The sequence below is a fragment of the Epinephelus lanceolatus genome, chromosome 2 (genome assembly GCF_041903045.1).
Source record: "Epinephelus lanceolatus isolate andai-2023 chromosome 2, ASM4190304v1, whole genome shotgun sequence".
NCBI classification, from domain to species: Eukaryota; Metazoa; Chordata; class Actinopteri; order Perciformes; family Serranidae; genus Epinephelus; species Epinephelus lanceolatus.
The window spans coordinates 45226181-45298269 of NC_135735.1; the positions used below are offsets into that span (position 1 = coordinate 45226181).

General features: G+C 40.4%; 2 protein-coding genes across 10 annotated transcripts; one reads left to right on the forward strand and one right to left on the reverse strand.

Moving 5' to 3' along the window:
* Positions 1–12216: 12216 nt before the first annotated feature.
* On the forward strand, positions 12217–20179 carry LOC117258573 (low choriolytic enzyme-like). Of its 2 annotated transcripts, XM_033629597.2 has the most exons (10): positions 12217–12317; positions 12430–12514; positions 12882–12909; positions 13036–13086; positions 13741–13872; positions 14143–14263; positions 16566–16744; positions 17654–17735; positions 18878–19002; positions 19170–20179. In XM_033629597.2, the coding sequence occupies exons 2-10, from the start codon at positions 12461–12463 to the stop codon at positions 19175–19177; spliced, it is 780 nt and encodes a 259-aa protein (XP_033485488.1). In that variant the 5' UTR covers positions 12217–12317; positions 12430–12460; the 3' UTR covers positions 19178–20179. The 2 variants fall into 2 exon arrangements, with proteins under 2 accessions (XP_033485488.1, XP_078018097.1); XM_078161971.1 differs by lacking the exon at positions 12217–12317 and having other exon boundaries at positions 12333–12514.
* Positions 18250–44549, reverse strand: LOC117258565 (protein NLRC3-like). 8 transcript variants are annotated; one of them, XM_078161969.1, is made up of 12 exons: positions 44421–44546; positions 42861–43004; positions 41872–41953; positions 39381–39491; positions 36644–36722; positions 36315–36534; positions 34297–36091; positions 34017–34190; positions 27384–27557; positions 27196–27242; positions 22095–22165; positions 18250–18422 (listed from the first exon to the last, which is right to left on the reverse strand). In XM_078161969.1, the coding sequence occupies exons 3-12, from the start codon at positions 41937–41939 to the stop codon at positions 18339–18341; spliced, it is 2823 nt and encodes a 940-aa protein (XP_078018095.1). In that variant the 5' UTR covers positions 41940–41953; positions 42861–43004; positions 44421–44546; the 3' UTR covers positions 18250–18338. The 8 variants fall into 8 exon arrangements, with proteins under 8 accessions (XP_078018095.1, XP_078018092.1, XP_078018094.1 ...); XM_078161954.1 differs by lacking the exon at positions 18250–18422 and having other exon boundaries at positions 20248–22165; XM_078161956.1 differs by lacking the exon at positions 18250–18422 and having other exon boundaries at positions 20248–22165; positions 41872–41956.
* Between the last annotated feature and the right edge of the window lie 27540 nt (positions 44550–72089).

A 72089-nucleotide genomic window follows, 5' to 3' on the forward strand; every position in this document is an offset into this window, starting at 1 on the left:
AATATGGAGCGTAGACTGGTGGCTGGAGAGGTGCCAGTTCACTTTATGGGCACTGCTGAGGTGCCCTTGAGCAAGGCACCGAACCCCTCAACCGCTTGGGGCGCCTGACCAAGGCAGCCCCCTCACTCTGACATCTCTCCACTTTGTGCATGTATAGGTCCTGTTTGTGCATGTGTGTGTCTTTCGGACCTGTGTGTTAATGACAAAAGAGTGAAAAAAATTAATTTCCCCTCAGGGGGATTAATAAAGTATATAAAATTAAATAAATTAAAAATTAAAAGGTAACTACCCATCACATCTCATAGAGTGTCTAATCAGCAGTGAATGATTAGTGAAACGAGAGAGGAAACAAATGAGGAATGACCTGGAAGCCTACTTGTGAACCCTTAAATGGCAGGCTACTTTCCTAATAATTATGGAGGACTATATAGATACTGATAAGTTACAGAGAACAGAGTGAGGGATCCTATATTAATTCATCATTAGGTAATGATTAGTTCATGAATATCTGTGAATCTATCGCACTTTTTTCATGAGTAGTGACTGATTAAACTCTGAACCAATTGCAGAGTGGCACAATCAGTGTGATGCTTTTATTTTCCACTGGGATGATACTGCGGAGCTCAGGGGCCCCGAAAAGCACTGGGTTCCCTGTGTGGCTTTGTTTGGGAGTATAGTAATATATGCTGAGGTACAATATCAATCAACATGAAAGTGTTTTCAGTTGGGTGCTGCTTTATAAGAGGGACCCTTTATCAAAAATACAGTTTTAAGACTTTCATTATTTGAGCTTTGTGCTGACATGATGCATATTCCTAAAACGACACATAATAATATAATGACACAGAAAATCTGTGAGCCAGCACTGTAATGCTGTACACAATGCACGGAGGAGGTGAGGTCATGAGGTTTGTTATGGGTCCAGCAGCTTATTTTTACTCCACAGTGTACTAACAGTTTCATCTAGCCATGCCTCCACCCAGTTGTATTCTGTATTTTCAGGCTTCCTGGTAGAGTGGATGCATGAAACATGGCTGAATGGCATCGTCTGCAGTAGAGGACGCAGGTACCACAATGTCAAGATGACTTTGTTGATTTAAAATCAAACAAAAGCCCAAAATGACCAAATATGGAGATGCTGTCATGAATACGCCCAACAAATTGCCATTATTAAAATGTCTTCACTATGAATAAAAAAAAGTCGTAGTCCGTCATAATAAAGTCATAGTGTGTGCTCTTTTCCTCAGTGGTCCTTAATCATATGCTGGCTCCCTAAAATGGCATTCAGTCATCAAAACTTCCAGAACCCCTGATGCGTTGTTTTTAAAAATGCTCTTAAATGGTTTCTGTTTGGCATGTCACAGTGTCAGAGAAACCCTGACTGATAACGAGTAACTGCTTTATTCAGTGTTTCTACTGGTTTAAATCTCTTGGTCTGTTAGTTTTGGAGAGGAAGAGACCTCTGCTGATAATTCAGCTCCTGATAAAAACCTCCTGACCTCAACAGTGAGCTGGTTGCAATCTGCAATCCTCACCACTAGATGTCACTAAATATCCCTAATCTTACACACTGTTTCTGTAAAGGGTCATGTGTATTTACACTCTTGGTCTACAGAACAAAGTGATACAGGAGAGAGGGATGAAGTGAAATGCTCCTCAGAACCAAAGGTCAGAAAACATAATTAAAAAAATAACATACACTAATACTGTACAATAAAAAGCTGCAGTTCAAGTTCGGTTCAGCTCAGTTTTTTAGTGTCTCTAGTATAGAGTTCTCGATCTGCAGCTGGATTCCTCATATATCTGATGACCAAAGGTGCATACTGTTTCCCAAATTCTAAGCCAACATCTGTAAAGGATCACTGGTCTGAAACAAAAAACGTTTCTATATAAACAGCTTCAACAACACAACCGTGTCAGTAACGTAGGCTGGCTAGCCTCAGAGGGCTAAACAGCACAACATCCCTCTGTCCTTAAGACCATCACAGCAGATAAGGAAAAACTCCCCAAAAACCCCTTTAACGGGGGGGAAAAAAATGGTAGAAACCTCAGGAAGAGCAACTGAGGAGGGATCCCTCTTCCAGGATGGACAGATGTGCAATAGATGACGTACAGAACAGATCAACAGAATAAATTAACAGTAATCTGTATGACACAATGAGACAGAAATAGAGACAGAGAGAGAGAGAGAGAGAGAGAGATGCAGGACAGATGGTAATGATAATAGCTTACAACAACATTAATGAAAGTCATAATATTATAATTCTAATTACGGCTATTGTGGAACAATATGTTGAAAGTATATATTAATATATGATAGTATACATGTGTGACAATAATCATGTGTATAATAACAGTAGAAGTATGACTAATGATAACAGCAGCAGCAGGAGGCATCTGGCAGGACCACGGCAGCAGCACAACCACGTCACACTATCCAGACACCGCTGCGATGTAAGTTAACCTGCGAGACAGTGGAGCACAAAGGCTCCGGAGAAGAAGCCGAGTTAGTGACATGCAGTACGGCCGAGTTAGCAAGATGCCAGAAAATAACACTAATAGATCTGGCAGTCTGGGAGGCTGTTCTCGGATCAGTTTGCTTTAGCTGGAGGGCTTACATTTCTGTTCTGGATGAAAAGGTGCCCCTTGTTTAACCCTGACACTAAGTAAGTTGATACCTAATTTAAACCCTTAACCTTATCTCAGTGATGACACAAATATATTAGAACAAATTCAAGTAAAAAAAAACTAATGTTTTGACCGTCAGTCAACGTCAGTCAGGTTGAAATCCAAACCTTTCCCTAAAGTGAAAAAATTGACTGACGTGTTCAATCAAAAACATGTGAACTTGTTCATGAAAGCTCAAACAAGTAAATACAATAAAACATAGAAAAATAAAATACTAAGGTAGGTTTTATTCATCTCATGCTCAAAAGACAGTGTAATGGTTGTGGATTTTAGAGAGAATGTAGCCCCACATGCTCTCATCAACCTACGTCAGTGGTTCCCAACTGGTAGGTAGCGACCCAACAACCAGCGACTTTCACACAGGAGATTGGTGTTTGCTTCCTGTTAGATTGTAAAGCCAAACACGCGCTTTTGTTGTTGAAGGAAAAAAAGGACAATTTGGGGTTTTATATTGACAGAAGTGTATTTTGAAAACAGACAGTGCATGTATCAGGCAGAACTTGACACAATGTCCCAGAACAACGCACCCAGGGTACCTTGCACGTCATATCTTGATGTGGAAAGAACAATAACTAAACGTTGATACATGACGAGGTGGGAGTGAGAATGTGTTGAAGTGACTAACATACAGCTACTTGACAGAGACAGCAAACTAGCTCGACAGCATGGCCAAATGCAAGAATGACCTGAATGAATTAATCTGTGTAGAACTTGCTCTAATAACAACAACATCAGCTCCCTCAGCAGCTGAAGAGTGTATCTACAAAAGACAATGATGCACTTCTACACTGCTGTCACTGAGTCCATCCTCACCTCCTCCATCACTGTCTGGTGTGCTGCATTCTCGGAACCCATCGGCTGTATTCATCGTCTGACTTCCTGCAGACGGTGATACAGCCTCTGGGGGCAGACCCCCGATTTTTTGGCATTCCAATTTGATTTGGGCGGAGGAGGCGATTTTCCGTTTCCGACTTCCGTTTATATATAAGTAAATATGCTAAACCATTGCGATGGATTCAGAGTTTGCAGTGAATGCCAATTATGTTCCGCCTCGTAAGTTCACCGCACGGAGCGTTTAACCTGGCAACAACTGCAGCCGGCTCAAACGTGATTGGTCAATATCACACGGACTACAAACAGCCTACAACCGGAAACCAGGGCTCTTCCGCTCTTCTTCCGGAGGCAAGATCTCTGGGGTTTGCCTACAGACTCTACATTCACTGAATGTAGAGTCTGTATATAGAGACTAGGTGTGCTGCAACCACTGCCAAGGACAAGGGCAGACTACAACTTATCATTTGCTTTGCTGAAAAGGTGACTGGTTGCAATCTGCTGTCCCTCCAGGACTTATGCGTCTCCAGGACCCTGATACAGGAAAGCAGGAAAGATGGTGGCCAACTCCTCCCACCCTAACACAAAATCTTACACCAGTGATGCCCAACCTACAGCCTGGGGGTCAAATCTGGCCCTCAGTAGAGTGCTGGGTGTTGGGTGTTTTTGATCTCTGACAGTAGCTGAACACCTTCAGTACTCTTCCTATCCCCTTTCTGAAGTGATTATAACCTGTCCAATGTGGTCATTATCTTGCTTCCCTGACTTTTGATGGTTTCTCAGAACTTTGGATATGTGTCAATGCTTTAATCTGCACATGGACTGATTTAAAAACATCTGTTTTGGGTTCTGCAGAGTGATCCAGATGGTTTGTTGTAGCTGCTTGTTTCAACGCAAAGCTGTTTTAGAAGCATTTTAGCCACTTTAGCCACATTTCTGACAGTGTTTACAAAGATTTACATTTATTCACTGAAGTTAAAATAAACCTCACAATACATAGTGTAACTTCAGATGATCAGAATGTTTTTTATTATTCAAAGCAACACCAAACCAATTAAGTGGAGAAATGAGGGTGACAGAGTGTGCTCAGTAGACGACTGGGATGGCGGCTCTGTCGTTTGATTAGTTCTTATCCACTCTCAGGAGCCCCTGGACACAAGAGAAGTCCTGCCCTAAAACAAGAAGTAAAAATAAAAGTGCTTTTTAAATTATGTAAGAAGGAAATATAATACAAAATGTATTTTCCTTTGGCTGCTGTCAGCATCACTGTTTCTAAAATTCTATTACACTATTGGACTATTAAGTGTGGGCCTGTGGGCTGAATCATTTCCAATTTAATGTTATTAGTTTGTCACAGGTTATTTAAGTGTAGAAAACATTCATGGGCTTCATATTTGACACTGACTATAACACAACATATGTTAAGAGGTTAGCTATAAGAAATGTCATCAGTATGTAGTGAAATTCTTTGTAATAATAAGACACTTACTTAGTGGACTGAAACACAGATGACCACTTCTCTCCAGTTGTTTTATCAAGGTAAGCCAGAAGTCTCTCCAAAACATATGAATAAAAGAAGCATAATACAATAACATACTCATCTTTGAATTATTAGTTAATTAATTAATTATTAGTAACATCAAGACTTGCAGAAGATGTCTGATAATGTTGCCATTTAAGGATAGTTTGGATTTTTTGAAGTGGGGTTGTATGGGGTACTTATTCACAGAGAGTGTATCACAAGAAGTAGATGTCAGTCTGCATGCCCCCAGTTTGGAGAAGCAGCCTGGAGTCCAATATGGATGTTAAGCAATGTACTGCTGTGGATTTGGGTCAGAAACAAAACCTATTTTAGCACTTAAAAAAGTTTCAAGCTTCAAGATTTTCTATTATTATATTTTTTTAATTATATTTAAACTATTCGATGTATCACTGAGGTTGCATTTATGAATGATCCATATTTGAATTGATTTAATGTTAATCTGAACCAGCTGATTTCTGTTAAAAGGGACACACGCCCACAAACCATTTAACGCTGAGGAAGGCTATGAGCTGAAATGCGTTCGTTCGACTGCTGCTGTGCAATCCACTGTATTAAAAAGTATTGCCGCAGCGACCCGGGTTCGACTCCAGCCTGTGGCGCTTTGCTGCATGTCACTCCCTCTCTCTCCCCCTTTCATTTTCTTGTCTGTCCTATCCATTAAAGGCTCAAAAGCCCCAAAAAATATCTTTACAAAAAATAATAATAATAAAATAAAAAAATTCTTATACTTATTAGTGAGTGCTCTCGGGTTTTTCTGCTTTGCTGTAATATTTTGGACCGGCATCCAATTACACTTTGAGACTTTTGAGTGAGCACGCCAAGTTTGCTGAAGACTTATCTCCATACACAACAGTACTAGCCAGTCGGCCGTGACCTCCCCAAGACTGCGGCGACGTTGATGCACAGTAACCACAGGAATGAGTCATCTCATGATTATATATCTATGAGTCAGATAGCTAGCTAACATTATCTGATGTGAAGTGCTCAACATTTACGTTAGCAATCAGCTGGATTGAGTTTGTTTTAACCAGATTAGTTAAGTTGGCTGCACCGATGTGGCAGGCCTTGGGTCTGAAAGTTTATAAAGGATTCAAATTTGTTAAAAAATAGCTGCTGAAATTTGCAAGGATTCTTTTTTTAATTTGTGGGGGCATTTTGCCTTTAATTGACATTTGACAGGACAGTAAAGCGTGAAAGGAGGAGACAGAGTGAGTGACATGCAGCAAGGTGCCACAGGCCAGTGTCGAACCCGGGCCGCTGTGGCAAAGGCCCTATGTGCAACAAGTACTTTCATTCAATAGGCTACAAAATCAAATGATGAGATGACTTACTGTTCACATGTGATAAGGCACCCCTGTCTTGTGTTTGTACACTCTTCTTGCTGCAGTCAGATCACCTGTATCTTACCCGGATACAGCAATGCTATTTTGTGATTGGCTGATAGGTATGTTATTTTTTTAATTGGCTGATGGGTAGCTGTGTCTTATTTTTGTTGGCTGGAGCATGGCAAGCTCTTGTTGAGCTTTACGATACCCACAGTGTCTTGCAACACGTTAGCGTGTAACTTGGTGAGCGTTATCATAATAATTTTTTTATGTGTGAGAAATACCAGGTGTGGCGGGTGAATTGTGAAAAGGTTAAAATGCGCACGTGTCACACTCTCAAAGCGTGAGACTTGAGTGTCCTGTTGGGGTTCTCATCATGCCCTCTAAAGGGAGGGGACCAAGACTGCCTCCTGAACCCCCCCCCCCCCCCCCCCCCCCCTCAAAAAATCATCTGTGTGATGGGGGCTCAAGGGAGTTTTATTGTGTTTTATTGATTTGGAGAGGGTTTATGACCATGTCCAACGGGGAGTCCTGCTGCTGCGAGCCATCCGGTCCATGTACAACCAAAGTGAGAGCTGTGTCTGAAATATTGAATTCATAAAAAAAAGTTTTAGATCTTAAACCAAAACCTTTGAAAATGGCAGCAAAAACCAATGTGTTGCCTTTACATTTTTGTTCAGTGTATATTACCCAAGGGACTCACATACACTAGACACCACAGAGATGAGATGCCCACCAGCAATCTTTCTGACCATATTTACAATTTTGTTTACATTGTTTTGTGACACTTTTTTTTTTAAAACTAATGTGTGAAGACACAATTTAGTTCTCCATTGTATTACCAATTAGCCCATGCATTTTCTTTTAAAATCTTTTTATTATATTAAAAATATCAATCAATGACGAAAACCAAGAATTAATTTAAATACTAGCGAGTGTGAAGTGTGAAGCAACAGCCTGAACAACATTTTCATCCCAAAAAAAATGATTTCATACCATGTGCCTTCACTCGCTCATCCACCCAATCATAATTACACGTGTGCCCTTCTGTCACACACTGACACGTTTTCAGACACTGGTATTCATAATTACAGACATTTAGGATGTACAGTACTGTGAAGTGTGAGGATAACCTTACACACATTGTTTTTTCTTAATGTACATGTCAGTCACTGCCGTAACCTGCTAAGCCAGAAACATTACTTATGGGGAAACTCCAGACGCATAACAAAACTTTTGTTGATGGGTGGTTTGATTCAACATTTTAAGTTTGCTCCTATGATTTAACCCAGCCTCGCACCTTTCAGACAAAGTGGAGCAAGTCAGACTTTATCATCCAACATCAGTGTTGCACCTCACTAATCAAGTTATTTTATAATTAGGAACACTGTCTTCATACTTGCGCTATTCATTTAAAAAAAAAAAATAGAAAGAAACATTTTCCACATTTAAACAAAGTGTTGCTGTTTTCTGAGTCTGACAGTCAGTTTTAAACATTGACCCCACCTCATACACCAAAGCCACTTAAACAGTAAATCTTCTTCACACTCAAAATCTGTTTGGTTCCATCTTACTGTAATCAGTCAGTGGGGAAAGTTGGCTTTCAGGTTCTGAAGTCAACAACCAAAAACAATATTTTTCACATTGTGGAATGAAAATTGAAGCTTTTGAGTGAAGGTGTGTAAGAGTAAATTGTGCAGACACATGACCTGATTTCTGAACATCAAACATATATTTTACGCAGTTTTCCATTTGACTAAGAATTTGATTTACTTCTAAAGAGATGCTTCCATCACGTATATTTCCCTTTTAGTCAATTTGCTTGTTATGCTTCATTGTGCCGATACAGTGACTAAAAGGGACACTGCTCTTCGTTCTGCATGCAGGCAGGCCCCGTGGGTTTACTTTAAAATACAGGTAAAGCATGCCGTTAATTGAAACCATCTTTCTAGTTCTGTCCAGAACATGTCTCACATACATACATAGACCGCGGAACCGGGGGGGGCAGCCGGGCCATGGCCCGGGTAACTTTTGTACTCTGACATAGAGGGCTGCATTGGGATTGGGTCCCGCCGGGTCCCGCGGGTCCCCATTAAACAGCAGAAGAAGAAGAAAAAGAAGAAGAAGATGTAGCCTAGCTACAGGATGTCAACACAGGAACTTGGTGCACATGCATGAGCGTTTCCACTCCATATTTATTCATAAATGGACGAATATGCCCTGAACCAGCTTTCATACCAATTTGCCGCTTGCCCCACCTGTCTGTCTGTCTGTCTGTCTGTCAGTAAGCTCCATCTGTCATGAGACAAACATGAAGGAAGACATGCAGTTTATTATGTTTCACCGGCGAGGAGCTGTCATTACGTGTGGCAATTACGCACGGCTGCGCGCTCTTTATAACTCACTGTGTGAACCTATGTTGCATAATAAAGATTTGCCCCCTCATAATTTTTAACCGCCCCCTCAGTAACTTCATCCTGGCGCTGGGCTTGCCTTAACCTCAATCACTGCGTGATTATATAAAGGTAGAAAAATAAATAAATACAGAGGAGGAGAATAGAATATGAAACAGCCTTTATTTCATTAAAAACTAAATGAAAACAACGAAATAGGAGCGCTATTCTAGACCAGTGCGTCAAAAGACATGCAGGCCAGGGAAACGAAACAAACAACCCCATGAATCTCTTTATTAATAGCCTATAAAATGACGTGTTTTCTCCTGCGGGACGGGAGAAAACACAAAATCAATGCATCTCTATTATTGTGCGGGCATTAATTCTCAGAGTCTTGCGGGAGCGGGCGGGAGTGGACATACACATTGCGGGAGCGGGCGGTAATGGTCAGAAATTCAGCGTTCTGGTTACTTTTCAGTAACTGCGCAGCTGCGCTTGTTTTGTTGTTGGGCGTGTGTGTGTGTGTGTGTGTGTGTGTGTGTGTGTGTGTGTGTGCGGCTCTGCACATCAGTCTGATATGAGTGCAGACTTGTGATGATAATGAATATGGTGTTGATAGATTCAAGGCAGCAAGATGAGTTTTGGTTGTGGTTGTGGACTGGATGTACTTTGTTGTTTGCTATAGTTTCATCTGTGCGTTTATGTGTAAATAGGCTTGGCCTGTTGTGTGTGAATGCTAGAGTGGGATCAGAGGGGTTAATCTGAGCAAGCATGTGTTCGTGTTCATGCGTGTACTGTAGATGTGACTGTGTGGCGTCGGAATAAAAAAAGTGCTCCGCAGCTATGTTTCAGTGCATATCCCCCCCCCCCCCCCCCCCCCAGCTATGTCACTGTGACGCTGCTCTAAAGCTTCAGGTAATGTCGCTTTCAATCCCAACCCCACTATTTACAGCCAAGAGACGTCCTTGTTCTCGTAATAATTAAACTGACATGAGTGATGAATGTTTTAAAGCGACACACATCACTGCCCCTCGCATATTTCTGTTGGATGGACAAAACTTGATGTGCTGGTTCTGAACTTATACAAGAGTTTCCTGGTGAACAAGTTTGAAGGCGTTTTAATTGCTGGAGCTGAGTGTTTTTGACTTTTAACCTCCATGTTTAACTGACATTGGCTTTACCTCCTCATTGTCTGGAGTCCCACAAATCCAACTGCTGTATGTGTAAAAATAATAATAATTAATTTTAAAGTGTTGTTTTTTTGCCACAAACTCTGCTCGCACATTGATGATGAAGATGACAAATATGGATCATAAGGCATTGAACTATTATTGAAAAAAAGCTTAAAATATCATGTTGTATATGTAATAGGGAATATGCATAACCAAATATAAACTGAATCACAATGTTTATTTAAAATAAAGTAGAAAACACTCACATCATGTACATAAAATCAAACAACGCTGAGGAAATGCCGCCTCAATTGGTTCAGTTTTAGCCACCAGAAAAAAAGGCCCACCATAAAAATCCATACCAGTTAATGTGTATGTTAGAATATTTTGTACAGCTTTACCTCGCTCTTGTCTTTTCTGCTGTGGAATTGAGGCCATTTAATCAAAGCCACCAGAGTCCATTGACAAAAACAATAAACAGAACACTGGAGCCGCTGGTCTACTGGTATATCAATTTGAGAGCATTATTTATTGATTTCACGTTCAGATTTTGTAATACTGTCCCTTAAAACCCTGCCCTCGCACTCAAGTAGCCTCTGCTTGCGCTTAGATCTACTCTGTTTTTGCTCAAACTGTGTGCTCACACTTGGACACAATGCTTCTTGCACAGATTTCCTGCTCCAGCTTCAGCTCCTTCTCCTCGCACTCAAGCTGCTTCTGTGCACTTGTGGAATTTCTACTCTCAGATTTCTGCCTTGCGCTTGTAAAAACAAATAATAAAAAAATCACAACAAAATACCACCCTCAAATCACCTTTTTTTTTTGCAGGTACTACCCCCTGGGTACCCAACCTGATGCCGCACTCTGATGGAAACAGCTGAAGGTGTGAGTAAACTACTTTTCAACAGTCTTGCTACTGTTTGCTTGTGTGCTTGAAGATGTGCACAACACATCTATTGCACAGACGTGCAATAGATGTCGTACAGAACAGATCAAAATAATAAATTAACAGTAATCCATATGACACAATGAGACAGAAGGGGAGACAGAGACAGAGAGAGATGCAGGACAGATGGTAATGATAATAGCTTACAACACCATTAATGAAAGTAATAATATAATTAATATTACAGGCTATTTTGGTACAATATGTTGAAAGTATGTATTAATATCTGATAGTATACATGTGTGACAATAATCATATGTGTATAATAACAGTAGAAGTATGACTAATGACGGCAGCAGCAGCAGGAGGCATCTGGCAGGACCACGGCAGCAGCATAACCACACACGTCACACGGACAAATGTCTTGATGACTGTGATTTGAACAAAACACATCAAATGTAAAATAAGTAACCTTTCCCCTCTAAACTGAAATGATACTATACATCTTAAAATATGTCTGTAAGACATTTATTTGTTAATGGGATTTCAAGCCCTTAAAGAAAACTTTATAAAATACTGTGTTTCCTGGTTTTCACTCCAACCCCTTTTGTCTCAAAGAGAACAATAAGCCAGTTAGTCACTCATCTATTCACATGCATTCTTCCATCTACAGACAATCCACCTACTGACTGCTGAAGGTTGTCGTGCTCCAACCTAGTGAGAAAGAAGATAATAAATTAGACCTTTAGTTTGGATAAAAAATACCATCATCCCCTGGAAGTGCACAGGCTTTACCATCTTGTCTGGTAAATTTTACAGAAACAAGAAGCCAAACTCAAACACTTTATATTGTTTCCAAATGCATTCTAACACTACTAAACAGCACAGACACTGTTTCAGATTATTCATGGTTGAGTTTTTTTTGTCTTTTTTTTCCCAACAAGTTGATTAAAATTTGTTTTTAATTGCCTTTACTCTTAACTTCTTTCTCTTTAGTTACATGTCAGAAATCTTCAGAGGTGAAATGCAGCAAAATACATATACTTGAGTATTATTGAGCATTATTTCATAATTATTATCATTTTATAATAGTTATAAATGTATTATAGTTTAAATGTAGCTGCTACCAGCATCTACAGTTAAAAAACAATTTTCAAATTAATGCCTCAGTAACAATACTCTAAAGTTATCATATAGTGTATCACCCATGGGGGGCATTTTTGTGCATAATGAAAACTATTTACTTTTGTGGGGTATTGCCATTTTTACTTGAGTAAAATATCGAAGTACTTTCCATCCTGGAAAATTTCTGACAGTTCAATTATTCTTCTTGAGCAGCTTCAAGTGAACAAGTAATTTGACTGACAGCTCAGCTCGACAGATATGGGTGAATTCTCAGACACACCCAGTGTGAGCTGCCTACAAAGAGCAAGGAGCCGAGCACCTGCTACACCGAGCATCAGAGTCCAGGTACGACAGGTATGCTCCACTCATCTCCTTCTTGAAATTGTTGTTCTTACCTTAGCAACTGAATACATCAAACGGATTCCTTGGCCACCAAACACTGTTCATACTTTGACTTTATATCCAGATTTAAAGTTTCAGTGGAGTGGACCACCATCATGACTCCAGTTTTGTTTTTCCTCCTCTTCCTCTCATTGACGGCCATTCCTTCGGTAAGTCTGACTCTTTCAACACTGGGATTTAAAAGAATCTCCAAAATCTCACTTTCTAATGAACTAAAAGAGAAAAAATAAACATTGCTATGAACTTAGTGCAACGTTAGGATAATGCAGTTGGTTTCTGAAGGATTTTGTGAGCCTCTGAAATGAGGGAGATTAGTCTAAATCCATAAAAGAGCATGTAATCCTTTAATTCATATGTACGGGAAATAAAAAAACAAACAAAATCAAAACATCAAACAAGCTTATTTGTATTAGTCTGGTTCTCGCTTGACAGAAACAGAATCATCATAAAAATGTAGAAAACACTTTTTTTCTTTTTTTAAAAAAAAATGGGCAATTTCGTGCCTATGTGTTGCAGGGTGCTTCTGAGAATGAACCTCAAACCGGTGAGCTGAATAAATTTCCAAATTTCCTAAATACTGAAGTAAATTTTTTTAATCTTTTTTTGTTCCACCCAACAGCTAGCTCAAGCTAAACAGCTGGTAATTGTTTTTTTCTCTGTTTTCTTCCAGAGGAGTCTTTGGATGTCTCTGACATCATCGCCAGAGCTAATGCTGACCTAAGTAGGTTTTGTAGGATCCAACTCTAAATACACAATGGTAAAAACACAATGAGACGTTGGCTCCTGCAGTCACTCACTTGGCTCTAGCTGCATTTAGCACAGGGGTGGACTAAACAATGTTGCACCATTAAGGGGTGAGTGGGTCCTCAGGGAGCTTCCAGGATTTTATTTACACAAAGTTCAATCTGTCAACTGATTTATTCAGCCAATTTCAATTTAGTTATGGCACTAATTACTTAAATAAAAAAATGCAAACAAAACCAAACTTTTTTTCATTCCAGGCTTTTTGAGGGCCCGCCTTGCATTGAGGTCCTAAGTAATTATTCCCACTTTTCCCCCATTATGACGCCCCTGTCCGATAGTTGATGTCAATCAACAGAATATAAGTTCACAGTTATGATAATAATCGTTTAAGTCACTTATCAAGGATTATTTCAAACATTTGTTGGTTTAGCTGTGAGGGTTTTCTGATTTTCTTTCTATACTGATGTAAAATGAGTGTCTTTGGATTTTGGACTGCTGGTCAGACAGAGTTTTTTTTAACCTCTAAAAATGTGCAGCCTTTGCTCATTGGTCTGTGTCCATCAAACTAATGAAAATCAAGGTCCCTGTTTTTAATATTAATCTAAGTGCCTGTTTATTTGTTGTTCTGCAGAAACGCCCCTGACACACGGCGACATTGTGCCAAATTTACAAAGGAATGCAGATCCCTGTGTGACCAGAGGCTGCATGTGGCCCAAACGTGGAAGCTACGTCATAGTGCCTGTTTACATCTCCTCCAGATACAGTAAGCTGGAGTAACTTACCTCCTGAGCTAACCCCTAAGTCTCAGTCCTAAGGCTGCTACTATCTCAACACACACACACACACACACACACACACACACACACACACACACACACACACACACTTTTGTGAAATTTTTCATCTGCTTGTATTTACCAGCTAACATAAGAGGTGAGATTCTGATTTGAGTAGAAAAGCTGAAAATGTGTGTTACTATGCCTGAAGAGGGGGACTGGCTTGTTCGTCAGCAGCCTGTTGTTTGTCTCTGCAGCCAGAGACGAGCGCAACATCATCATCAGAGGCCTGCTGACATTCCACAGATCCACCTGTATTCGCTTTGTCTGGAGGCGCTACTGGCACAGGCATTACCTGTACTTCTACTCTGGATCTGGGTAGGAACACACACAAACACACATAACATAACACGACAGGACTGACACTCTCACACGCTGTTTTCTTTAATGCAAAGTCCTTCCAGGATAATGTCACAATTAAATCTTTGTTACAGTCATTAGTGTAATTTTTACATCCATATGTATCTTCTGATCACCTGTATGTTTGGTCATCATCGTGAATTCTGTCACTGTGGAACTGTGGAAAAAGTATGAGCCTATGTATGAAATTGACACTTAATAGAATAAATCATTATTATAAAACATTGTACACATATTCACACTAGTTAAAGAACCTCCATTAATCGCGCAATTTAAATGTGAAAAGTCTCACTGACTAACCGTCACCTGTGTGTATGCGGAGAAGGAGAGGGGCGGAGGGAGCGGAGTTGTGGAATCATCGTGCAGTCCCACATACTATCATGCGTTTAAATAACTCATTAGACGGATATATAGAGAGCAAGCCCAAATAAGCAACTCCACTTTGAAAACAACACGAACAAACCGCAACCCGCGACTACCAATATTTGTAAGCGACTTTACAAAAAACATGTCCAAAGTCGCGGACCTGACACCCCTGCTTGTGAATACCCGCCCTACTCTGCCTCTGATTGGTTTATGATGAAATTTTACTCTCCCTAAGCCAATCATCATGACTTATCCTTCCCCTTCACCTGCCCTCACCAAAGAAGAAAACCTTTAGAGCTCCGCTGAGAAGGAGCTTGCTTGGGTTTAGCCCCTACAATACCAGAGTGATGACACTTCCATTGACTCCAGTGGTATGCTGAAGTTAAGCCTCACGCGCCCTCTAGTGGGGCATGAGGGCATTACCTTTCCTACCAGAAAACCCATTCACTTACAGTAGGCTGTCTGATGCGCACTTGCTTGTAAGTTGATGAAAACGGCCTTGTTTTTACTTTTAGGTGTCTTGGTCATATTAAATCATCCTTATAATTTGTTCATTTCAAAATGTAGAGAGTAACATTATGGTAGACAACTGTTTTTAGAATCTAATAAGTGATAAACATGCATTAACATCAAGCTATTGGCCAAACTGCATGGATAGACATTAATATACTGATGTGCTATTATACTGTTACATGCATCACATACAAGTGCCTGTGTAGCTTAGTCAGCAGAGCATTCACATCAAATTGAAAGGTTCAAGGTTCGATAGGCTCCACCAATTCAATGTATGAACAGCTTGAGAAACTGTTTCCATGTTCCTTTTTGAACAGTACAGTACTCTTTTTTAAAGCCATATTCACTTGGCTTATTACAATATATCTGCATTTAAATAAAATGAACATGAAAATCTGTTCATAACCTATGTCGTAGGGCTGCACATTATATTCAAACGTTGATAATCCGCACATGCACGTGAAGGAGGGATTGTGAAAACAGGACTGACTAGGACTGGAGCAACCATATTGTACAGTGTTTGTATATTTCAGTCATGAAATAAGAGTTCCCCTTTAAAAAAAACAAGTGGGTTTTTTTGTGCCTTAACCTAATCACAGGTTAACCACATGGTTCCATCCATCCATCCATTTTCTAACCGCTTATCCTCTTAAGGGTCGCTGGGGGGCTGGAGCCTATCCCAGCTGACATTGGGCAAGAGGCGGGGTACACCCTGGACAGGTCACAGGGCTGACATGTAGAGACAAACAACCATTCATACTCATGGTCACCAGTTAACCTATCCCCAACCTACATGTCTTTGGACTGTGGGAGGAAGCCGGAGTACCCAGAGAAGACCCATGCTGACACGGGGAGAACATGCAAACTCCGCACAGAAGGGCTCCCACACCCGGGATCGAACCAAGAACCCTCTTGCTGTGAGGCAACAGTGCTAACCACCACAGCCGCCCTAACCACAGGGTTATTGAAACATAAAGTTTTAACTTATCCACCACAAAATAACATACAAATGTAATGCACCCATGGTTTGCAGAAACATGTAATGCAATTTTTTGAGACTGGTCTATATTCTGCTTTTGTGAGTGTAGCTTGCATAAGACAAGAGATGAGAGATACTTAATTATCATGTCTCTATACAATGCAGTATGGTACATAGAGGAAGAAAATGGTTTCCCTTGTCTTAGTGCTAAACAAAATAATGAACAAATGAATGTAAAGTGAAACAGGTACAAAATAAGCTACAAGACAAGGCACAAACATAGTGCAATGACAAACATGTAGTGCAATAACAGAAAAATACAAATGTAAGTACATTTGTGCTATGATTTCACTGTGTGTGTGTCTGTGCGTGTGCGTGTGCGTGTGTGATTGTATGTACCAGGTGTTGGTCCTACCTGGGCCGTCAACAACGAGGACAGCTGGTCTCCCTGAGGAAAAACGGTTGTTTGTACACAGACATAGTGCAGCACGAGGTTCTTCATGCTCTGGGCTTCCACCACGAGCACGTCCGCTCCGACAGAGACCAATACGTCGCCATCCTCACCCAGAACATTCTGCCAGGTCAGCTCAGCCACAAAATATGTTTTATGTCGTGGTTATAAAATGATAAGAACAATGGAGGGATGAGTTTAAAGCTTAGATAAAATCTAGCCATAAAATGCTAAGTTTTTACAGTCTGAATGAATGTTTGGGCCATTGGAAAGTATCACATTTTTGCAGATACATTTTGGGCAGCAGGACTTCTAGCCAAGAAAACTGGAACCAGGTTCCTCTCGTTATTTTGTTCATTGTTCCTGAGAAAAAAAGTTTCTTGGTCCTCCTGCGGTCAAACACAGCCTCTTGTGGCCACTGGAGGCAAGGCTGCATCTTACATCCTACATAACATATTGTTTTGCATTCGCAGTCACAGAATTATAAATTCACTCTTATTCAGTTAATGCCAGTAATGTGACTTCACAACCACTGTGGATAAAGCCTAGGGACTGTACTTACAAAGCTTCCTGGTACAAAGAGTTGCTCCTAGTGTCTAAATTGTAAGAAAACTCTTCTGACATTTTCCAAGAATTTCCTCTTATAGTTCAAACTAGGTCCTGGTAAGGAATGATTCTCAAAGTATTTTAGCCCTAAAGAGAGCCCCTAAGGTGAAACACTGTTAGGAGTAGGGAGGAGGACTTTTAGGAGGTTTATGAGTTTCTGATGCAGAGGAAAAATGGCAGATAGACACAGAGGTAGGAGAAATATTCTCCAAACACTGACTGGTAGTGAGTTAATGAAACACTACAGATTACATGGTGCAGGGATAATGTTTGTGGTTGTGGCAGTCAACACCAGAAATAAAGTGATCACAACACTAAGAAGAAGCAGAAAACAGGTGCATCCACAGGCAAACAATTTCAATCCACTGTAACAGAAAACAAAGAAAGTGAAAAGTGTGCTTAATAATTTAATCTGTTGTCTTCTCCTGTACAGGAAGGGAACACAACTTTGATCAGGAGGACACTAACAACTTGGGTACTCCCTACGACTTCAACTCTGTCATGCAATACAGCAAGTGAGTGTTCATGAGTGAACACAGTCAGTGATTCTAAACTCTCTCCCTCTCTCTCCCACTGCCTTCTCTTCTTACATTCATTGCCATTCCAATGCGTTCTCATCCCAACTCCTCAAATATCACCGCTTTGTCAGTAGACTTTCAAGTCTAAATACTGTATGATGCGCTACGTAACCTGTTGTTGATGTTTTGGGACTGTGTGTCAATTTTCGCATGTAAAATGCGTATAGTCTTTTTCAAAATAGACTTAAAACACCTCATTTTAACATTCATTTCCTTGTGCAACAAAAGCACGTGGTTAGGTTTTGAAAAAACATCATGGTTTGGCTCAACATTCACATGGAAAGCAAACAGCGAGCTCCAAGCTGAAAGTCCGCGATTTGTTAGACCCATCCACCTCCTCTCCCGTTCGCCCTATATAGGGACTTTACAGCTCTTTATATTACGTAGTTGCCAGCTGTGTTACAACCTGATGCCACCCATATCTGCTGTATCATATTGATGAAAGGTGCCTTTTCGCAGCGATGTCTGACACTGAAATTAGTGAAAAAGCAGTGATATTTAACAAGGTGGGAATGAGAACTGGCTGGCCATGCCTAGTTTCTATGCATGAGCACGAATGGTTCCTTGTTGCTGACTGGTGCTGTGTGGCTGGTCCAAACCCCTTTGTTTGTTTCCCATTTTGTGCTGGAATAAAAGTACAAAAGTATTAGCATCAAAATATACTGAAAATACTGAAAGAAAAGGTAATTGTGCAGAATGGCCCATTTTAAAACAAAATATCTTACATTATTGGATTATAATTATCGATGCTTTAATGTGTTCATCACCTACATGTTGCAACTGGTGGAACTAAATTTATTTTATATTCCTTTGGGTAGTTTCATCCATGATAATTCATAATTTATGAGCTGATTTACATTTTGTATTAATAATCTAAATCTGAAAAGTAACAAGCAAAAAGTAGCAATGCTGTCAAAAAAGTGGAGTAAATACTTAAATATTTGCCTCTAAAATGTAGTGGAGAAAAAGTATTAAGTAGCATAAAATGGAAATACAAAACGTAAATACAGTGACCTCAAAATGTGTGTGTGTGCGTGTGCAGCTCTGTATACCAACAGTGTTGTGTTTGTGTCCTCAAGATACGCCTTCTCCAAAAACGGGAAGCCAACCATCGTCTCTAAGGGCAACCCTAAACTTAACTTTGGGCGTGCCACACAGATGAGCGCCAATGACATTGCCCGCGTCAACGCGCTTTACAGTTGCCGTAAGTAGAAATTAACACTATCTCTAAAACTGTACAACTAAAACACAGCAAATACATCTCATTACTGATTGGTTTGCCATGTTATAGCAGCAAAACAGTGTTGACATATCATATATTTTTAAGACTGTTTGATAAATCAGAATTGGATTTTTTTTCTTCCTAACCAGCACGTTAATGACAGAAGAAAGAGTCGGCCTCCGGCAGATACTTCAACTCTCTGCTTCATATGATTCAGCTGAAGGCCTTGATCTGTTGTACTGCAAGAACATTACTTCAAAGCAACAGAAAGTCATTGTTATTAGTCATTTTTAGCCCAGCCACAGGAAGTTCTTGTCTGAGAAAGGCAAACCTTACAGGCGTAAGAACAAACCAGTGCTATTGTTTTGCTTGCAAAGAAAGTCTTAAAATGTGCTCAAAATGCTTCATTAAGAGTAAAGGTTCTATATTCATGGTTATGTGAGGTAAGATACATAAGTTTTATTGACTAAATGAACTTAAAACCAAAAGTAAAAGTATGCATGAATGTCCCGTTAATCTCTGACAAGACATCAGATTTAAGATAGTGGTTGTATGTTTATGATGGAAAGTGGCAATAGAGTTTAAATATAAAATATCATAAAATAGGAATACCCAAAGTACAGCTAGCTCACAATTGTAAAAAAAAAAAAAAGAAAAGAAAAAAAAGAAAAGAAAAAAATCTCTGAAATACTCTGCAATAATAAATAATAACATTATCAGGACTTCTATGGCCAAATGTCTTCTATTTTTTTGTGTGTTTTTTTAATTTGGGGGTTTCTGTCCTTTGATTGTACTGGAAATGTATCCAATTGTGATTTATATTAATTTCTACAATGAAGTGGGACATTTGTTCAATAAAAATCTACAAAAAAATAAAAATATGTGTTTTTATATATTTCTACCAAAAGAAGGCAGCACTCCTATTGTTTTAACAGATGTACACTGCAGTTTAGATCAGGGGCTCAAAGTATCAGGCCCCCCCAGGCCTTCACCTGCAAAATGTCACTCGAAAAGACATGTACAGACATGAAAGAGACTGAAAATGATCACAAACAGACTCAGAAAGACCACAAAAAGATGCACAACAACTGCAAAGTGACACAAAGTCTACAAAAAGGAGCTAAAGAATCACTACTGGACACAGAATGACTGCAGAGAGACACAGAGCAACTAAAAGAGATTTACAATGCCTACAAAGAGACACAAAACCACAAAGAGATGTGTAATTACTAGAAGGAGACATTGTAATAAAAACAATAACAAAAGACTAACTTTGATGGCATCTCCTGACTTGAGTAAAGAGTAGAAGTAAATTTTAAAATAAAAAAATAAACATGAAAAGTACTTGTTACTTAAAAAAAGCTACTTTTTACTTATGTTTAATATTTGTAATGCATTAGTACGCACCTGCTGTAATCATACTGTGAGAGGATACAACAATAGAAGTTGGACTACCAACTGCCGTGAGAACACGCCTACATGGCCGACAAATCAGCAGGACACCCAGAATTACAGCCTGAGCCAAATACCTACAGGGGACAATAACTCCAAGGGCCCCAAATCTCTAGGAGCCCCACACCTGCTGGGTCTTCTACACTGCAGGGGCTTCATGACCCTGTCATTTTCAGGGTCATTCTTGTTTTTAAGCTTTCTACTACAACATGTTTACATGCTTTAATCTAATAAAACACTTCATTTTTCTCATGCTATCTTTGCTGGAACTCCTATATTCTCCCTCTGTTGGAAACACTTTGTTTTAGCTCCTGTCTCTTTAAGCCCCCCTCCTAAAAAAGAACAGTTTGTTCTGATTGGTCAGTGTTTCTTGGTGTTTCTTATGACTGTGACGGAAAATAGCGTCTCTTTTTACAGTAAAAAATCACCAATAAAAGCCTCTAAACACAACCAGACATGTCCTAACTGGACTATGATCCGAAATTGGGGAGAAATTCACAACATGTTCCCGTAACGTTAGCATATAGCTTCATTTAACAGTGTAGGCTACATTATGTAAACACCTGCAGCAACGTGCCTGGAAAAGATGACAATATAAAGACATCACACTAATGCCTGGTTCACACTACACGATATCAGCTCAATTATAGAAAGACGCAGGAACATACAGTGTCGGATTGTGAACGACAATGAGTGTTGCACACGATAATCCATCGTTTCATCTCCTGTAGTGTGTCATAATAGATGACAACCGACGCCACAACTAAGACACCTCTCGACGTTCTGACAGAAAGTCTAGCTTGTTTTCTTTTTATCGTTCCTTCTCCCGGACGGACAGAAATGTGGTGTAGTGTGAACCAGGCATAGCCTATGATGTTATACTCTAGCCTTAGTAAAAGAAAAGCAGTTGGAAACGGAGTACTGTATATAAAACGGTCTGAAGCCTGAGGTTTTGGCTCACTGGGATTACTTTAACAAATGTTGCCTCATTATTTTAAACTGTGACCACATTTGATATGAACATCCTTCATTGTAACGATGTATGACACAAAATATGAAAAAGCATAATAGATCCCATTTAAACATTAATGTGTGTGATGGAAGCTCAGGAGCTGATCTTCAGTCAGCAGTGTTTCTGTACACTGGAGAGACTCTCAGACCAGAGAACACAGAGAAACTGATGAACCAGGTGACCAGACTGTAAACCCTGGATAAAGAGGTTCAGTGAATGTGCTGTTGAAGGTATGAAGGTGGATGAGTGTGTCTGAGGAGACTCTGTAGAAGGACACAGTGCCAGCAGGATAGTTAACATACACTGCTACTCTATAAGAGACAGAGAAAGGAGAGGAGGAGATGGGAATTCTTTTGTTATTGTGACAGACAAAGTCCCCATCACCAGAGCAGTACAGACTCCAGGAATGACCATTCCCTCCCAAAACACAGTCAACACTGTTTCCTCTCCTTCTGATTCCTCTGTAAGTCACTGATACAGAAACCCCTCCTCTCCACTCAACCTCCCAGTAACATCGACCAGTCAGACCATTTCTACACAGCAGCTGAGGCCAGTGGTCAAATCTGTCTGGATGATCAGGATATGACTGATTCCCTTTCAGATTTGTCACCTTCATGTTGCTGTCAGAGAGTTTGAGTTTTCCGTTTACTGTGTTTGTGTCCAGTTCCAGTTCACAGGCATCTGATGGAGAGATCAAGACACAACACATCTACAAGTTATCATGTTGATGTATCAACAATTTGACTGACAATTACCAAAGGTAAACCATACAAACCTCCATTTCATTTTCAACAATGAATGATGTTTGACAAAATTAACTTGAAATTCAACAATCCAGTTAGAACAGCATTAACAGTTACTTAGCATTAGAGCTGAGGGGCCAATTCTTAGACATGAACCAAAGCGGTGCACAGCACAGTGTAACTGTCATTGCGTTTTTCAGACGGACGCAGTTTTTATTTTCACAACCAGCTCCCACACTGTGTAAATAGCAAATGTACTCAGTGTGCCAATGGGCACGTAAGTCTTGGAGGTGTGGTCAAGCACACTGTTGGCATATTGCTATTTTGAGGCAGCAGAAAGCATGGACGTCGTTAGGCCTGGGCATTCCCGCCTATAGCCCTGGATCTTTTAAGCCTCTGTTTTTTTGTTGTTGTTTTTTTATTTTTTACTAATAAAGCACCTCATTTCCAACTTAAAGTCCACGGCACAGCACGGGAGCACAACAGACAGCAATGCATACAGCACAGCAGCACACAACACACTCACTGTCACACCAGCTTACATGGCATATGTACATGACCATGTTTGATTTTTTGTTTCTGTAAATCCCTAATGATGTTTAGTATATACACATACAACTGTCCGTTTCGTTTTTTCCATGTATTTCCCACTCCAAACTGACCACACACACACATCTAAATGTGAAGTAAGGGATAATGTATAGTGAGCCGGTGACAGTTGAAAAATAACTCAGACAGGGGAATGGAACCCCAATGCGCAGCTCAGAACATGGCTTATTACTTACTTCTTCTAGTTGTTTGTGCCAGTTTGCTCCTGACGGCCCTGCGAGTTTCTCTTCCTTTATTTTTTTTTTTTTTTTTTGCTGGGGATGTCATTTTTTAGCCAAACATCAAAAATTTTGTCCTCTACAAAAATGTTAAAAGTGATGTCCTGAAAATGCTGCGTTTTGCCACTCCGATCCTATTTGGCCTGTGTGGACTAACGTTAACTGATTTTGATGCTCCTCAGTCTAAGGCCGTTGCTATGGCGTCCCTAGCAATGGAGCAGCAGAATTGTGATGATTGACCAGTCAGAATCAAGTATTTAAGACCATCATGTTTTAAGCAAATTTACTCTTCTGTGCTTTGGAGGCTGGCATCTCCGCAACGGATCGGTCGATTTAAGTGACTGACACTTCATTCGATTCGTTAGAGCCAGTAGAATGACGCTATACCCACCAACACCAGATTGACAGCACTGTAAGCCAATTAGAGTCAGCAGAACGCCATTGTGGGGGAGGTGCCGGCTGCTGAATGCGGTCATTGTTATGCCCCCCCCCCCCCGGTCCTAAAGCCCATCATGTTCACCCAGATTCATTTGAATGCAGCACAACATGTCAGTCTACCGGAACGTACCGTGTGGCCAAATTAACGTTTCACGGCAAAACAACAACGGTAAGAGAAATTTTACAACTATGGCTCGGCGAAACGATTTCTGTTGTTGTTCTTTGGCCTCTATCTCTCTGATGCTTTGGTGTACAGTGCTCTGGCACATATGTGTGGAAAGAGCAGTGTCTCTGCTTTCATTTGACATGAATGGTGTGTGTTTTGCATAACGTGGCGTCACGGTAGAGCCCATAATATGAAGAGCGGGTATGGAGTTTGATTTGTTGTTATCTATTTAGTCGTTGTTTGAGCTGTGTTTGGGGCATGTAAAAAGGGTTTATACAGCCTTGTAGCCCAGGTTCTGCTGTTTAATTTGATGTGCAGCATATTCTTTGTGATTAGTGCATTGTTTCACACTGTTTGCAAAGTCGTTCTCAAAGTCCCCCAGTTGGGGTTTAAAGGGATAGTGCACCCAAAAATGAAAATTCAGCCATTATCTACTCACCTATATGCCGACGGAGGCCCTGGTGAAGTTTTAGAGTCCTCACATCCCTTGTGGAGATCGACGGGGGGAACGGGCAGCACACCTAATGGCAGACGGCGCCCCAGACTAACGTCCAAGAACACAAAATTGAATCCACAAAGTATCTCCATACTGTTGATCCGTAGTGATCCAAGTGTGCTGCAGCCGCGACATAAAAAGTTGTTTCGAAAAACGTCATATGAACTCTGTTTTTAGCCTCACTGTAGCCTGTAGCTCTGACTGCTTCTCTGTGCTCCGCGTTCATGTGTGCGCGCTCAGGGTGATCGGTGATGCACGGTCTCTGAAGAGCAGCAGTCTCGTCAGTACTGATGTCCAGATTCTCAAGTGCAGGCATCGCCAATTCCCAGTCTCAGCAGCAAAGACTTTCCTCACCCGTTGGCATTGCTTTGCATTTGAAACAACTACACCACCAGGTTTCCAGTGCTCAACTCCGGTATTCTGCGGCTGGCTGAGGGTTAGGCTCATGAACTGCGGCAGCTGCTTCGTCCAGCAGCCTGAGTTCCGTCCGTATACTCGGGCTCAAAAAATACGGCTCAACAAAGAAATGCTGTTCCTCCTCAATTTCAAAGTTTTCAGACATGTTGGGCTGTCCTTTGCTAAAAGACCGTAGTGCAAATTATCTTTTAGCGACTGTGGTTACCGTTGTCTCCCCCTGCGGTGCACGTGTCACGTGATGTAAACACGGGTGAGCAAAGCTCATGCTTTCGTTGGTCTTGCGCAGGCGTGCACACGTGAATGCGGAGCACAGAGAAGCAGTCAGAGCTACAGGCTACAGTGAGGCTAAAAACAGAGTTCAAATGACGTTTTTCGAAACAACTTTTTATGTCACGGCTGCAGCACACTTGGATCACTATGGATGAGCAGTATGGAGATACTTTGTGAATTCAATTTTGTGTTCTTGGACGTTAGTCTGAGACGCCGTCTGCCATTGGGTGTGCTAGCTGCTCCGCCCGCCGATCTCCGCAAGGGATGTGAGGACTCTAAAACTTCACCAGGGCCTCCCTCGGCATATGGGTGAGTAGATAATGGCTGAATTTTAATTTTTGGGTGCACTATCCCTTTAACCTGGCTTTTAAAAAAACAAAAATATGATCACTCCTAACTAGTTTATGATGTATTTTACCATTGTTCATCAACTTGCTGCTAACCTGCTAAATGTCTCTGTCCATTGTCAGGCCCCCAGCTTTGCATGGCTTGGTATGTACTAACACCCAATAGTCTGATTAATACCTAGTTTGTATTTTATTTTGCTCAAGTTCTGATGCTCTGCATGGCTGACTATATTGCTTGATTACCATTGGACTGTATGTTGCTGCTCTGTGCTTTTTGCATGTCCATCATTATGCTGTTCAAGTTCTGCTGCTCTGCCTGTCTATCGCTGCTTTGCATGGATGACTATATGGCTTGATTGCTATTAGACTGCATGCTGCTGTTTTATGCTGTTTGCATTGCTATTATGTATTATTATGTTGTCCTGTTCTGTATATATTGTAAATACTGTATCTTACTCTTAATGCTTCTGTTTTAGATTATGGTTTCATAACATCTTGCCTGAGGACTACAGTTGCAAATTAGCCGGCTGGCTAAAACATTTACAGTAATGTTGATTAATGTGTACTGTCCTTTTTATAAATAAAATAAACTGAAACTGAAACTGAACAGGTTTTAACCAAAATTTGTTTTGCAACCCAATAATAGAAGACGAGTGTTCATTCTTTGTCAAAGTATGTTAAAATCACATGGAATTATTCAAAATTTTCTGGAGGAATAAATCTGCTACTGCAAAGTATAATTGATCCCCAAATAGCAGAAAACAGAAAAGGATTGTAGAAGTTGCAATGACAATTCATTTAGTCAAATCTATAGAGTAAAATCAAAACCACTGGGTTGTCCTGGTCGCAGAACACTCTTCTGGGGGTGTGTTAGTTTATTCATTTATCACCATAAACTTTTTGTGATTTTGTTGCAGTAAAGATCAGAGTCAGAGGTACCTTTTTTTTTTTTTTTTTTACCTTGCTTTTGTTGCTAAGCTCTTTTGTGCAAAGGTCTAGGGATCCCTTAGGTATATAAGACCGAGACAAGGAGAAAGCCATAAATACTTAAGTAAACATTTTAATGGTGTTTTATGCAACAGATTTTATTTTGAGGAAACCTTAACTTGGACTTTAAGGAAAATCTTAACTTCAGGTATTTTGTAGATCTCCCCTGCTCTTCAAATGGCGTATTATTGAAACATTATTACACATATTATTCAAAGATGCTCCTACTATTGTGGTTTCACAATGCGCCTACACTACAAAATATTAATTACATTTTCTAAAATGTAAACATAGCAGCTGCAGTCCAACTCCACATCAAAAGAGTACAAATGTAAATCACTGAGGCAAACTGTAAGGTGTTGTAGTAGTATGGTCAGTGATAATAAGTTGGACCTGCCCCGTTTGGTCATGTATCATGATGTACTGCACCATACAGGCTTGAGTTGAAATATGCAGCTAACGGACAGAGCCATCATCTGTTAGGAGACTAATAACAAGGAAAACAAACACACATTTAGATAAAGCCATCAGTCAACATCCCATAATGTGAGTGTTTTTATTTTTATTTTGTGGAAGCATTTTTCAATCCAAGTTGAAACAGCATGATACGATACGATGGCTTATAGTGGGACTTGCCATGCCCGCCCCATCTACTTCAACAGAAGTGGCACCAAAGACCGGCACCAATGCAAAATTTGAACGCTGTCACAGATGTAATGACCCATCTTTTTTTTATAGGTTCTTTGGCATCCATTTTTGATAGAGAATGTCACTGTTAAACAGTAATTAACACTGATTGGAGGGAGGCTTTAATGGAATGTATTCATTAGCTTTGTTGGATCATTGTGTTCAGTTTGTTGTGTTGAAATCTAACATCTTTCCAACCCCACTGACAAAAAACAGAAGCTAAATCACAACTGAAACTCTGGGGAAATTTGTGACTGTACTTCAGTTAAGGAAATGTAAAATTCTAGACTAATATGTGCAGTTCAAGTGTAATGAATGAAACTTCACACACACACTTTCTCACGCCAGGTCTCAGTCTCTGCAGTCCACCAGGGTCCACCCTGCAGGACGAAACACAGTCACAACCACCTTCAAATGCCTACACTCAGATCCACCATTTAACATGAACCAGAGCTCTTTATTGAGTCAGAATGGCAGAGAAACAGTGTGAGTATTGTAATTGTCTGGCCATTTGTCCATACCTGAGAGTGTCCAGTCTCCAATGGGGATCATCCAGTCCAGCAGACAGCAGCCTGACTCCTGCATCTCCTGGATGATTGTAGCTCAGGTCCAGTTCTTTCAGGTGGGAGGGATTGGAGCTCAGAGCTGAGGCCAGAGAAACACAGCCTTCCTCTGTGATCATACAGCCTGACAGACTAAACACACGTGAGAGTGGGACATTCCTTTAAGCAAAGTTTTTTTCCACTTGATCACAACATTTGCATGTTTTAAATTATTATTCTGTATAGGTTTTATCAGTATTCATACATGATATTATATACATATGTTACTGATTTATATGTGTTGCATGCATATTTTTTATGGATTTGTTGTCCTATACTGCATGTTGGACTGAAGATTAAGATGATTAGAAACTGCTGTGATTAACTGTAAACTATATACATATATATATATATATATATATATATATATATATATATATATATATATATATATATACTACAATATACTACTACTACTACTACTACTATATATATACATACACACACAAACACACACATGTGTATCATCACACAAGAGGGAGTGATGTTATACTTGTATATCGTCATGGCTGTGATTTGGTCATAGGCGAAGACAATCACAGCAAGGCTGATTAAGAAATGTTGAAAAATAAGGACAAAATAGATAATTTAAGCATTTTATTTGTCTTCCGCCAACAAAAATAGTTCCCTCAGGACTCCGCTGTCACCGTTGCTATGTAACGCAGACATGGTGCGCCAGGCACTTACTCTTTATACACATTTATCTGCACATTTCCATTAATTGTGCAGCCAGTGAAATAAGTCTCTGGTGACTGCATGGTGGACTGTGGATGGATGGCTTCCAGTAGCTTTTTAACAGGCTCTCAGACGTGCAAGACAAAAGGTATATTTAGGGCCCGACTCCTAATTAGAAGACTAACTGTACACATAGGCTACGTTAAAACAACATCATACCTGTGCCCACTCACTGTCATGATCTCCCTAGCCTCAAGACCCGCATCTGACAGCTTCTGTATGGCAGTCGCCCTGAGGCTGTGATTGGTGTAGATGGCTGTTGTCCCCACCTCTTTACACATCTTCGGCAGCATCTGTGCGAGTGAGTTTATTCCCAGTGGAGCTTTAGTGTACCAGATATTGTCTGTGTGAGCTGCTGTCATCCTGGGCTTCAGATAAAGGGCATTTGCATCTGGTGGAAGTTTGTTTAAATACTTTTCCAGGGATGCAACGCAACTGCTGACCTAACTGACACTAACCGTCAGTTTTGATTTGATTGTTGATCAGCAATCAGCTGTGAGGCGGAGTGATACATACACAGTGAAATAACCGTGATGTTGTACTCCAATATCGTCACAGTTTTACTGTCTCTCGACCAATCAGATTGCAGGGCTGGAACTAACTGTTGTATAAATATATATATATATATATATATATATATATATATATATATATATATATATATATATATATATATATATACAGTACAGGCCAAAAGTTTGGACACACCTTCTCATTCAATGCGTTTTCTTTATTTTCATGACTATTTACATTGTAGATTCTCACTGAAGGCATCAAAACTATGAATGAACACATGTGGAGTTATGTACTTAACAAAAAAAGGTGAAATAACTGAAAACATGTTTTATATTCTAGTTTCTTCAAAATAGCCACCCTTTGCTCTGATTACTGCTTTGCACACTCTTGGCATTCTCTCCATGAGCTTCAAGAGGTAGTCACCTGAAATGGTTTCCACTTCACAGGTGTGCCTTATCAGGGTTAATTAGTGGAATTTCTTGCTTTATCAATGGGATTGGGACCATCAGTTGTGTTGTGCAGAAGTCAGGTTAATACACAGCCGACAGCCCTATTGGACAACTGTTAAAATTCATATTATGGCAAGAACCAATCAGCTAACTAAAGAAAAACGAGTGGCCATCATTACTTTAAGAAATGAAGGTCAGTCAGTCCGGAAAATTGCAAAAACTTTAAATGTGTCCCCAAGTGGAGTCGCAAAAACCATCAAGCGCTACAACGAAACTGGCACACATGAGGACCGACCCAGGAAAGGAAGACCAAGAGTCACCTCTGCTTCTGAGGATAAGTTCATCCGAGTCACCAGCCTCAGAAATGGCAAGTTAACAGCAGCTCAGATCAGAGACCAGATGAATGCCACACAGAGTTCTAGCAGCAGACCCATCTCTAGAACAACTGTTAAGAGGAGACTGCGCCAATCAGGCCTTCATGGTCAAATAGCTGCTAGGAAACCACTGCTAAGGAGAGGCAACAAGCAGAAGAGATTTCTTTGGGCCAAGAAACACAAGGAATGGACATTAGACCAGTGGAAATCTGTGCTTTGGTCTGATGAGTCCAAATTTGAGATCTTTGGTTCCAACCGCCGTGTCTTTGTGAGACGCAGAAAAGGTGAACGGATGGATTCCACATGCCTGGTTCCCACTGTGAAGCATGGAGGAGGAGGTGTGATGGTGTGGGGGTGTTTTGCAGGTGACACTGTTGGGGATTTATTCAAAATTGAAGGCACACTGAACCAGCATGGCTACCACAGCATCCTGCAGCGACATGCCATCCCATCCGGTTTGCGTTTAGTTGGACGATCATTTATTTTTCAACAGGACAATGACCCCAAACACACCTCCAGGCTGTGTAAGGGCTATTTGACCAAGAAGGAGAGTGATGGAGTGCTGCGGCAGATGACCTGGCCTCCACAGTCACCGGACCTGAACCCAATCGAGATGGTTTGGGGTGAGCTGGACCGCAGAGTGAAGGCAAAGGAGCCAACAAGTGCTAAACACCTCTGGGAACTCCTTCAAGACTGTTGGAAAACCATTTCAGGTGACTACCTCTTGAAGCTCATCGAGAGAATGCCAAGAGTGTGCAAAGCAGTAATCAGAGCAAAGGGTGGCTATTTTGAAGAAACTAGAATATAAAACATGTTTTCAGTTATTTCACCTTTTTTTGTTAAATACATAACTCCACATGTGTTCATTCATAGTTTTGATGCCTTCAGTGAGAATCTACAATGTAAATAGTCATGAAAATAAAGAAAACGCATTGAATGAGAAGGTGTGTCCAAACTTTTGGCCTGTACTGTATATATACATAGCCTATGTATACATGAACTATGCTTGTTTAATCATTTTTTTAAATTATTTAATACTATCTTGTGCTTGGGCATTTTTTAAGTATTTTAGCCATTTTAAAAGTCCTTTTATTTTACCACATTTTAGCTTTTAAGTGCCTGTCTGCCAGTTTATTCTCTTCATTTATTTATTTTCGCCCATTTAATACTGTGGAAATTCAATGTTTTAAAATAAATTAACAAAACACACACACACACACACACACACACACACACACAGAGTCAGTGTAAACTCTCTGAATTGAAATGAGTTCTGGGTTAGTCCAAGACTGTAACTGTCACTGACACTAATAGAGCACAGTGTTGGTCAGGCAGAGCGCTGAAGTCTTGCTTGTAATGGCTGACTGTCATCAGCGGCTTGCGATATGCCTCATGGGCTCATTCACTGTGTGGCTGGTAGTATCCAATCATATTCATGCAGGTGGGGACACTATAATATGATACTATCACTGTTACTCTGCTTATTACGCACGTTCAAGCCAATGCTGTTTGCTGCTGCCATTTACTTGACACAGTCTTTGCCTCTTGTTTTGGGTGACTTCATTGAAGAGCATAAATACTAGGAAAAGCAGGGATTTCCTGTGTTGGCTGTTGGACCGTGACGACTCACCTACATGCCAGATTTGACTCACCATTGTGCATGGGTCTAAGCTAAGTAAGTGCTGCTGTGCTTCTTTGGATGTTCATTGCTAGTGACATGGCATGTTTTGGCTCAGTGCAAGTTGTGTTTGCTTGGTAATGTTGACAAGCTAGCTGTGGCTGCATTGTTGTTTGTTATTTTCTCAGTTTCGTTTTGCTGCTGTGCCATTACTGTTCAGGTCCAGTTTGTGATAAGCATGAACTATTTGCATTTCTACACACTTGCATAAAAGTAGGGTTTCTGTAGATCATTTATGTACATTTTAGTTGTGGAATATTTCCCTTGTATTCATCAGAGAGTTTTCAGTATAAGGTTATATCTCGGATGAGAGGGGCTCACTGACATTAAAGACAATTTCAGTCTCCTTCTTGCTTTTTAGTTTAGAATATTTCCCTTGGATGGGGATACTGTTAGTATCTGCCGAAAAGTTATTTTGAGGTGTACTGCCCAAGTTACGTCTCATAGGAGAAGGGCTCTGCTAGCTAGTGCTACCATAGTGTGGTGTTGCTTCACATTGGATATGTACAGTTTAGCTTAGAACATTGCCCTCAAATCAGGATACTGTTAGTATCCTGCCATATCTTCCTTTAACTCCTGCCAGGGTGATGTCTGAGCTTCATTTCAAATATTTTCCTTGCGTCCTTGCAAATACTGTCTGTCTTGCCATATATTCATCTGACATGATTCATATAATTGAGTTACATCTTAGATAAGAAGGGCTTGCTTGCTTTTAAGGGAAATCGCATCATGTCGTTGTTTCACATAGGTTAGCTACTGTACATATTAGTTTAGTGTATGTCCCTTGAGAAGAAAATTATAACTCTTGTTGTATGATTTTGGATGGTGGATCACTGTGACTGTTTTGATTTGGGAGCTCTAACGAATCCCTGATAATACTTATCAAGCAGGGAGCAATCATTTTGTTTTGGAGGATTCGCTCTCACAGCAGAATCCTTGTTGTTGCTCAGATTTTTTCAGAGCCACCCTGAAAGAGCAGAGACTTTTCCCGCCAAATCTAACTATAACCATTTGTTGTTTGTTATTAGTGAGATAATTCAGAATTACTCACTGTGGCAAGGTGCCTGGCAGATGAGACTAGCCCTGACGTGAGAGTCTGTGGGGGTGGAAAACTGGTTCCCATTTAAAAAGGGGGAAATTAAGGGTGTGTTCGAATTGTCAGTTTATGACGTTGCTCAACCTCCGTGTAAAGGTTTAGCTTTGAAGGCAGTCCCATTTGTTTGACTAACTCAGATTTATGAGCAGCACAGCAGATTCATTCCCTGACATAAAAACAATAGACCAGCTCTTTGCAATGATAGCTGATGGATCATGGGAGTTTCCACTTTTCTCCAAGTTTCCCTTGGAGTGTTTTTTGCACTGTCATATGCTTGACTTTTTGACAAAAAGTTTGCCTCCACTGATTTTAGATTCAGGACAAAGATCCGCCGGATTGGTTTATTTGTTGACATACATTTTGTGTGTGTGTGTGTGTGTGTGTGTGTGTGTGTGTGTGTGTGTGTGTGTGGGGGAGGGGGGGGGGGGGGTGGGGGGGGGGGGGGGGGGGGTGCGGTTTGATCAGATGGATTTCTGGCATGTTAGTAAACCCTGTGAACCCTTCCAGTGAAAAGACTGTAACCACTACATTAATCTTCTCAAGGCTCGACTATTGCAACTATACCTGGGTGTTGGCAGGTCATCTTTGTCTCGCCTGCAGCTCATGCAGAATGCTGCAGTGAGACTCCTTGCATCAAAATACTGTCTGTCTTGCCGTATATTCATCTGACATGAGTGATATAATTGAGTTACATCTTAGATAAGAAGGGCTTGCTTGCTTTTAAGGGAAATCGCAATATGTTGTTGCTTCACATAGGTTAGTTACATATTAGTTTAGTGTATTTCCCTTGAGAAGATAATTCTTCTTGTATAGATTTTGGATGGTGGATCACTGTGGCTGTTTTGATTTGGGAGCTCTAACGAATCCCTGATAATACTTATCAAGCAGGGAGCAATCATTTTGTTTTGGAGGATTCGCTCTCACAGCAGAATCCTTGTTGTTGCTCAGATTCTTTCAGAGCCACCCTGAGGGAGTAGAGACTTTTCCCGCCAAATCTAACTGTATTTGTTGATGGTTATTAGTGAGATAGGTGAAAGGCACTCAATGTGGCAAGGTGACTGGCAGATGAGACTAGCCCTGACACGCGCGATTCTCTGGAGGTGGAAAACTGGTTAGGGTGTGTTCTAACTGTCAGTTTATGATATTGCTCAACCTCCATGTGAAAGGTTTAGCTGGGAAGGCAAGCCCATTTATTTGTTTACAAATAGTTTTTGGGGGGGGTGGAGGTCAGTTTGACCAGATAGATTCCTGGCATGTTAGTAATTTTGGTCAGCTTGGTCAATAAACTTGATTTGATTTGATTTTGATCTAGATTACTAACATGCCAGATAGATTCCTGGCATGTTAGTAATCTTGGTCAGCTTGGTCAATAAACTTGATTTGGTTTGATTTTGATCTAGGGCAGTACAAACTGTAATTAGCTTGCTTTTATAGAACTTGAGTAGTCTTTTACATGATTTGGCTTATACTATAGTCTTCACTTAGACAACTGTAATATCAAATTGAACTTTACTACAGAACCAGCAGCCATCTGCAGCTCCATCTATTTTTCTTTTTGTTATTCTTATTTCCTGCTCAGCTTGGGAGAATGCAAAACCCTTCAGAACATTATTGCTACCATGCTTTATAAAACATCATAAAAATGACAAAAAAGCTTTCATTTTAACCTGCTGAATTATTCTTTAGAAACAACTGACTACTGACCTGAGAATTTCCAATCTGCACTGTCGACTCTCCAGTCCAGCTGACAGCAGCTTCACTCCTGAATCCTGCAGGTTGTTGTCACTCAGGTCCAGCACTCTCAGACTAGAGGACTGGGAGCTGAGAAGTGAGGCCAGAGCTTCACAGCTTTTCTCTGACAGTTTACAGCTGCTCAACCTGGAGAGGAATCAGCAATACAAGACAAACAGTTACAAACATGAGCTGTTTACATTTCTGATTAAAGAAAAAGGCATCTAATCTGAATAGTTATGTGTGCACATACAGGGCTTTGTTGGAGGCTTTGATCACTGGCAGCAGCCTCAGAAGAGCCTCCTCTGAAGCAGAGTATTTCTTCAGGTCGAACACATCCAGATATTTTTCTGACAGTAAGATGAAGACCAGAGCTGACCACTGAGAAGGAGACAACTTATCTGTTGAGAGACTTCCTGATCTCAGGGACTGTTGGATCTCCTCCACTAGAGAACGGTTGTTGAGTTCATCCAGACAGTGGAACAGATTGATACTTTTCTCTGCAGAGAAATTCTCCATTATCTTCTTCTTGATGTACTCAGTGGTTACCGCATTGGTCTGTGAGCTCCTTTTGGCCACTTTCAGCAAGCCTCGTAAGTGTTTCTGATTGGTTGACAGTGACAGACCCAGGAGGAAGCGGAGGAACAAGTCCAGGTGTCCATTTGGACTCTGTAAGGCCTTGTCCACAGCACTCTGATAGAAACGTGTTGCTTTGCATCCTAACACTGCAGGGCACAAGGATGTTGATTGTTCTTGTGACAGCAGATTGACACCAGAGTTAATGAACGTCAGATGGGCATGAAGAGCAGCAAGGAACTCCTGAACGCTCAGATGGACAAAGCAGAACACCTTATCCTGGTACAGCCCTGTCTCCTTTTTAAAGATCTGTGTGAACACTCCTGAGTACACCGAGGCTGCTTTGATATCGATGCCACACTCTGTCAGGTCTGATTCATAGAAGATCAGTTTGCCTTTCTGCAGCTGCTCAAAGGCCAGTTTTCCCAGAGACGCAATCATCTTCCTGCTCTCTGGATCCCAGTGTGGATCTGTCTCAGCTCCTCCATCATACTTGATGTTCTTCAGTTTGGTCTGAACCACCAGGAAGTGGATGTACATCTCGGTCAGAGTCTTGGGCAGCTTTGCTCTCTCTCTGATTTTAAAAACATCCTCCAGAACTGTCGCAGCGATCCAACAGAAGACTGGGATGTGGCACATGATGTGGAGGCTCCGTGATGTCTTGATGCTAGAGATGATTCTGCTGGCCTGATCCCTATCTCTGAATCTCTTCCTGAAATACTCCTCCTTCTGTTGGTCAGTGAAGCCTCTGACCTCTGTCACCATGTCAATACAGTCAGGAGGAATCTGATTGGCCGCTGCAGGTCGTGTAGTTATCCAGAGGCGAGCAGAGGGAAGCAGTTTCCCTCTAATAAGGTTCGTCAGCAGCACATCCACTGAGGTGGACTCTGTAACGTCAGTCAAGATCTCATTGTTGTGGAAGTCCAGAGGAAGTCGACACTCGTCCAGACCGTCAAAGATGAACACAACCTGGAACTCTTCAAAGCTGCAGATTCCTGCTTCGTTGGTTTCGGTAAAGAAGTCATGAACAAGTTGCACCAAGCTGTACCTTTTCTCTTTCAGCACATTCAGTTCTCTGAAGGTGAATGGAAACATGAACTTTATGTCCTGGTTGGCTTTGTCTTCAGCCCAGTCTAGAGTGAATTTCTGTGTTAAGACTGTTTTCCCAATGCCTGCCACTCCCTTTGTCATCACTGTTCTGATTGGTTCATCTCTTCCAGGTGAGATTTTAAAGATGTTTTCACATCTGATTGTTGTTTCTGGTCTGTCTTTTTTCTTCAGTGCTGTTTCAATCTGTCTGATCTCATGTTCATTGTTGACCTCTCCACTCCCTCCCTCTATGATGTAGAGCTCTGTGTAGATCTGATTCAGAAGGGTTGGGTTTCCTGCTTTAGCAATTCCCTCAAACACACACTGGAACTTCTCCTTCAGGTTAGATTTAAGCTTACGTTGGCACACTGCACTATGAGTTCCTGAATAAACAAACAACAAATGGAATTAGTGAGTGAACCCTACACAAAATCGGAGAATTTGGTGGTATAGTGTTCTATTCAGGTCATTAGTGGATAACAAACAGCCTTTGATCTGATGCAGACATATGCAGCATATTTACAGTAGATGTTTGAAATTGAAAATTCTCTCATGTTGCCTCAATTTCTTCTTTCCATCATATTAAATCTGTTAAAATCCACTTACTGCTCTGCAGACAGTCTGCCAGCTCCTCTTGCATCATTCTCTTCAGGAAGTGCTGTGTGATCATCAGAAATGCCTCTCTGCTGCTTCTCCTCTGCTCTTCATCTTTACTGTCTAACACCTCCTCATCCTCACACAGGTCTAATGGGTAATCTGGACTCAGAACCCTTCGGATCCTCTTCAGCTCAGTCTTTGAAAAAGTGATGATGTCCTCCTCCAGCAGCTGGAACAGAAAAATAAGCTGAAAATGTTACTTTGAAGTGGTAGAGCACAGCATGTTATTCATCTGTTAGTTTGAAGGCCTGCTGGTCTAAACAGAGTGACGTACTCACCATAAATATGGAGTGCAGTTTTGTTTGATGCTGCTGGACAGACTGATCACTGGGAATCTCCAAGCCCTCCTGCTGAACTCTGTGGACATACAGTATGATCAAGTTCAAGGACATTCAATGACACAAATCTGCACAGAATTTGTTAAAGATGTTCTGTCATGATGTCAACATGAACTCCAAAGTAAATGCTGCTCCTGGATGTGATGGGCTTTCTGGATGTCAAATGCCTACCTTTCATAAGAAGATTGTCCAACTTTAAACACAAAAGGGATATTCATAGACTGGTCACTCCTCATGGACATGCAGCTGGTCTCAAAAGAGACTGGTCTTTGCTGCTGCAGTCTGATACATACAAATATGGTAACCTTTGTTCTATCTCACACAGGTGGGGCCCTCTACTGGACTCAATGGGTGCGTTCCAAGTCTCTTATTTTTATAGTGCTAGCTCCTCACTTGAACCGGAAGTCGTTCGAGGTCCGCCGTCTTCTAGGCTGTCCCAAGTCTCTTATTTGTGCAGCGAGGAGCTAGCGCTAGGAGCTAGCAGCAGGCTTTAAGCAGCTACAAGCTAGGATGGTCGAGAGGTTCCTAACAGCTTGAGGCCATGATGTATAAATACCCGCCCCCTTTATCTGGCTCATTTGAACGAGATGGCGGAGAAATAGCGCAAGTGTACCTGTTACATGCATTCTTTGCAATGAAACTCTGTAATTCACATGCCTACGTGACTACAAAGAGTAACGTTAATGATATTTCGTGCAAGACTGTCAAGTTGTAATTAAGTTTATTTCATTCACAATCCATTGCGTTGTTCAGCGGACTGTCGGTGATGTGTGGCTGTTAAATGTGCAGCTGTTGACATAACACCACACACACACACACACACACACACACACACACACACACACACACAAACACACACACATTTGCCCATCATTAATTGTCCTGCATGTCATGTGAGTGGAATGTTCAATAGCTTGTAGGTAATATTAATTAGCCTATTAATATTAATATTAATTAATATTATTACTTTCATGTTGTTGTAAGCTACTGTCATTACCGTCTTTCCTGCATCTCTCTGTCTCTCTGTCTCTCTGTCTCTCTCTCTCTCTGTCTCTCTCTCTGTCTCATTGTGTCATACGGAATACTGTTAATTTATCATGTTGATCTGTTCTGTACGACATCTATTGCACGTCTGTCCGTCCTGGAAGAGGGATCCCTCCTCAGTTGCTCTTCCTGAGGTTTCTACCATTTTTTCCCCGTTAAAGGGGTTTTTTGCGGAGTTTTTACTGATCAGCTGTGAGCATCCTAAGGACAGAGAGATGTCGTATGCTGTAAAGCCCTGTGAGGCAAATTGTGATTTGTGATACTGGGCTTTATAAATAAAATTGAATTGATTGAGGCAGACTGACAGGTCTGATGTCAGGGTGGACGTCCAGTGGAAAGGACGTCTCATGTCTCTTAAACCGACAATGCTCGCTCATCGCTCCTAGTGCTAGCTCCTCACATTTTTTCCTAGGTGGGAGGGGCTAAACAGCTAGCAAAGTCGGCTAGCAGTAGCACTAGCAGTAATTTAATTGACTTGGGACGGACCCAATGAGCATAGTGGGTGGAGCCCGATATATGAATGCTCTGTCGCGATATAACATCGACCCAGACAAACTGATCCTGATCAGCTAAAGGTTAGTCACTGTAGCCTGCCTACTTCTTTATAACCTAGACCACCACAGTGGCATTTTCCAGGTCATAAAGGAGCAAGGAAACATGTTGTATCATGCCTAGAGGGGAGCCAGTTGCAAAACAGCTGAAATACACCCAGTCCCTTTCACCTGTCCTGTGTTGTTCCAGCAAGCACAGACATGTCCAAGAGATAGAACAGTATGAATAGGCAGGGAATAGATCACAATTCCACTGTACATATGTAATTGACACCTACCCTGGTGAACAACTCTGCTGACAGTGCCTCACCGTGTGTCGAGTGTATGTGAACCACAGGGGGTCCCTGCCTGCCTGTAGGCTTGGGAGATGCACTCACGAAGATATCACGCAAAGTGTTTCTTGGATAGGGCCTTAACAGCCAAACCATCACCAAAACATACACAAACAGTGCATCAGACAGGGGCCAGGGGTCAACATAACATGCCAACATCCCAACACGAATTGGAAAGAGCTGATGCAATATGCTCCCTGACCCCCTCATGGGATTGAAGACAAAAAGGGATTGGATGGAGGGATTTGGTCTGAGAGTAGCCCCACTGTGGTCGCCACAAAAGCAAGCAACTGGGGTGCACCAACAAGTTGCTCAGTTCACACAGTCTCTAGCTGAGGTCAAGGCAAACAGCAAAGATGTCTTGAATGACAACACCTTCACTGAAGAGAACTCCAGAGGCTCAAAGGGATTCTTCACCGAGGACTCGAATATTAATGTCTGGTCCCATAGCAGGGAGGAGGCACACATCACCTGGTGTTTTTTGCATTTCCCCTGCAGGAAGTGCTTCACAAGAGGGTAGGTAAAGACCAGTCTGTCACCAAATCCCTCATGGCAGGAAAACATGGCTGCTGCATACAGGTAATTGTGGCATGAGATAGTCCTCTATTTGTTAGACACTGCAAAAAGGGAAGAAAAAAGCCAACTGCACACCACAGGGGATATGGCTTCCTTTCCTTACACTGCACTGGACCAAGACATGATTCCTTCTCTCAGGACAGTCAGATCATAAACGCTAGTTTAAATTCTTACCTTCTATCAATAGGTTGTCCAACTTTAAACTCAGCAAAACGACCCATAGACCAGTCACTCTTCATGGACACACAACTGGGTACAGGAGAGTCTGGGCTCAGCTTCTGCATCCTGATACAAACAAACAATTGACTAATGAAAGAGTTTAGGTCTAAATCAGTAAGAAGACAGTGGATGAGTAATGTTCTTCTGTTTATCAAAATGAGATCTGATGAAAGATGCTGTTTCATCTGATTAGCTCACTAATCAGTGATATGGTATTTGTTTGATTTATTATCAGAAGTTAACTGTGACCTGTTAGTCAATAATTTGGTGGTTGATGTGACTAGTGGGCACAGTAGATATACAGTAAATACAGTACAATATAGTAAATATCAGACACTTCAAGACTTTCACTCATGTAATATTCTGATGGGTGACATTGACTTCTACCAAAGTCTTTTTCTGATAAAATATCTGTTCTTTTATTTAAGTATGGCTTTCGGGTACTTCATCCACCACTGGTTGTCACTGCTCTCTCTCTAAGATTTCACAAATACTGCAGAAAACACTGAATCAGTTTCTCTTTCCATCAGATACACTGAGCAGGTCAGGACTCTGCAGCCTCTGTGACAGTTGACAGAAGGGCTGTGCAAATAGCTTTCAGCCAAACCGTGTCTGTCTCAGTGTTGAAAGATGGTTGTGTTTGGGATAAAATGCACCACAGCCAAGTTGATTTGTTTGACCTGTTTTGACATGTCCTGCATTTTTCACTGATGATGTGAGCTCAGATTAGTAATCAAACTGCTGCTGGTTCTCCCTGATCTATGCAAATTTTGTAAAAGCATTTGCACAACTGTAGTTTATTGCTGATATATCAATATCAATGTATATGTTGGCCAGTGAGTAACAAGAAGTTGCAGTCCAGAGATGCAAAACTAAGTTTGAAATATTTTAGAAACATTATCACCTGTTAAGACTTAATCCACTACAGAGCACTGACAAGAACATGAGCTACCTGGCTGTAGCCCGGTATGGAGAGGAATCTGAGTGAAGGGGCGACTGAACTATTTTGTGCCTTTATGGGGTGGGAGAGAGCTTCCGTTGTATTTTTTTTTCTTTATACAAAGCTTTCTCACAACATTTCCTGCATGAACTCTATACTTTTACTCCAATACATTTATATTTACAGTCTACAGTATGTTTTTGTATGTCCTAAGTTTCATCATTACTTTGTTGCTACAAAAATAAAGTCTGAGGGTTTGGAGAAACAGTGGTCCGAGCTTACAGGTTAATCACATAATAGCAAGTGCAAACAAGTAGTCTCAAAGCTGCAGATTAGTTTGGATAGGCAGTCAAGCCTAGGCTGCAGGTCAGATTAGATGCAACAAGCTAGCGATTACATATCACTCAACAATGAGACTGACTCTTTATGGAAGCAGGAAATGGCATCCCACAGCAGAGAGGGGGAGTACTAATTCAAGAAAGTAAAATTTTGTGACAGATGTTCAACTGTAGTGTGTCAGCCCTGGATAGTCAAAGGTTTTCTTTGAATCCTTTTAGATGCAATTTTAATACCAGTATTTACTTGTGCTTTTACTTTCAATACTTAATTACATTTAGTCAGTAATTCAGTCACTGATGTGACAAGTGGGCCAAGGAAGTTCATGGGTTGTATCCTAATGTTGACATCTGTAATAAGGTTAAGACATGCATTTCTGAGTAACAGTTTGTAAGGATTAGCTAAAATCATTAAATTGGGTAAAACAGTGAAAATTGCTCACATGGTTAAAATGTTTAAAATGCTAAAAAACATTAATTTCCACTGCCTTCCTCATTGTGTTATTTAAGATGTAAAAGAGTGTTAATCTTTGCTCTATAAGTTGAGACCCTGAGATCAACTGTCTCCACCCACATATCTGGGGAATTCCGGTGTTTTTCTCATTTAAGTTCTCACTGAGGAAGCATGCCATACATTCTCATGATTATGATTCAGCCTTTTTCAGGTATTTTGCCTTTGTTAAACAAAGTTAACATGGCTGTAATAACTTGTTAGAATTTTAGGAGTTTCCAAGAGAGTTTGTGCGACATTTTGAGTGAATTAGAGTTTGGTTTTGCTGAGTGTGGTAAAGTTTGTGTGTGTATATGTACACATGTATTGTAGTTTATTCTGCACCAGTGGCTGTGTAATGTTTTCATGCATCATGTTAGTGACTCTTGTGAGAGTTTATTGATCTTAAGATACTTTGTGTTGAGTAATATAAGAGAAAGCAAGTAATTATATCTCAAGTAAATACTGTGCATGTTGTAACAGAAAAGAGGGTGTGTACTCTCTAGGACAAGACGTTTTTGCCTGTGCTTGTACTCCTATGTAAGTTGTTATTCTGTATTTTTGTAAAAAGATTAGAGCTCTAGCCGGGGAAACATCAATTTCACTCTTGTGATTGGTACCTGTTTTTTTTTTTTTTCATTACAGAGAAGAATCATGGACAGTAAGAGATCGTAATCTTACCTGTGAGCTTTGATCTGGTTGTTATATTCTCCACACAGAGCAGTTTTACTGTCCTCACACTGATTCATCACAGAGTCCACACCTGCTGGGAGGGATGCACTCTGTCACCACAACAAGGTTTTCATCACAGGACACACCAGTTCTCATCTAATTGGCTACGGATCCATCACCCTCCTTATAGCTCACCATCTCGAAGGGGTCTAATCCTCAAAGACTTTTCACATTTTCACATTTCATTCTCATGTGCACTTGTAATTAAATATTTTCTTTCCTAACCAAAAAACGTGTCTCTCCTGATTGAAATACATTTCTGTGTATTGGAATAAAATTACCTTTACTCCAGTTTTACTCTAGTAACTATGTATTTCTACGTCCTAAGCATTTTTTGTCACTTTGTTACTACAAAAACAAAATTGGAAAGTTTGGCCAATCAGCACTAGTTAGATTACAGGTTAATCATATAATAGCAAGCACAAACAAGTGCTCTAAAAGCTGCAGATAAGTTTGGATTTCCCAGGGTACAGGTAAGATAACATGCATCATGCTAGTGACTACATTCCACTCAACAATGAGACTGACTTCATGGTGGAGGCATATAAATGCAAAAAGCAGTGAGGGCGAGTAATGATTAATGAGAAAAAGATTTGTGACAAGTAACTGTGCACTGACTGCCCCACTACACTGTGTCAGCCCTGGATTCACAAAGGTTTTATTTAAATCCTTTAAGTTTCGAAAAAGACCTTGTTTTTCTTCAAGTGTATGTATGCTCCATTTTTAAGGTGATGTACATGTAAGGAAGAAATTAACTTCATAATCCTCAGAATTCTAACCGCTTGCTTTTTTACTACCAGCATTTACCTTCACTTTTCCACAGAAAATTCCACAGAAAGAAACATTTATAGCGCACAGTCAAACACTGATACAACACAAAGAGATCAAAATGATCTTGTTCATCAAACATTTACAGGTTTCTCTGGTAGGACTCTCACCTGCTGAACTCACTTCAGGTCAATGTCCACAGACACTTTCCACCCTCATGTGTCAAAGAAACACTTGGAGAGAAGAAGCTGTTCATTCACCCGCGGCATTCTGCATTTGAACTGAGTCAGGAGTGACATCAAAACCAGTCCAACCTTTGGCAGAGATCCAGTCAGTGTCAGAGAAATAACACATGAGATGATGGCGGTCTATGACCAGTGCTGACTTTTACTCCACTACATTTCCTGGATGAAATGTATACTTCTACTCCAATACATCTTACTATATAATGACGAAAACTCTGTCTGTCTGTGGGTGTCTCTGTTCCACGTTTTTCTCCTCACTGACTTGGTCAATCCATGTGAAATTTGGCACAGTGGTAGAGGGTCATGGGAGGATGCGAATGAAGCAATATTACATCAATTGGCCAAAGGGGGCGCTATAGCAACCGATTGAAATTGCAAACTTTGAATGGGCATATCTCATGCCCCGTATGTCATAGAGACATGAAACTTTGCACAGAGATGCCTCTCCTCATGAGGAACACATTTGCCCCAAGAAGCCATAACTTCTGGTTATATAGATTTTCCGCCATTTTGAATTTCTGGAAAAACACTTCAAATCGATCTCTTCCTCTGAAGTTTGACCAATCTGCATTAAGCTCGGTGAACATAATCTAGGGACCAATATCTAAAGTTCCCTCTTGGCAAAAGTTGGAAAACTTACTAAAACTGAGCTTCTATAAGGCAATGACTTTAACTATCTGCCTTTCAACGTGCTACCTCATGTACAGTTTTAGCCCACTAACTATCCCACTATTGGCAATGGTACCACTGTACTTTCAATAAAGCAATCGCACTATCAAATCCACAAAAACTCTGTCTGAATACATTGCTCTTCTTCATGGGTTCAGTTGACTATTTAATCTGCAATTTCCTATGACCTGTATCCCAAACACACACCATGTCAAACTGTACATGGGCAACTGTGCACTCAATGGGTATGGACTAGTTTGTATTTATTGTGGTAAAAGTAATTTACTATAGTTTTACTCCTGCTTATATGTATTTCTGTGTCTTCAGTATTTTATTACTTATTAACTACACAAATAAAAAAAAGGGTTTGGAGAATCAGTGGTCCTAGCTTGCAAGTTAGAACACAGGTTAAAAGCATAATAGCAAGTGCGAACAAGTGCGCTAAAAGCTGCAGATAAGTTTGGATTTCCAGTCAAGCCCAGGCAGGTCATATTAGATGCAAAATGCTAACGACTACAAGTTGATTTGTATGACCTCTTTTGACATGTCTTACATTTTTCACCGATGATGTGAGCTCGGATTACATTCAGACCGCTGTTGGTTCTATCCGAGGACTATGAACAGTAATCCATGCATATCATTATTATTTGTCTTTAACTCAGGTAGAAACCTCTAGGAGCCAAAGCCTCATAGAAACATCTGAAGAATTCCTGAGAGAAACATTTATACTGCACAGTCAAACACTGATACAACACAAAGAGATCAAAATGACCTTGTTCATCAAACATTTACAGGTTCCTCTGGTAGGACTCTCACCTGCTGAACTCACTTCAGGCCAATGTACAGACACTTTCTACCCTCGAGTGTTGGAGAGAAGAAGCTGCTCATTCACCCACGGCAGTCTGCTGTGCATTTGAACTGAGGAGGCTGTCACACACTTATAAAGAGTAAGAGTCAGGTGTAATGTCAGAGCCAATCCAATCTTTCGTAGAGACCCAGCCAGTGTCAGAGAAGTAACACATGAGATGATGGACTTCTAATATCTGTCCACTAGATGGTGCTGACTGACCATCTAATGATCTAAAGATCAGCTCAGCAACATCATGCAGAACTCTACATATGTCGACCAATAAGTAACAAAAAGGTGCAGTCCAGGAATACTAAGCTGGTTTAAGGTAAGACAGCACTTTGAAATGTCACAATTAGTTTGTAAGTGGGTCACAATTCATTAAAAATTACAAAAAAAAAAGTAAGGGATCACAGGAAACAAATATCTACATGAGACCACAACCTCCAGGGTCTCCACAATCAGAACTTCAAATAGTGCAACATCTCAGTGGGATCAGACCTCAAGTAGCCCTATACTTCCAGGGGGCACACGTCTACAGGGTCAACACACCTACAGGGGCCATGATGTTGATTTTGTGTAATACCAAGAATGTTTCATGTAATAAATAGATAAAGTGACATGTTGTAATAACGGAATCATTCTGTGTGTAGAAACTATGAGAATAATATGTTATCATGACGTGATATCCTTTATCTCATCAGTTGTTCTCATGCATTAAGGTGATGCAATGAAGTTTCAAATATATGTATGGTTTCAAGAGTTACCTTGTTGTCCTAAAAAATCAGTTAGTGATCCAGATTCAATGTCGGTTGGAAAAGGGAATTTGTGAACCCCAAAAGAAAGTTAATAAAATCAAGAATTAAATTAAAAAATATATATATTTCATACTATTTGTAATAAGCAATGAGTCTGACTGTTAAGTCAGTCTCACCTTAAGAGTAACATTTAAAATAAATGAAAAGACATTTTGCTTAAACTATTCTTTCAAAAATAAGTAATTTAGAAGTGGTTTATTTATATAGCTTTTACTCTTCACCAGTTTTTGTGTTTTTCGTTGTTTGATCAAATGATCACTAGAGGGCACCAGAGACACACTCAAAATAACAAGTGTTTCACTCAATGCTCTGTATATGCACCTGTAAAAGAAAGCATTTAAGACACTGTAATGGTATTCACTACGGGAATACAGGCTGCTTCTTATTTGCCTTTTCACCACGAGTATGACACTCAGACATCTGCAGGATGTTGGTGCACAGATTCAAGTCACAGTAACACAGTAAGTCAAAGCGTTCCTCTGAAAGTGAAAAAAACCCCACCTTATAAGACATTTACTTGCAGCTCCACTCAGATTCAGCTTTCACGTGGTTGCATCATATACTAGATATACTTAAAATAAAATAGTAATTCTGTCGCATCATACAGAACTGTTTTAAGTGTTTTAGGCAGAGTCCAAGTCTCCAGGGCAGTTTTACACACGGTGGTGGAAACTGGCTGAAATAAGCAAGTATGTAAAGACATTTGTCCAAAACTCGAGACCTGATGTCAAATCGTTAGGTCTCACAGCAATCAAGTCTCTGCTCTGCCAGCAGTTTACCGTACAAACTGCTGACAGAAGAACTTGTGGGTGTGGGAAAATGAATAAATAAATAAAACTGAGGGATTAAAAGTAATAATAACAATCTGACCTCCTAACTCTCAAAACTGACTGTCATGAAGGTCAACATGTGTCCTTTGCTACAGATGATACGATGAAATATCAAGCTTCATAAATGTTTATCAGACTAAATTTCTCATTTAAATCATGGTGAGACTTAAGAATGAAATGGATCATTCTGGTTTATTACAACTTTGTTTTTATTTGTAATTCCGACTGTCAGTCTGACAGGGCAAGAAACATCAGCAGTCAGACGAACAGACAGGAGAGAAATCTTTGCAGTCGATCCTGAATTCATTATGGGTGATATCAACATGTGTGTCACTCTAAAATATCTTACAGTCCCAAGATCAGACAGTTTGATTCTGGGCTCATTATGTTACACAAACTCTTTCACAGCAATGAGGCCTCTTTTCATGTTAAGGACTAGAAACCTCTGTCAAAAAGTTTTAGAAAAGTTTTGGTAATAATTTTACTGTTATAAACATTAAGGTCTACGTACCAAAGCCCTGAGAGGCAAGGTGAAAAGTTTGTTGTTGTAGGAGAGAATAAGACAAACAAAACTAAACAAAACAACTAAAAAAAAAGCTAATTCACCTTGCCTCTTGAGGCTTCCATATAATTGTCAGGTGGGTGATAAATTATGATGGTATACTGGAGATTAAAATCAAGTCAAGAGTCAGAGTCAAGACTGATGAAGATGCACCAGGCGTCAAAACATTATTCCTCTAATTAAGTTTGTTGCCTCAAGTCTGTGTGCCCCGGTTTACTTTGGACCAAATCTCTAAAGTCTGTCCAAGTACAACATTGTCCCACTCTGAGAACACATGACAGGCCTGCAATTCCTTGAAAAGCCGTTGAAGCGTATTAAACCCCGTCCTTTATTGATAAGTTATATTCTGCAAATTAAAAAAAGTTAAAGAGTGATGATGAAATAAAAAATCCTATATTCATAATAAAGTTAGATTTCCTCCTGAGGATGAATCAGTGTTTGTTGGATCAAAGTCAGTATTTGATGTGAAAATATTGGTTATTAATTACTCCCCAGCAGACCCGCATAGACACATATTTGTGATGTGTGTTTGTGTTTGTGTAATCTCACAGTAATTCATATTTGATAATTAAATCCAGTGGAAGTCAGATAAAAAGATTCCTCCACTGCTCCTTCAGGTTGTTTTTCCTTTAATCGTTCGTATGTTTTGTATTGTTTGTTTGCTGCTAATTTTTTAATTAAAGATGCTAATTTTACCTCCAGCAACAGTCGCTAATTTGCATTTCTGCTGCAGAAAAAAAAACATAGATTCTGCTTTTGAGACTGAGAGAGAGAGGAGAGAGTCAAGCTGTGAGTCCATCAGTTCAGATTGAAAAAAAAAGCAGAAAGAAAACGAGCAGAATATTATGTTAATACAAAAAAACAATAATAAAGTTGCACAAATCAATGTTTTTATATTATAAATAGATTAAATGATTGTAACTGACATCCTCCCAGATCCATTCTTCATAAATGGATCCAGGGTTGAGGGTCAAAGCACAGGGGGTGTCCTATACTCTACATACTCTAAAGCCCCATGATGCACTGATGAGTGATATTGGGCTATAGAAATAAAATTGACTTGACTTAACTATTTGAGATCTGGAGATGCAAAGCAAGGTTTTCAACCACAAAAGAGAGTCATACTGGCGTGGACGTTGCCCGTACCAACAATGTCCGCGTCAGGTGTTGAGTAACCACAACAACCTGATGAGAAATGGGCTACTGGAACAAAACATAGATGTAGCCTACTAAAGCAGAGAATATGGAACTGTTGGAATGCTACTATACAAATAACCCCAGGAAGAGGGGCTACATGCAGAGGTTGTGGGATATAAGGATGCTTCGAAACCCAACATCTAGGCTGACAAAGAAACAACTCGTAGCCCATCATCCATCCATATATATATATATATATATATATATATATATATATATATATATATGTACATATATATATATACAGAATCAATCACCATAAAATCCAAATAAATGACAATAGTGAACAGAAACAATAAAATTACACAAAGGCAAGTGTAAACAGGCGAGTCTTGAGCCAAATTTTAGAGATGTCCACAGATGTGCAACTGGAAAATAAAAATTGTGACGTGAAAAATTAAAATTCTGATTGATTATTGATAAGTTGGTAATTCTTATTTAAATAACTTCATTTGCTGAAAGTGTCACTATTAGGGTTGAAATGAGTACTCGGATGAAATGAGTGCCTAGTACAGATAATGTGCGAGTTTGAGTATCATCTTTGCAAAATGTGTCAGTATCTGCACTCGTGATGAGGGAAAATCATCATTTGGGTAGATTGGGTAGAACTGAAGCTCATTTTTAACACTGAAATGGAGTGAATGTGTTGGGTGGTTGTTTGATAGGTCAAACTGCTGTGTAGAGTCCGGTCAGAACTCTGGGTTTACCTTTACAGGTAGCAGGTCCAATAATCAGGCCTTATTGCAGTTAAGATTTATTTTACTCTGATTGCGATGGCAGGACTTGTGGTTTGGGTTCCACGGACCCACAACTCCCCCTTGACATAAGACTGACAACTGCTATTAATTTAGCAGTTCTTTCCGAACACTTCCCATACTGCTAGCAAGCCTGTCTCCTACTACTGTGTTGCTAGGTGGAATTCAGGAGGTGCGCCCTCTGCTGGCCGCTGATTGGCCTATCAGTCCCCACAGTCCTAAAGCAACAGGCAGCCTTTTAACAAACATTGTTCTGTCAATAGTTTTTGAATAAATATTAAATATAGCAACCTCTGATCAAACCATATCAATATCAGGTTTAAAATAACAACTTCTGGTTTAGCCCAACCCATGTTCAGTTTAAGCCACACCCAACTCTGTTTCAAACTCGGCTTGTTCCCAGTACAGATAATGTTACAGACACAGATAATTTAGCTGGATGAACAGATACAGATACAGATACAGATAACAGTGTTCTCACCCACCCCTTATCACTATATCCTGGCAGTAGTACATGGGACTGGGAATCTATGAAAAGCATTATCTCTAAACACCATCACTGTTTACCTGTAAAATAATAAAGTCTGCTCAGCCAGTGGGCGGTGCTTTGTTTTGGCTTGACTGTTGTCAACATGCAGTCCCTCCAGAAGATCAATCATTAAATGCATACAATATGTGTTGAATGTATTAAAATGTTATGTTTACAGAAGATGTAGCTTACATGTTGTTTTACAGTCACATTGTGTGGTTTGAGAGCTACAATATTCACTCAGGGTTTTTTGCAACATTATTGGAGTCCATGTTTTGAAACTAATTAAATAAAACTAAAGAAGAGAACTATAAAAAAAACATTTGCAGCTATTTTTGCAATATGATTATTATAGCAAGTGATTACATGACTTATTTTTTTGGAGGTAGTAATTTGAAAAAATCACATTAATTTTCTCCTTCTGTCATTAGCAGTAATTTTTGTCATTTGCTGCAATTTCCCGCAAAAATTCACATAAAAATTGTGCAATTTTCACAGCAATTTTTGACAAAATTGGCCGCAAATTTTGGGTGACACTCAGACAAGGGTTTTTGGCTGCAAATTCAAGGTTATTTTGCCGCGAGATCCTGGAGGGACTGAACATGGCAGCCAGGTCACAAACTTTCTCATCTTACAGCTTAACATTCACTAAAATATGTTTCTGAAAACACTTGAGAAGAGAAATAGGCAATGCAGTAACAGAATCTGGATTCTAGATTGATCAGCGCTGTCTAGCTTGACAGTTTGACCACAGTTCACCAGCAGTGACTGACATAATCAACGGCTGCATTAGAAATTCCTCAGCTCTGATTGGTTGTTTACGTTCTACAGCGGTGCATTCTTGCAAATGCCATAAGAAGCACTATGTGGAGGAGGAACATAATTGTTTTCACAGATTATCTGTCTCAGGTATTGCTGTCTAAATATAGTACCGGTTTTAGCAAATGTGACAAAAACTTGTTTTTTTATAGAAGTTACAAACTACAGCTTTCTGTTTGTTGTCTCCACGGATCCAGAGTCTGTTGCTCTCTCAAAATGACAAAGTGTGAGGCCACCAAACATATCAGCTGTAACAAATACAACCCTTTATCCCAGAGGAAACTCCCCTCGGACTGTAACACCTCTTCAAATTTATTATCATTTAATAATAATCTTGATGTGAACATTAGCCTGTTGTGCAGCTTTTATGTTTATTACCAATAAAAGATTAAATACAGTGCAAAGAGAGAAAAGACTGAGAGATTTATGACTCGACAGATTCATCTGATGATCATAAAGAACAGAGATGCTGCAGTATTCCTCCGCCTCTCCTCCCCATGAAGTGCAAAGCATGCTGGTGAGCCACACAGTGATTCGTTAAACAGTTGGGAGTAAGGTAACTATTGACCAATCAGATCACCTGCTGCACGAGTGTTCGTGACAGCAGATCATTCAGGCGGAAATGACAAAAACAACCATACAACCGTAGCCTATCTGGACTCCTGGAAACAATTCTTGGACTTAATGGTGTTATCTTTAACATTTTGTGGTTATGTGTGACCTGGGGTCCTCTCTCCAGTTGTGTCAGATAAAGCTTTTTAAGAACTCACATTTAAGAACTTCCTGTCTTCTCTAACCATCTCTGTGACTGATCGTATAAAATATCAACATAAAAAACATAAATGTTCAGATTTAACTAGCTGAGTGTGGCCGTAGTCTTTGACTGAATCTGTCCAACAGCTGACCTGATGGATCAGATGCGGAAGTCCTTTTGTCAGTTATGGGTGTAGCAGTGTTTCTTCATTCAAACTGAGTGTTAGTGCATCTGTCTGCTCGGCCTTTACAGAGCGCAGCTCGAGGCTAGACAACCATTTGGCAGTCAGTCAGTCTACCTGTCTGTCTGTCTGTCTGTCTGTCTGTCTGCAGCCTGAGGTGACGAGCAACTAGGTGAGGAGATCCAGTTGTGTTGGCCATGTATGTGTGCTGTGTGTGTGCACTGCCTGGTTTGTAATTTTGACTTTTTTTCTTGTATAGTTTCTAGTTTGATTTTTTAAAATACTTCTAATAATTTATTTTCTTGATTTATTTGTATTTATTTCTGTCCTTGCTCTGGTGCAACACCTGAATTTTTACCTTATCCACAGGTAATTACTCTGTAGCTAGTTTGATGATTGATATATCACGTTAGTCCATTTACAAGCAGAAATGTAAAAAATTATCTGCATCTAGCTTCTCAGATGACAGCAGGATCAACTGTGTATCTTTGTTTGTTGGTCTGCTGAGCTTAAAGATCTCTTCAACTCTGGAAAATAGGATTTTCCCCCTATTTTATATACTAAACTCATTCATAATAATAATTTAAAAAAGCTGCAGCCCCTATAGTAAGGTAAGAAAGTGACAAAATAAAATATTGATTGGGTTTAAATCATATTTCATATTTGAACAAACAACATGCCCTTAAGCAAAGCACCAAACCTCCAACTGCTTGGTTAACCAGTCCATCCATCCATCCAGAAGATTTAGGAGGCTGTGTTAGTGTTGGTGTGTAGTTTTAGGCATCATTAAGACATGAAATTCAGTCCAGGACATCCAGTTTGAGTAACAGATCTGTGGATCTGTTTCTCAGGCAACCTGAGTAGTTGGGGGTTTGGTGCCTTGCTAAGGGCACCTCAGAAGTAATCAGGACACAAACTGTCACTTCTCTAGCTACCAGTCTCCAGTCTATACTCTGTCCGTGCAGGGACTTGAACCTGTGATCCTCTGGTTCCCTAGCCAAATCCTCATAGATTGAGCTACTGCTGTACTGCAGTAGATGTGAATATGTCTCTCTCTGGATCATTTTGAGTGAGGGAAAAATCAATGATTCTGTCCTTTTGATCAAACTCTTCGCATACACTTCTCTAGCTGCAGATGTATATCGTTATATCATCTCCTGTTGGACAGGTAGACAGACACATCAGCTGTCTCTCTGCATCAGCTCACAGCAGCAAAGTCTCACAGCTTCTTGTTTGACAATCCACAGTGAGAAATGAAGCCTCACGTCTGCAAAAGACAGACAGTGAAGAAGCTTTGAAGACGGTCTGATTTCACAAGGATGTCTCACTCTTTTCTTTTAAGACACAGCGAGCAGGAACTGAAGGCTGGACAATGGTGGTGAAAGTGAATCAGATGGGATTAGATCTAGACAGATCTAACCTTTAACTGAGTCTGAACACGTACAATCACAGATATGAAGCTGTTGCCATCATTATTGAATCTGACAGAATAATAATCTTAAAAAAATAATTATTAAGACCAGGCTGCTCTCACTTGGGATGCTGCTTGATGCTGTGTTCAGCTACTGTTAGTTAAAAACTGCTTTTAAAGTTTAATACCATGCAAACGTTGGAGATGCAGAAAGGCTCTTAATCCTGTTCAATCCCTCCCAAGGAAACCATTATAGGGCATCTGTGATACAAATCACATTGTCTTAATACTATAATAATGCTATCCAGCTGTTAAAGATTCTAGAGTCACACAAGCAGCTCTGTGAAGCTGCACTTACAGTGCCCTCCAAAAGTATTGGAACAGTGAGTCCAATTCGTTTACTTTTAATGAATGAGACTTAATATTTAGTTGCAAATCCTTTGCTTTCAATAACTGCATCAAGCCTGTGACCCATTGACATCAGCAAACTTTTGCATTCTTCTTTTGTGATGCTTTTCCAGGCTTTCACCACAGTCTCTTTCAGTTGTTGTTTGTTTTGGGGGGGTTACTCCCTTCAGTCTCCTCTTCAGCAGGTAAAATGCATGCTCTATTGGGTTTAAGTCTGGAGACTGACTTGGCCAGTCCAAAACCTTCCACTTCTTGCCCCTGATGAACTCCTTTGTTGTTTTGGCAGTGTGTTTTGGGTCGTTATCTTGCTGCATGATGAAGGATCTCCCAATCAGTTTGGTTGGATCTTTCTTTAAATTAGCAGACAAAATGTTTCTGTAGACTTGTGAGTTCATTTTGCTGCTGCCATCATGTGTTACATCATCAATGAAGATGAAAGAGTCCGTCCCAGAAGAAGCCATGCAAGCCCAAGCCATGACATTACCTCCACCGTGTTTCACAGATGAGCTTGTATGTTTGGGATCATGAGCAGATCCTTTCTTTCTCCAAACTTTCACCTTTCCATCACTTTGGAAAAAGTTAATCTTTGTCTCATCAGTCCATAAAACTTTTTCCCAGAATTTTTGAGGCTCATCTCTGTACCTTTTGGCAAATTCCAGCCTGGCCTTCCTATTCTTCTTGCTAATGAGTGGTTTGCATCTTCTGGTGTAGCCTCTGTACTTTTGTTCATGAAGTCTTCTGCGAACAGTAGATTGTGATACCTTCACTCCTGCCCTCTGGAGGTTGTTGCTGATGTCACTAACAGTTGTTTTAGGGTCTTTCTTTACAGCCCTCACAATGTTTCTGTCATCAACTGCTGATGTTTTCCTTGGTCTACCTGTTCGACGTCTGTTGCTTAGTACACCAGTGGTTTCTTTCTTCTTCAGGACATTCCAAATGGTTGTACTGGCTATGGGCAATGTTTGTGCAATGGCTCTGATTGATTGTCCATCTTCTCTCAGATTCACAATTGCTTCTTTTTCACCCATAGACAGCTCTCAGTTTTCATGTTGGTTCCACCTCTAAATGCAGTCTGCACAGGCAAAACCTATCGTACCCAATCTGAAACTGAGCTCAGACATTCAGTGCTATTTATTGTTTGAATAATCAATGTAATTGGGAAACACCTGGGCAACAAAACACACCTGTCAGTCACATGTTCCAATACTTTTGCTCTCATGAAAAATGGGTGGGTTCAAACAAAAGTTGCTATCTTCTAAGTTGTGTATCAGATCCAGATGTAAATACCTGGAAATGAAAGCTGAAATGTTGATCTCTTGTCCCATATTCATCTTTTGATGTCAAACCCAAATATTTTCAGTCTACAACAAAAATAAAGGAATTGGCCTCACTGTTCCAATACTTTTGGAGGGCACTGTATAGACACAGCAGCGTTTTGAAGTAAATGCTAACATCAACATGCTAAGATGCTCACAATGATAATGCTAACCTGTTGATTGATGTTAGCTTTATTTGTAGTTTAATGAATGTTTTGTAGATGTGGGTGTGGTTTAGGCAGGTGGTAGGAGGCATGGTCAGCACTGATGTCACACTAGGGGGTTGGTGGCATTGACACTTTAGCTGCTATTTGCCGCACCAGGGGGAGAGCTAGAGACCCCTTTGAGCTGAACGGGCATGCCAGAGGCAAGACATTCTGAAGACAAAAAGAGACAGAGAAAGCGATTGACCACCACAACGAATCATCCATGTAAATACACCTTTACTCTGAACAACCACGAAGCAGAGCGAGCTGGCCGACTGGACTGACTAACTGCACCTGAGGGGTGTCCAGCGGAGTGCCCAGTCGGAGGGAGCTGGTCGCGAGGAGCAAGAGTGGTGACCTGGTGGTGAGTCAACCAAACACAACCTCCACACAGAAAAGGTCACACTCACCCAGAGAAGCCCAGGTACATTTCTCACATTTAATGCAACACGTAGTGAACTTGCTAGCCTTTGCAAATGAGGTTTTCATGAACCTGGTTTAGCATAGCAGCATAACACTGATGTTTAACAGGTACAATGTTTCCCACGCGCACCATCTCAGTTCAGCATGTTAGGATGCTAACATACTTTGTGTTTACTGCTTTATTTAGCAGTAAAAACAAAGTACAGCTGAGACTGATGGGGATGTCATTAGTTCTGCAAGTATTTGGTTGTAAAGCAAAGTATTGGAAATATTAAAATGTTGACCTGATGATGGTGCTGGATGAAAAGTCAGAAGATCACCAAAGTTATTATAATTCATCCTGAGGGGAACATGAATGAACATTTCACTCAAAACTTAAACTGCCAACCTCTTGGTAGCTCAGGTGTTCATCAAAAGTCTTTAGGATTCATCCTCTGGGAACCATGACTTGTCTGTAAAATCTACATAAATCACATTCCACCCAATAATTGGTGAGATATTTCACTTTTGACCATCGTCTGTATATAAAAATGGACAACATGACAGCCCCCAAAACTGAAGCCAAAACATCCAATCCCTCCTGGTGGCTGGCTGCAGTATAGGTCATAAACCCTTCCACTTCATGTTAACAGATGGGACAAAGGCCAAACTAAAAAATCAATGTACATACCAAATAACCTTTTTCCCAAAGATGGTTTTCTTATCACATCCTATATTCAAGTGTTAATTGTTCTGATAAGTTTGGTTTGAATTAGTTTTTTAATGCTAAACAAAGGGGGTGTGATGTTATGATTTACAGCTGTGCTAATCAGTTAATCATGGGAGGAAGTGGAGACGTGCTGTCCATCTTTATGTAGGCTACAGACTATGGTCTCGACCAGTGGCAGAGTGACGGAATGACTGACATTGTCATCTCTATATGATAACTATATACTGAAGAAAAAATGAATAACAATAAATACCGGATTGTGGAAGGTAACATGGTCAGGACATTCTAAGGGAAAGTCTGTTACAGTGAAATTCGTACCTCAGTCTGTAGAGGCAATCAGACACCTGAATGATGTTAGAAACCCGGGTTCATTGTCACGCTGTTAATGACATTTCCCACTGGGATATAGGCTATATATGCAGGACACAAGTATTTGTGATAAGGTTGAGTCCACTATGAATGTATTTTTTCTACACACATTTAAGTGATTAACAGTAAGTTTTTTTCAAGTATATCAAAGAAACAAAAGATTTCAGGGACTCCTGGAGAGAGTTCCATCCACTTTGCTGGAGTACATGGCAACCGTGCAGTGGCACTTGTGGGCTAAAATTTGGAGACTCGGCAGATTTCTTAAAAATTTTACAACAAAATGATCTAAAATTAGAAACACATATCCATCGATGAACTTAAGAGCATCATAAAGAATGTGGTGACAGAGACGTGCTTGTTTTTCTTGTGAGGCCACTATGTTCAAATAGTTATTGTTTTATTGTGGATTTTTGTATTACATATTGTATTTGTTGCATTATAAATGTCTTCTGCTTTGCTGCTACCTTGGCCAGGTCTCTCCTGTAAAAGAGATTTTCAGTCTCAACGGGACATCCTTGATAAATAAAGGTTACATACATTTTTAAAAAATGTCATCTAACCAACACCCCAAAGAGAGAACAAATATCTTGGAGCTACACAAACAGCTGCAGCACTCTCAGCACTCCGACTTACAGTACAGAAACATGTCTTTTTTTGTGACGTTGAGTGGCAGCTGGAGAAAACTACAAGACGGTCATGTCAGTGTTGTGTTAACACCTTGGAATGCTGCCCCCAAGTGGACAAAAAACAATTAAAGCAAATTATATAGAGGTAATAAAGATTTTACTCTATAAAGAGCATACGTAACACTCGTTAGCTAGTTGCATTTGATCAGCACATTAAACTCTAACATGTCAATTTACTGTCAAGTCATGGTTTTTACAGACAGACAGACAGACAGACAGATGACGTCTTAATGAAGTCAGCAGCAGCTTGTCTTTCAGCTCTCCACACTGAGTGTTGATCTGCTGACCTGCACGAGTGTTATTTGTTTAAAGCAGAGCTAATCCTCAATTGTCACGCTCCCATAATCCCATCACTGGCCTTCCTTTTCAATCCCATCATCCCCCTCTCTCTCACACTCCCTGAACCTTCAGACGGCGAGCAGAAATCACTACGACGGCCACTCCAACATGAACCAAATGTCAGCCTCTCCTACCTCGTGGAGCCGCAGACAGGCGAGATAATTACAGCCACTGCTCGTTTGCCGATCGCCACTCTTCAGCCGACATCCTCCTCCCCTGACCGCCAGTGCTGGGACGGTGAAAAACAACATGTGAAGGACTCTGAAGGTGAAACCAGGAGAGGAGGATCTATTAAATACAATAACAGAGAGATATGAGTTTAAGATTAATCCACCATAAAATCTGAAGTGTTTCTGAAGTCCAAAAGTCATGGGGAAATTTCAAAAATATTTCTTTAAAGAAAGTATATTTGCTGATGACAGATGATATTTCACCTTTGGAGTTTTTTGCTGTTCTGTGATCCTGCTGCTGGTTAATTAACCTCCCGGCTGCAATGGTAAGAGGTTTTTGAAGACAGTGAGACAGAATTTATCAGACACAATATATTCATAAAATGTTCATATCTGCAAAATCTTCACTACACGGCCCTTCATAGTCAGGCAAGGAAAAAAAAAACAAGCTAAAAGTTTTCAAAAAAGCGCATAGTATCCAGGACCTTAAGCACTGAGCAAGCTCCTAGAATCTGCTGAAAAATGAGATCCAGTAAACGGTCACGAAACAAATTGAGGGATACATTATCTTTCTTTTTCTGGATTTAAGTCTCTAGTGTTTGAAGGAGTCTGCTGATACTCTATATTTTTTCTTCTGTAATCAATTCCCCTGTGTGACTCAAACCAACACTGACTACTGTATATCCACCAACGTGTTTGTCAAGGCCCGATTTATCTTCTTCCTCTGTGCCATAGAGCTCCACTGCTGTCCAACAACTATTAAAAACACATCAATGAGCCACATTGATGCAGTGGCTGACATGTTCCTTCATTACCATGAACACATACACTGTAGTTAATTTTGACTCAATCCCAAATACACCATCCTGCTGCCACAAATATTCATCACAGCACCAAATGTAGATTAATCCGCCACTGAAAATAGTCCTCAACAAATGCACTATTTCCTGTTTGTTTTCTATAAAAGCATCGGTAACCAGCTGTTTTAGGAAAGTAATGAGATTTTTTAAAGAAATGAAACTGTGTGTTTTCTGGGATTTACATCTTCAAAAGGAACTAATGGACTTGGAGCTGAGAGACAGAAAGGAAGTTAGACATTTTGTTGGTTTTGAGTCTGAACCAGGCACCCAGATAGTGTGCTCGACTGTGAAACCAATTTGATATAGTGGCCAATCTGTGTGACAACATCATCTGGGTCCATCACGTGATGCCATTGGCCCCAAAAAAACTTCTCATAAACTTACATTGGGAAAGAGACGTCTGTAAATCAGTGAAAATATTTTCTAGCATCCCAGCCCCCGCTGAAAAATACTAGTTTCACTGTTGGAATTTGATCTATTCAATCCGATACCATTTCAAAAGTCCAGAAGAGTTGCATGATTATATCATTTTATCCCCATTCAAGTTAGCTAAAATAGAGGTAGCCAGCTTAGCCGGTGGAAGTTGGGCGCTCAGTCAGCAAAGTCTCTACTCTATGGGCCCAGTCAGTAGTGCAGTGGTAGTCAGTGAGGTGGGTGTACTACTAGATAGATGGGTAGGTTACTGATAAGAAAGTGGGGATACTATCTTATATATTCCAATAGCTTTTGGGCTGATAGGTGGGTATACTGTCACTAGCCAGAAAAAGAGGTGAGTATACCTTGCACACCTGCGTATCTCCTCCACTACACCACTGGGCCCAACAATGCAGAAGATCTGGGTAATTTCACACCTGGGAAGTTGAACTTTTTTGGTCCCCTTCGCCACTGAGCAACTTTCACAAAAATGACTGGAGCTCTATCCAGTTTTTTACATACAGGGTCTAGGTATGTAAACATGAACCTGTAGTGACACAAACGAAAATATAAAACATCCCTTGCCTTATCCTTTAAAAGCAAAAAACTGCAAGAATATTATTCTCCATATCCAAAACCAATAAATATGTTTTATTGTTGTGCTATGTAATAAATAATTTTGTAAGCAGAGCTTTATCTGGCAGCCCCCTCTGGAAGCCCTGGAGGGGAAGATGGGTGGTAGGTGTCCCCCCTTCTCGGTCACGCCCCAGCCACTCCATCACGCCTCAGGTTTTGTTTTAATGGTGATGAGCAGAAACTGCAGATCAGGACGGTTGCTCTGTTTTCTCTCAGGGAGCAGAGAGCGAAAGGTCTTGCCTCGTTTCTTTTTCATCTCAAGCTGACAGAGAAACACTCTTCTGTCTCTGTCAACTCATTTGGACGACGCCACAGGCCGGCGGCGGTAAGTCTTGATGTCACCATCACCTCCAACCAATCAGCAGAGCTACAGTGCCATTATTTTGTAAACCAGTTGACTACTTACTCACCGAACAACGATTCAGCAGCAGCTGGACTTACAGTTTTGTACAAGAAAAAACTCACCATATATCACCTAAACAAAATCATTTTCAAGGGAAGAAGCTATCTTGAAAAAATTGAAAAGATAAAAAGACTACAACAAATTATTCATACATAATGCAGACCAACAGATTTCACAAGACTCTCAGTTAAACCATTTAGTGGCTTTCCAGCTCAAATCAAGGCTTCAAGTCATGAATTATGATGAGCACACCAAGCTGCCACATACACACTCCCCCGTTCTGTAAAATGAACAATTAAGACGCGGGCCGCTAATTAAGTGCAGAGATCAAGCGCCTTTCTATCTTCGCCCTTAAGGAGGTTTTTCCACTGGGCCTTTGATCAAAGCAACGCCCAAGGAACAAGCCCCGCGACGGCACATTTCCTCTGGCTAAACGCAGATTAATGCTCTGCTCGCAGGATCCCCCGTTACAAAAGAGAGAGCTGTGTTTCGCAGAAAACTAAAAACTGACACAGGCAGATAACACAACAAATATTTCCTGCCGAACAGGATCCATGAAAGTCGCAGCTTGTTGAATCGTCATTACACACATGAAGGAAAAGCAGCGGCCAAAAACACTTGTTTGTGAGTGGAAACAAAGACAGAATTTCACACAAGGCTCTTGTTCTCTATGACTGTAGCCTTTCATTCTGCTCTCCAAAGCCAAATGCAAATGAAGCCAAGTGCTGGAACTTTAAAATTTTTATTTATGCTCGCCTACTGAGTTGCATATGTTTAATCTTGTCATTTATTTTCTTCTGCTCTTGTTCTTGGGGAATATGCAAAGTTTATCAGGCCTGCATCCTGACTTTCATGTCAGGCCTTGGCTTCTTGACTGAGACACAGAGAGACGCTGAAAGAGATTGAAGAGTCAGGTAGAAGCAGAGTTAGCCTGCGGGGTTGAATCAATGCAGTGACGCCCGTGTCTGCTAATTCGCCCTGACATGCTCCTGATGCCAGCCCTTCATTATAAATATTTTTAAAGGGGCTCCGACCTTCTGCGCGCCCCGTCCGGGACCCGAGCGCTGCGTGCACGAGCCTTTGATTCCTTCTCCTCCGTGGGTTTCAGGCTTGTCATTATGACAGCACTGCATGACAGCTCCTCATCACATGCCTCTTGTCTTCTTTTGTGGGAAGTTTTGCAACAATTAGCATAAATATTTCATCTCTTTCTGCCCTGCGTCGTCCCTGCTGCTGCTGCTGAAACAGGATCCGGCTGACGCGTCCCAGAGATGTCACTGAGCGCTGCCGGAAAAATGACAAACCTTTGTAAAGTGTACTTTTCTCCCCATTAACATACAAAGATGACGCTAGAGAGGCAAACAGCCAAACATATGTACCCTTTGTGGAATCTTTTATTGAACATATTTGGGAGCAAAGAGAGTAGAGTTTGATTACGAGGTGAAAAGCTTCAGTGAATTGCGGCCTGCGAGTATGCAAATCTCCCTGCTGCATTTATGAGATATACTTGTACACATTATTTATTTCACACCAACTTATTTACATTCTAGATGGAAAGCAATCCGCTGGAAGTTTACCGAGGGAATCATTGCTCCCCGCCGTGCAGTGTGCACTGCTGCTGACACTCTGAGTTCTGACAAGTGGGAGAAAGTCAAGAAACTTTCAGGTAAGTAGTGCAGAAAACTCACAGTGGAGTTCTGTCTTTTAAACAAAGTTTTATTTCAGTCACATCTTTCACTCTGCAGATAATGAAGGTGCAGCAACATTATAAGGGCACATAATGCTGTGCCAATTAATCTCTGTGTCTGCGTGTGCCTGCAGCCATCCAGCAGCCAAATTAAATATATACTTACATCTGATTTCAAAGGGGATGTAAACCCTCTCTGGCTCTAGCGCCCACTGTGGAAGACTTTACTTAAGCTTGAGGAAGAGCATCATTAAAATTACAGTGAACGAAGGGAAGCAGAAAATTTCACCACTCGTGCCGTTGGCTACTGTTCAGCACTTCAAAACAAACTGCAGGGGCAGACTGAATCCAGCGCTCCAGTCAAACGCTTGTCTTTCACTATTTGATGTTGTTTGTAGGCGCTGAGTTGATTAGCTCCCCAAATGAAAGATTCAGATTACACAGAAAAATGAATCAAAACAGAGTAGAAAAAGCTCACAAAGTACACCTCTGCATAGATTCAACTGCCTACATGTAACTTAGAAACTAATGAGGCCAGTGATCCTCAGATATGTCGAGACGTTGATTCATTAGAGCTAATTATACAATCAAACCTTCAATGTCCACATCTAACTGATGCTGGATCTGTCTTTAAATTTCAACCAAAAGAGGTAAATGTAACAACTGTTTTCAGCTTGGTGTTACAGGAGGCACCCTCATATAGCTATCCTCCTCCTCTGTGCATCAGAGCTCCATTGTTGTCCAAATACAATTAAAAATGAGCCTATTCTCTTTTCCAGGGCATCAATGCTTCAATGTTTTGTCACACCCCTTGGAATGTGATATTTATGCCAAAGGCACCCTTGGCGTGTTTGTTAGATTTTAAGTAACTCCCATTTGCAGCAGTACTTGATGCTGAGAGCAACTGACGTAGCATAAAGAGCAGGTCATGTAGGTGGATGGGTCAAGCAAGCCCGAACTATCAACCCAGGAGATCACAGTCCATGTTCCGTGTGAAACCACAAGTCTTAAATTATCATAACGCTACGCAATTTACATATAGATCTTTGTGCACTGACATCACTCACCTGGGGTTTTTACGTCACATTACGATATGTAAGAAACAAAACGTTTTTTTAGTTAACTTTTTAAAACTAAGTAGCTTTGTTGCCTGAACCTAACTGCAACCCTTTGACAACATTGTTTACATGTTACAATGTGTTTCAACTATGCATTACACAAATACGCTAAAACCACAAGAAGCTGAGGGGCATGACAAATGGTCGGTATTTGACGACCTGACAAAATATGGACACCTTATGTAAACTTTCATCAGTAACCTTCAAATAAATGTTGATGAGATCATTTGCCATCCCTGAGGCACTGTACACAGTGAATTCTAGGTGTGTTGTGAGAATTAAGTCATAAATCTATGAGAATAAAGTCATAATATTAAAACAATAAAATTGAAATATTACAAGATTAAATTTATAGTTTTAGGGGGAAAAAAGTCACCGAATGGACCGAATAGTCAGATAACATGGTATATAAAGTAAGTACAAACAGTGTGATCCACACCACCCCACTACCATCACCAGAAAAAATATCTACTGAAGGCTGTTGTGTCATATAATAGACTACATCATGGAAGGGTGCTGATTATCACACATCTGGGTCGTGCTGCACTGTGCGCTAGCTTGTTCAGTGTGTTTCCATTTATGTGTTAACAATGTATACCGTTCTGCTCTGTATTAAAAAACAAAACAAACAAAAAAAAAAACATCATTATACACAAAACACACTGGGTGGCATGTTCCTTCATTACCACGAATACACACACTGTAGGTTATTTTGACTCAATCCCACACACATCATCCTGCTGCCCAAAATACTCACTAAAGCATCAAATGTGGATTCATCCACCATTATAATATGAGATTGTTTGTTACCAGCTGGCTGCCATATCATTTTTGGACAAGCAGCTTGATTTACATCACCCACTGTTGTTTACTGGTCAGGTGTGGCACAATGCATTCTGCTTTCCATCCTCAGCCCTTTTTTTCTGTTTTCGCTGGTCATAACACACCAATCTCAGCAGTGTTTGTGCCTTCTACTGCATAGACAGCCCAGTTTCCAGCAGTAAAAATCAAAATGTAATATGTTAAAATGTTAAAATGTAAAATGACACAAGACCAGGTTGTGTTTTTCACACTGCTTCGACAGTGTTGAGTGTTCATCCAGCATGTGGCGAGACCTTTACATATCTGTGCTGACTGAACAAACAGACCTGTGAACTGAAGATACAAAGTGCTTTCCAACATCAGATTTAACAGTTCTTGCACATCATAAAGTCTTGAAGGTACTTGGGCCAGAAACCTGACTGGGAGGACACCAAAGAATCTCTATTGAGCACTTATGACTTGACTGAGTTTTACCTGATGATTTTTTTTGGCTTTATTAACTTTTCGTTTTAATGTAAATTAACACTGAACAGGTATAGAAACAGAAGCGGTAGTAAAGGACAGCCCTGCCTGCTTCCCTCTGAACCCTTCACATCGTTACAGCAGCCATCTTGTCTTCCCGCCGGCCTTCTTTATGGCTTATGGAACAAGGTGCTTCCATTAGTGCCACACTGTGACTCCAGCCTCTGAGAGGAAGGAAAACATGCAAAATCTAAAGTTAAACAAAGGGGTCAAAGTGTATCACTGTGCTGCCACTTCAAAAATCAATTTATGTCATTCACTCACATCTAAAACAAGGCTGAGCTTTGATCTAATGTTAGCATCTTTCACCTCATTGTCTTCAAAAGAAAACATCTGCCATAACCTTGTCCACGATGTACAGAAATGTTACATTTACAGATTCTGTATGTCCAGCGCTTTAACAAAGAGGAAGTAGATTATCTCTCAGACATCTTGACCTATCTTCTCACTACCTCTCAACCTAAAAAGATAAAAAAAAAAAAAAAACATTTTTCTTATAATTTTTATCTGAATCTCAGCGATGTGTTGTCTGTTGTCAGGCAGATCAAACAGCATCATCTGTCACTGAACTTCCTAACAAAGCCGTCATGTAAATGGGTTCAGTCAGCTGTGTCCTCCATCTCTGATCCTCCTCTCCAATACATATATCATCCACATAATAACCCTCATCTACCCCACCCCAACCCGCCTCTGGGTGACCACAAGTCACCCACCCACCTTCAGGCTCCCACAGCACCAGTGGGATTTATTATAGAAGACATACAGAACATGCCAGTGGGCCGGGTTCAGTACTGTGATGGACATGAATCTATTCTGGTTACATCATCAGAGCAAACAATGAAATAATTCTGTTTCGCTAATAAACAGTCAAAAGGTCCAAGACAGTGAACTACTTTAGACGAGAAGTCAACCATTAGTTCTGCAGAGCGCTGCTGTTAGAAACATCCAAATAGAGAATTAGACTGTACAACTTGTCTTTAATTCAGTGATTCAGCAATGCGAATAAAGAGGCAAAGTCCCCCATGGGACAGTGTCCCCCATGGGACTTAATTTAGGTGGCCAGTGACAAACACATTTTTGATCCTGTTTGTTTGTGCCACAAATTACAGAAATGATGTTTGTCTATTTAAAAGTCCATTCTGTGAGCAGTTTGTGATAGGTTTGTTGTAGTATCATCGAAAGATTGGTGGGTCGATCCCCAGCTCCTCCTTCCCAGGCCAATGCAGAAGTGCCAAAAACTACAGTTCATTGAGTGGCCACTTGAGGCTGACTCCAAAACAGTCAATTCCCATAGACACCCATGTTAAAATACCCGACTTTACATCAGAAATAAACAGACTGGTACAAAAACCACTTTTGGTCTCCATAGCTAATTTCAACCTTCATGGCAACTGTAATGGTGTTTTTTTTTTTCTTTTCTTTTTTACATAACTCACGTTTACATTTTATTAAGGCTTAAAGTTAATCATATTTAAGGCAGGGCTGCCTGAGTGACATACCTGTCACAGCCTATGAGTCAGAGCCACCCCTCACTCCTCCACAGCTTCACCCTCTCGTCCAAATATGGTCACTTCTGGCTCCAAAATCCAAGATGGCGATGGCCAAAATGCCAACTTGAGCCTTTAAAACAGGAGTCCACAAACCAATGACGTCACAGAAGCTATATGCTTTATTTTATACAGTCTATGATTTTATCCAGTGATTCCTTGTCTTTTTATTAGCTGGGAAGCTAAAGAATGAGCAAAACGTGTTGCTCGTGTGAGTATATCCTGGTGGTTACATTGACACATCCTATGTGTCATTCCTGGCATGATTTAAACAGGATCAAAAAATTCTTTGTCTCTGGATGTAACTACTATACATATTTTTTTCTGAAATAAGGTCCCATGGGGGTGACTGGAAGGGGAGGGACATTAGCTTCTTTAATCTAGAACTCTGATTTCAGCTATAGCTGGAGTCCTTTGGTGAAAGCACTGTGCTAAACGCTCACATGATCACAATGACAATGCTAACATGCTGATGTTTAGCAGGTAAAATTTTAGCCATGTTTACCATCTTATTTTAGTGTGTTAGCATACTAACATTGGCTAATTAGCAGTAAACACAAAGTACAGCTGAGGCTGATAGGATTATCATTAGTTTTGCAGCCATTTGGTTGTTTACTAAAGTATTAAAACATTGACTTCATGGTGGTGCTAGATGAAAAGTGAAAGAAAAAGTAGGATTCGTCCTCTGAGGAACACAAATATCTGTACAAAATGAAATGGCAATCCATCTGATAGTTGTTGAGATATTTCAGCATAGACCAAAGGTGGATCAACTGACTGGCATTGCCATCCATAGAGGCTCAAAATACTGTTTAACTGAAAGGAAGGTAAAACAAGTAATTTGTGAAAAAGCTAACAAGAGGGTCTTGGAGATGTCATGCTGGGTCTTTAACCGCCTGGAAAACATGAGGTCAGGGGCTGGGTGCTACTACTACTGGGTGCCTTTTCTGTACCAGCTGGTGGCAGGCTGCGTCTCAGATTGCAAAGCAACCTCAACAAGCACCATATCATAGCCTATTTACCTGAAATCCTGAGTGCAGAGCTGATCTGATCCAGGCGTTGTTTGTATGTACGTCTCTGCACTGAAATGATCAACCTCTTTTCCATATTTAACACAGAATGATATTTATGGTAGAAGGGAAATTTATCTGTTGGCTGTGATTGGTTGGGCCTCATCACATGACATGTGGTGCGTACCGCTGTGTTCCAAAAGTTGAACTCAGTTTATCTCAGGGCGCAGCCCTGAAAGTTAGGTGCTCAGGGACATGTGTGTGCTGTGACAGGGTCACTCTGGCATTTGAGCCCGCCTGCCACGCATCTACATTGGGGACAATGGATTTTAGGGCAGCATGTATATGGCCCTTTATACAGCCTGTACATGCCCACAAACGCCTGACACTAATCTACCAAAATATGTCAAATTACCTTTGTGGGTCCAATGGTTTCAGAGCCTTTAATATGGTGTTTGATGTCCAGCTGAACTCTAACAAAACTCAACAGTAAGAATCAATTAGTCTGTCCAGGAGACATCTGTGTTTCATGGTGTCAGATGTCAAGGATATCTTTGTGTCATTGTGCAGTTTGTTTCATTTCATACAGCCTGAATGAACAAACACACCAGAGTTTATTTGAACCAAACCAAACAGGTTAAGTGTGAAAGCATCCTATTTTTGAACAGTCATCCACAGATAAAACAAGCATACACCACACCAGGAGACAGGAATATAAAAAACATGAATTAGTCACAGTTTTTAACATAGTTTGTGGGGATTATTTTTCCTCTTAGACTCCAGTCTCGGTGGTTTTATCAATCTTGCCTGGTCTGTCTTCTCATCTTCTCCACCCGGTCCTGCTGAGAGACTTCATCTCATTCCCGGCTCTGTGCAGGCTGAGCCAGGCCCCAATGAGTTATTATTACATCCTGGGAATATGCAAATTGAAGCAGCTCGACGGTGTGTGTTTTTGATGGAAGAATACAAATCACTGCAGACATGACACTTTTTTAATTTTCCTGATGAATGTAATGCTTCAGAAAGAGGAAGGATTGATGACGGGGCGTAATGAACTCTTTAGCACAGAGAGACTCTGAGGCTTTTCATTACACTGTCCTGTATGAAGACGCTCGTCCACAAATCTGTCCCGGCCAGCTCATCGCTGAACCTTGGAGCAGTGCAGCACAGTGCCCGTGCAGACCGCTGACTAACACACAGACAGAGTCCACAGTGACTGTGTTTACAAGAAATCTGATGAGAGGTGGAAGAAGTACTCAGATCTTCTACTTAAGTAAAGTAGTAATACCATGGTATAGACATACTGTTAAAGGTCAAAACCCTGCATTTAAAATTTGTATTGGCAACAAAATATACTTTTCCCTCTAAAGTACTATTTTGTAGAGTTGCCCATTTTAGAATAATGTGTATTACATTATTTTATTGTAATTACTGATGCATTTAAAATTAATAATATTGTAGCTGGTAATATATATAGCCTATATATATATATATATATATATATATATATGTATGTGTGTGTGTGGTGTGTGTGTGTGTAGTGTGATATAATAATATGATATTTCTGATTACATTTTGTATTCTTGATCTGAATCTGAAAAGTAACTACAGTTGTCCCATACATTTTGTAGAGTAAAAACTATTTGCCTCTTAACTGTGGTGAAGTAGCTTACTGTACAAGTGTTGTGTAGTAGTGTAGTAGAAAATGGGAATACTCAAGTGAAGTACCTCATAATTGTACTTTCTTTGAAAACTTGAGTAAATGTACTTAGTTACATTCCACCACTGAACCTGATAAATGTATTTGGCAGTAATTACATTTTTGATTTCATTACATCCTTCATCAGGTTAAGGCAGAACAAAATTATGATGGATAAATCTGTTCTTTTGGCAATCTTATTCTTAAAGGGTCACTTCACCCAAAATACGAAAAGGGTTTTCAGATCTCTGCCTTTAGATCTTCTGATGCTAGGACAGTAAAATTGTGGTGAATTTGGAATTTGGTTTATGCTGCTAAGAAGCTAAAGGTACATTTAAAACTCAGCACATTGTTTTTTTACAAAGTGTTCATTTTAATGTGGATACCGTGAACAGTTTTCTAGTAAAGCATGGCTGCCTGAAGGACACCTCCTTTTGTGTAGAGATAGACAACCATCCTTTATTTTATCCCTTCTCTATTCTCTGTAGGGTCAGAACTTAAGGGCCTATTCACATGGGCCCAACAACTGAATGAAGTCATCAGTCATGGAGGCAAAATAAATCTGTGTGCAGGTTTTGTTGAAAAAGAAACAAAGTTACCATAAACGCTCAGGTTTTGACAGTAGTAAACATTCTTTCCAAATTCCATGCAGCATTTGGGATAGACCTGTAGTTGTGCATCGAATCATATCTTTTGATGTTCTCTGAAACTCTTTGGTTAAGCTCTACACGCTGGCGTCTTTCAATTGCAATATGCTGCTATGATTAATTACTGCAAAGAAATATTCAATAGAAAGTCTAACAGAGTTCTTAAATGTGCTTGACTTTTATCTAGATAGCAAGCTCACATTGTAGCCAGCTATGCCTTATTAGTTAGCTTCTGGCTCTGCCTATTAAAATGTCCATGGTTTTTAAAACTGATTCCAATCGAACTCACGGAGAAGCTAAACCTGAACCCGATCTGCATCAATAAAGCAACCCAAACTGAAAGGGACCGGAGTATAATCTATAATTACAGCTGATCCAGAAAGAGTTAATATAGTTTGTGTTTGCCCAAACTTACAGAGGCAAACTGATGCACTGACTGTGTGGTTTTCTGTGTGTTTGTGTCCAGTTAAGCCTCAGACTGAAAACCATTTTTTTCATTACTGCCCTCCAGTCTCTCTTATTTCTCCTCTCATCTCTGCAGGTTTCTGAAGCAGACTCATGACACTACAGTATTGGAAGTGTGTGTTTTTAGCTCAAATTGAAACATTTTGCAGATGTCTCTCACATCGATTCAAGCTACCCTAGGAGAATTGCATCAACTAACATTTTTATAACACAATGTGTATGTGTAATCTGTCTAAACACAGTCAGACCTGAAGAGACCCAAATGGAGAGACGACATGATGTTCCACCAGTGAACGAGCAGTTTGTACTCTTGGCTTTGGGTCTCAGGCTACATCCACACTAATGTTTTCATTTTAAAACTGCTTTTTAAAATGAAAACGACCTCTGTACACACACACGCCTTTTAGCACTGCTCTGAAATCATCTCCATCCAACTACCCAAGCGCCCAGGAGTAGTAGTGTGGGCTGTGACTTAGTGGCAAAAGCGTGTTATTACAACTGTTGGACTTGTTACATGATGCCATGGTGCCCAAAACCTTTTTTTTTTTTTTTTCTTATGAACTTACCTTGTGAAAGAGACGTCCATAACTCGGTGGATTTTTTTTTTCAGGTACATTAAATTCCCACACCTAGATCCTATTTAGATATTTATGTCCTAAAAGTTGTAAAAGTCACTAATGGCTGAATGCAGAGTTACTTCCTACTATCATGAACAGGCCCAATACTGAGTGGCTAGGGGGCTAGAGCACTTGCTCTATGGACCCCACAATGCAGTAAGGTCTGGTGATTTTACACCCAGTAGTTGAATTATTTTAGTTTTATGTGCCACTAAGTAACGTTAATAGATATTAACTGGACCTTGCCTCTTCTCCTTATATTTCCATGATACTAACACGCCTGAAAATGCATATCACATGAAAATTTTGGTACACTTTGCATACCCCGGCCTGTGTATACAGAAAGTTGATTGTACATTATACATAGGGCTGCTCATGCTGCTGGAAAGGGAAATTGTTACCAATTGCTGGAATAATAGCTTGCCTGCTATGCATGAAGGCAGTAACAGCATCCTAAAATGCAGAATTTAGGACAGAAGGAAGGACACATCTTGACTGGTAAGACCCAGTTGAGAAGCAAATGTGGGTGTCTGCATTATTGTTTCCAAAACTTTGTTTCTGCCATTCAGGACTAAAACAGAATTCAGGAGTTTTCAAACTAAAACTGGGTCAGCAGTGTTTTCAAAAGTCTCTTTTTTACGGGGTTTAACATGCTTGGTGTAAATGTAGCAAAAGTTTTAGAACCAAAAATATGACTGTGGAGATGACCCATGAAGAAACCCTGATGCTTCCGTGTAAGCTTTACCAAAGCAGGATCACAGGTTTCTGCTTTCAGTAACGGCCTGATTTCTGTCTGACTGATTTCTTGGAACTTTGAAGAGAAACCTTCAGCCGGCCTTTGTGCTGCTGCTGCTGCTGTGTGTGTGTGTGTGTGTGTGTGTGTGGTTTAAACACGGTAATGGCCTCCATTCATTATGAGGCCAGTTGATTTTCATTTACTCTCTCGGCTCCGACAATTAAAGGGAGCAGCTGAGGAGGTGATGGAGGGACCGGGACGCCCAGAGGTCGCCCACCACTTTAAGTGATAAATTAAATACTATTATCAAGACTCCTCCCCCCACCTCCTTAACACCCACACACTTAAGCTTTCTGTCCCATGACTGTAGCCGAAACACATTAAGAACCAGTCACACCAACACTTAGGACAACTAGAGCTTATTTGAAGTATTAGAAATGTTATGATTTAGTACTGACACTACAACAAAATCATCTTTTTCTATATCTCATTTTCAACCCTGGAGCCACAAACATTCTTGAACCAAGGTGTCATATCTCCAAATGCAAATGAACAACCCAGTTGCCGGAATGTTGGCCCTGTACATTTCTGCAAACCATGGACACATTACATTTGTACGTTTTGTGTGTAGAGGATCATGTTAAAACTTCACATATCTTTACATTCAGTGGCGTAAAGAAGTTACGACAGGCCTCAGTGCACACTATCATGCATGTATTGTCTTGACACAATGACTTGACATTGGACAACATCAATGTACATATTAAGCAGCAATCATCTTCACATATCTGACAAAAATAAGACAGTAAGAAATTAATCATTTAATTAAATCATTTTAATAGTATATTCATAGATTTTATAGCTTACACAGAAAAAGCATATAATTATGTTTTGGATACCTACTGACTATTTAAAAAAAAGCCATGATGTAGATGGGTTTGCCTTTTTGAGGACATGTACAGCAAATGACACCATTTTGAAACTGATAATATTTGGTTGCTAATAATTTCCCGCACTCTTGTTAAAAAAATCCTGCTTTTGTTGTTCTACTGTCTGCTACTTGTCAGCTATCTTGCCCAGGTGTCACGCCATCCACCATGTCCTCCTCCAGCTCATGTACATTTAATCTGGACTACATCACTTTAGAAATGTTGATGTGATATATATGAAAAATTAAATGTAACATAACCATCATTAGAGAAGCGTACAATGCCAAAATTTTTCTTGGTAACTGGGTTGAAATGAAAAAACGAATTAATATTCAATCCAACCTTTCTCTTATAGGGTAAACAACGGAGATGTGGCCAACATGGCTGCATAAAAAGATTAAACAGATGAAACAATAAAAACAGCTCTTTGTAATCCAGGAACAACAGCTTAGCTACGTGATTCACCCGCTCATGTCACTGAGTGAAATGGTTAACAACTTGAGATGAAATGGAGGACAAGATGAAAACTCTTTATACTGACATAGGTAATATGTTTTCCATCATGTCTCTTGTGTTGTGTCTCTTGTCTTGTGTTACTGCCCCCCACAGTCCTGTCCTCATAGTCTTCTTGTGCTGTGGTCTTATGCGTCCCTCCATAATGTTGTTGCTGTAATCTTCCCTGTCCTCTCATTTTGTTTTCCTCCCTGCTGTCCTTTGTCACCCTCATCGTCCTCTTGTTTTGATGTCATCATGTCTTGTTGTCCTCCCCACTGTCTTATGTTGTAGTCTGTGTCTTCTAGTTTCATCCACCCTATCCCTCTATCCTTTTGTTGCACTCCATGTCATCTCATGTTGTCCTCTACTGTTTCATATTGCGTGTCTTCTCATGTTGCCGTCTCTCTCCTCTTGTCCTGCTGTACTCCCTGTCAGCTCATATTGTGTCTTGTCCTCCTCTCTCCCTGTTGTGTTGTCCCTCTCCTCTTTTTGTCACCGTCATTGTCCTCTCATGTTGTCCTACTCATCAGCTCTGCAACGTTGTCCCTG

Excerpts from the sequence above, each read along its gene's own strand:
- LOC117258573 (XM_033629597.2), top strand. The coding sequence starts at position 12,461 with ATGACTCCAGTTTTGTTTTTCCTCCTCTTCCTCTCATTGACGGCCATT. Across the intron at positions 12,515-12,881 it reads CATTGACGGCCATTCCTTCG|GGTGCTTCTGAGAATGAACC; the intron begins GTAAGTCTGACT and ends TATGTGTTGCAG. Across the intron at positions 13,873-14,142 it reads TTACATCTCCTCCAGATACA|CCAGAGACGAGCGCAACATC; the intron begins GTAAGCTGGAGT and ends TTGTCTCTGCAG.
- LOC117258565 (XM_078161964.1), bottom strand. The coding sequence starts at position 41,939 with ATGAATCAGTGTGAGGACAGTAAAACTGCTCTGTGTGGAGAATATAAC. Across the intron at positions 36,535-36,643 it reads AACTGCACTCCATATTTATG|CTGCTGGAGGAGGACATCAT; the intron begins GTGAGTACGTCA and ends TTTCTGTTCCAG. Across the intron at positions 27,558-34,016 it reads TGCAGATTGGAAATTCTCAG|TCTGTCAGGCTGTATGATCA; the intron begins GTCAGTAGTCAG and ends ACGTGTGTTTAG.